Source organism: Papio anubis, chromosome X (assembly GCF_008728515.1).
Source record: "Papio anubis isolate 15944 chromosome X, Panubis1.0, whole genome shotgun sequence".
NCBI classification, from domain to species: domain Eukaryota; kingdom Metazoa; phylum Chordata; class Mammalia; order Primates; family Cercopithecidae; genus Papio; species Papio anubis.
The window spans coordinates 103,192,205-103,264,293 of record NC_044996.1 but is presented as its reverse complement, the minus strand read 5'-3'; positions in this window follow the sequence as shown (position 1 = coordinate 103,264,293).

Genomic DNA, 72,089 nt, shown 5'->3' with positions numbered 1-72,089 from the left:
CATACAAATTTGCAAATTTGTAGGTCAAGTGCTGGCCATTAATCAATTTTTGAGAAAGTTGATGTGAATCTTGACATTTTACAGATCGAATGGGATCTATGCTTCTCCAGAAGAGCTTAATTCAAGTACTTTTAGATTCATTTGTTGCCTCTAGACTGCTGCTCCCTCCTCATCTCTTTTGAGAGTATACCATCCTTTCCTTTTTCCCTATGAATCATTTCTTAACTTCCCACATACTCTCCTCCTCCTGTATTAAAGATTTGGCTCCTATGTCAATGTTTTCACAGTTCTTTCCCCATTATTCTGGGAGTAAATTAAATGTCCCCATGGGGGAACCACCCAACAGTGTGTTTGCTGTTTTTTAACCTTTTCATCTTCAATGGCTTTCTTATTCACTCTTTCCTCAGCCACCCAATCCCACAGTCAAACACTGGATATCATCACCATTGAAAACCACACCATCTCCACATTACTCTTTGAACATTTCACTCTATTCACAACTTCCTACCTTTCCAGTTTATCGCTGAGTTGCATTCTCTGTAACAGTTCTTTAATTTCAACAAGTTCCTCAATCCATTGAACTTTCCACTTTTTCCCTGTGCACCATGCTCCTCCTGATCCCTCTCCCCTTTTTATCCAGTCTAGATTAGATAGTTCTTATCAATACAACCATTCCCTTGTAAATATTTTTAACCACCCTTTTCCTTTTCCTTCAGTCACTATCACTTGGGTGAACTCAATCATTTGTCATCTTCATATGGGTCAGTTGCGTAACTCACTATTTCTGGAGGAACTTCCACAACAGAATAGATTATCCTGCTAAATTGATGATTGTTAGGCCCAAGCAGGCCTTCAAAACTGCCCAGCAGGCCTGCTTGCTCATTCTCTACTTTGTGGAGTCACTATCTCACACATCTTTTATCTTAGTCAAACTTCTGATTATCTCCTCTACCATCACTCTGTTCTCATTCTTAGTGGATGACTTTACTTCACACTTCATATGGAAATTGAACACTGTTACTTTATTTAGTTTTGGAGACAGGGTTTTACTTTGTCACCCAGGCTAGAGTGCAGCCTTGAGCTCCTGGGCTCAAGCAATCCTCCCACCTCAGCCTCCCAAGTGGCTGGGAATACAGGTGTGTATTACTACACCTAGATAATTTTTTAAAAAAATGTTTTTGTAGAGACAGGATCTCTCTATATTGCCAAGGCTGAACTTAAACTCTTGGCCTCAAGCAATCCTCCTGCCTCAGCCTCCCAAAGTGCTGAGATTATAGGCAGGAGCCACTGTGTCTGGCCTGAACACTATTGAAAGGAACTCCCTCAACCTCTGGTCATTGATTTCCAAAATCTAATTCATTGCTCATTTCTTTCTTTCTTTTACAATGGACAAAGTGTTCCTTTTTATATCCAAGGTCAAACCCTCCACTCTCCTCTAGATTCCATCATTCCTGCTTTTTGGTGGAACCTCATTTTATTATTATTATTATTATTACTATTATTTGTCTCTTTTGTGTCTTTAGCCTGTTACTTTCTTTCCTGGATTTTTCCTAAACATTAAGCTTGATTTAAGCACTGCTATCAAAGCACACAAAGACACATAAGGACACAGACACACACACCACTTCTCCCAGGCATTATATCCCTGTCTAGCTCCTATCCTATATCTTCATTTATTTATTTTTTTTAAATAAGCTTCCTAAAATGGTACCTTATACTCACTGTCTCTGTTTCCTTATCTCCTATTTATTTTTTAGATGTTACTAGAAGTCATCAATGTCTGGTTCTCCTTTTCATCAGCAGATGAAAATCTTCACTTTCTGCCCCCTTTGCAGTAGGGCACCATGTGGGTAGTCTGGCCAAGAATGAGTTCATGGGTCTCTATGCTTTCTTTCCCTGCCACAGCAACTGAGGTAGATGATAATGTAGATGATCCAACTTTAAGATGATAGAATGTCTGTTGCTCTAGGCAATCCAGCGATTTTGGCAGAAAACCGCTGCTGATGTGCATTGTACATGTTACAATAGCAAGACATAAGGTTTTGTGTGTTAAACCACTGAAATTTTGCAGCTCATTTTTACAATAATACCTACCTTATAGTGACTAATTCACTCTTTAATTTACTCTGCTTTGGCATTTTTTTCTGACTACCATCAACCAAAATTGCTTTTGATAAGGTCACCAATGTCCTCTATATTGCTAAGCACAATAAACATTTTCAATCCTATCTCTGTTGACCTCTTAGCAGTATTCAATACAGCCTTTCCTTCATCCTTCTTAAAATATTCTACTCGCTTGGTTTCTAGGACACCAGATTCTCCTTGGCCACTCCTTCTTGGTTATTTTCATGGCTCCTCCTTTTCTTTCTTATCTTTACATGCTAGTTCCTCAAAACCCAGCCTGAAAAGCTTCAGCCATATTGACCTTCTCTCAGCTCCTTGAAAGAACCATACTCCTGTCTCATGACCTTCACACTTACATATTTCTTAGCCAAGAACAAAGAGGACAATGGAAGAATGAAGGCAGACAAATGAAAAAGGAAGATTATTGCTGATATATTCCTGCTTGTATTTTAGATTTTAATCTGACTGCCTGTTCTTCAGGGAATATGTGAATAACCTCTCCAGACTAGGTTGAATCCCCCCAACTATTCTCTCTTATAGTTCTCTGTACATTTCTTTTACAGCATTTATCATATATGAATGTAATTATTTGTGTAATTATTAAGTATCCCTCTCCCTCATTAGTATGTAAGCTGCTTAAAACAAAGATTCTTTCTATTTTGCCTAACATTGTATCTTCAGTGCCCATCACAGAACTTGGTGTGTAGTAGGTGACCAATATGTACCTGTTGAATAAATGCATGATTGGTAATTTTCATCTTTGCTATTGTATTTTTATAAGATATGTATTTTTAAAGTCATGTGGAGATAAACATTGCCAGACTATGGCCATACGGTCAGTAGTTTCCGTTTAATCCTAGAAATTATACACATCTTCAGTTTCCAGGGACAGTATGTCTTAGAGAAGCATAGTTCATGTTCACCCTAAATGGTTGCTCCTGAAACTGAGTCACACATTTAGAACAGATGCTTAATACAGATACATTGTGAGGCCTGCCTTTCAAAGAAAGCTTCAGAAGTTTGAAGTATAATTTGATGCATAAAAGTATATGACTCTTTTCCGATGTTGTCATTTTATTTCTACCTAATAGGTCTGTAATTTTTAAAGTCTCATATATTACATTGAACTCAGTGGAATCTATGCAGAATAAGTGCAGTCTTAAGGTTAATTTGTTCAATCTGTTTGAATGTGAAAACATGTACTTTGTGACTAAATAACCAAATTAGCCAACACCAAACCCTGCAGATTTTTTTTAACAGCAACAACAACAACAACAACAAAAATCTGAAGAATTAATTGTTATCTGTCAAAAGCCTTCTCAGGAGGGACCCCAGAATGAATAAATTAACAATTTTTGATAAGTTCCTCCATCTCTTATGCAATGAACCTTATTGCAAAGTTAGTAGCATAAATTCTCCTTACAAATGTTGCAGTGGAAGCGGTACATAACTACCTTCTATTTTCACTCAAAAAGAAAAAGAGATAAATTTCTAACCACATGATCACTTTTATAGATGCAGAAAAAGCATTTGACAAAATTCCACACCCTTTGATGATAAAGAACTCTGACCAAACTGGAAATAGAAGGAAACTTCTTCAGCCAAATAAAGGTGATATATGAACACCCTACAGCTAACATCTTACTTAGTGGTGTAAAACTAAAGCTTTCCCCTGAAGATTGGGAACAAGACAAGTATGTCTTCTCTTACCACTCCCATCCAACATCATACTTGAAGTCTTAGTGCAATAAGGCAAGAAAAACAAACAAAAAGCATTCAGGTTGGAAAGGCAGAAGTAGAACTGTATTTTCAGACAGCACGATCCAGGATGTAGAAAATTCTGAGACAGTCACAAAAACTACCACTAGAACTAACAACTTCAGCAAGGTCGTAGGATACAAGATCAATATACAAAGATTAATTGCATTTTTATTTACTAGTAATGAACAATCCAAAAACTGAAATTAAGGAAACAATACCATTCGCAATAGCAGGAAAAATAAGAAAATGTTTAGAAACAAACTTAACAAAGACCAAGACTTCTGCACTGAAAACTATAAAACAATGCTGACAGAAATTTAAGAAGATTTGAATAAATGGAGATACACTGCATGTTGATGGATTGGGAGACTCAATGTTATTAAGATAGCATTTCTTCTGAAACTGATCTATAAATTCAATGCAATCCCCATCAAGATTCCATCTCCATCTCGCTATTTTTTTTTTTTTTTTTTAGAAATTGACAAGCTGAAATTTATGTAGAAACGCAAGAAAATGCATGGGACCCAGGATAGCCAAAGTAACCTTGAAAAAGAGGAACAAGGTTGGAGCATTTAAACTTTGTGATTTCAAAACTTACTACAAAGCTAGAGTAATTAGGAAAGTGTGGTACTGGCATAAGAAGAGACATATAAATCAAAGGAATGGTGCTGGGACAACCAGATACCCACATGCAAAAGAATGAATTTAGACCTCTCCTTCATACCATACATAAAAATCACAGACATAAATGTAAGAGCTAAAACTATAAAGCTCTTAGAAAAAAACATATAAGTAAATTTTTGTGACCTGAGGTTAGACAAATGATTTTTGGATATGACACCAAAATTACAAGCAATAGAAGAAAAAAATGATAATCTGGACTTCTTAAAAATTAAACCTTTGTGCTTCAAACAACATCATTAGGAAAATGAAAAGACAAGCATTTCAAATTGTAATGTAATAAAGGACTTTTATCTGGAATATGTAAAGTACTTTTGCAGCAAAATAATAAAAAAAAAACAATTAAAAATGTGCAACCTACCTGAATAAACATTTCTTCAAAGAACTTATACAAATGTTCAATAAGCACACGAAAAACTGCTCAACATATAAACCTTTAGGGAAATCCACATCAAAACCACAACGAGATATTACTTCACACCCACCAGGGTAGATGTAACCAATGAAAACAGACAATATGAAGTTTTGGCAAGGATGTGGAGAAGTTAGAGCCTTGAACCATTGGTTGTGGCAAGGCAAAATAGTGTAGCCACTTTGGAACGTGGTTTGGCAGTTCCATAAAAAGTTAAATATGAACTTACCATACAACACAGCAATTTCACTCCTGTCTGTGTGTGGAAGAGAATGAAAACATGTTTACACAAAGTCTTGCATGTCAGTATTCATGGCAGCTTTATTCATAATAGTCAAAAAGTAGAAACAATCCAAATGTCCATCAATGGGTAAATGGATAAACAAAATGTGGTCTAGCCATACAATAGAATACTATTGGGCAATGAAAAGGAATGAGATACCAATATTGTTCCACCATGGCTGGACTTCAAAAATATTATGCTAAGTGAAGGAACTTGGATATAAAAGACCAAATATTGTATGATTCCATTGATATGAAATGTCCAGAACAGGCAAATTCATAGAGATAGAAAGTAGATTAGTGGTTGCCAGGGGCTGGGAGTAGAGTGAGGTGGAGTGGGGAATGAGGAGTGACTACTGATTGGCAAGGTGTTTCTTTCTGGGGTGATAAAAATGTCCTGGAATTAGATAGAGGTGATGGAGGCAGAACTCTAAGTTTACTAAAAACTATTCAATTGCACACTGAAATAAGTAAATTTTATATTATTGAAATTATATCTCAGTAAAGCTGTAAAAAAGGAATTTCTAGGAAGGGATTAAGATGACGGATAGGAGGCAGGACCAGCCTGCAGACCCACTTGGACAGATAGATCAGCATGTGGAGACTCTCACTGTGAACTTTTGTTCCAAGAACTACCACAGGAACATACAAGGAAAGCTGAGAGAATCCACAGACCCTTTGAAGGAACTGGATCACCACTGCAGGCTCCCTGAGATACTGAAAAACTGTGAGTCTGCTTGCTTTCTCAATGGAGAGGCTCATGGTCTGGGTCAAGTTCTCAGCCCTGGTCACCAGCTGCCTGGAAATAGACTTGGTGCTGTTGGGGGGGCACAGTGGGAGTAAGACTGGTCTTTAGGAATGCTGACTGCATGGCAGAAGGGTGAGGCTGGTGACTGTCAGCTTTTTCTTACTTCTCTGGCGACCTGTATAACTCAGCAGAGGCAGCTATAATCCCCCTGGGAATATAACTCCATAGGACTGGGAACTGCACCCCCATCCCCCACAGCAGCCCTGCTCAAGGAGAAGCTGAGCTCAGACACACCTATCTTTGCCCCTACCTGGTAGTCTTTCTCTACTCGCCCTGGTAGCCAAAGACAAAGGTCATAATGTCTTGGGAGGTCTGTGGCCCTGCCTATCACCTGAGAATTCTAAATACTTAACCAGGTGTCCCTAGGGCAAGCTTGCATCCTCCCTATAGGACCACAGCTGATGTGCTCTTGAAAGTGCCACCTCCTGGCTGGAAGCCAACCAACACAAAACCAATGCACTAAACAAAAACACAACCAAGGACCTTCACACAGTCCACTTCACTCGCCTGCTACCTCCACTGGAGCAGGTGCTGGTATCCATGGCTACAAGACCTGAAGATGGATCACATCACAGGATTCTTTGCAGACAACCCCCAGTACCAGGCCAGAGTCTGGTAGCTCCGCTGGGTGGCTAGACCCAGAAGAGCAAAAATAATTACTACAGTTCACCTCTTAGGAAGCCCCATTCCCAGGGAAAGGGGGTGAACACCACATCAAGGGAGCACCCTGTGGGACAAAAGAATCTGAACAGCAGTGCTTGAATCCCAGATCTTCCCTCTGACATAGTCTACTCAAATGAGAAGGAACCAGAAAAACAATTCTGGTAATATGACAAACATGGTTCTTTAACACCTCCAAAAGATCATCCTAGCTCAACAGCAATGGATCCAAACCAAGATGCAAATTCTGAATTGCCAGAAAAAGAATTCAGAAGGTTGATCATTAAGCTAATCCAGGGGGCACCAGAGAAAGGTGAAGTCCAACTTGAAAAAATGAAAACCATGATACAGGATATGAAAGGAAAATTCTTCAGTGAAATAGAGAGCATAAATAAAAAACAATCACAACTTCTGGAAATCAAGGACATACTTAGAGAAATGCAAAATGACAGTAAAGTATCATTTACAGAATTGAACAAACAGAAGAAAGAACTTCAGAACTTAAGACAAGACTTTTGAATTAACCCAATCCATCAAAAATAAAGAAAAAAAATTAAGAAATGAACAAAGCCTCCAAGAAATCTGGCACTATGTTAAACATCTGAACCTAAGAATAATCAGTATTCCTGAGGAAAAAGAGAAATCTAAAAGTGTGGAAAATGTATTTGAAGGAATAATCGAAGAAAACCTTCCTGGCCTTGCTAGAGATCTGGACATCCTAATACAGCAAGCTCAAAGAATACCTGAGAAATTCATCGCAAAAAGATCATTGTCCATGGACATAGTCATCAGATCATCTAAAGTCAAGACAAAGGAAAGAATCTTAAGAGCTGTGAGGCAAAAGCATCAGGTAACCTAAAAAGGAAAACCTGTCAGATTAACAGCAGATTTCTCAGCAGAAACCCTACAAGCTAGAAGGGATTGGGATCCTATTTTTAGCCTTCTTAAACAAAGCAATTATCAGCCAAGAATTTAATATCCAGTGAAACTAAGCTTCATAAACGAAGAACAAATACAGTCTCTTCCAGACAAATGCTGAGAGAATTCACCACTACCAAGCCAGCACTACTAGAACTGCTAAAAGGAACTCTACATCTTGAAGCAAATCCTCAGAATACACCAAAATAAAATCTCTGTAATGCATAAATCTCACAGGACCATATAACAATAACACAATGAAAAAGAAAAACAAGGTATTCAGACAACAAAGAGCATAATGAATAGAATAGTACCTCACATCTCAATACTGTTAGATTGGTGTGAAAGTAATTGCAGTTTTTGCCAAAATGGCAGATTGCTTTTGAAGCAGTTGCTTCAATTGCTTCTGAAGCAACCTAATAGACTGTAAATGTCCCAAATGCTCCATTTAAAAGATACAGAATGGCAGAATGGATAAGAATTCACTAACCAACTTTCTGCTGTCTTCAGGAGACTCACTTAACACGTAAGGACTCATATAAACTTAAGGTAAAGTAATGGAAAAATATATTTCATGCAAATGGACACCAAAAGCAAGCAGGAGTAGCTACTCTTATATCAGACAAAACAAACCTCAAAGCTACAGCAGTTAAAAATGACAAAGAGGGACATTATATAATGATAAAAGGACTAGTACAAGAGGAAAATATCACAATTCTAAACATATATGCATCTAACACTGGAGCTCCTAAATTTATAAAACAGTTACTACTAGACCTAAGAAATGTGATAGACAGCAACACAATAATAGTGGGGGACTTTAATTCTCCACTGACAGCACTAAACAGCTCATCAAAAAAAAAGTCAACCAAAACACAATGGACTTAAACCATACCATACAACAAATGGACTTAACAGATATTTACAGAACATTTCACCCAACAACTGCAGAATATACATCCATTCATTGGCACATGGAATATTCTCCAAGATAGACCATGTTATAGGCCACAAAACAAGTCTCAGTAAATTTAGGAAACTCGAAATTATATCAAGTACTCACTCAGACCACGGTGGAATAAAATTGGAAATCAACTCCAAAAAGAACCCTCAAAACCATGCAAATACGTGGAAATCAAATAACACGCTCCTGAATGATCATTGGGTCAACAATGAAATCAAGATGGAAATTAAACATTCTTTGAATTGAATGATGATAGTGACACAACCTACCAAAGCCTCTGGGATACAGCAAAAGTGGTGCTAAGAGGAAAGTTTATAGTATTAAATGCCTACATCAAAAAGTCTGAAACAGGACAAATAGACAATGTAAGGTCACACCTCATGGAACTGGAGAAACAAGAACAAGCCAAACCCAAACCCAATCCCAGTCGAAGAAAAGAAATAGCAAAGACCAAGCTGAGAATCAAATCAAGGAATCAACTCCTTTCACAATAGCTGCCAAAAAAAAAAAAAAAAAAAAAAATTTAGGAAGATACCTAACCAAGGATGTAGGTGAAATACCTCTATCAAGAAAACTACAAAACACTGCTGGAAGAAATCATACGTGACACAAACAAATGGAAACACAACCCATGCTCATGGATGGGCAGAATCAATATTGTGAAAATGATCATACTGCTGAAAGCAATCTAAAATTTCAATGCAATTCCCATCAAAATACTACCATCATTCTTCACAGAACTAGAATAAACAATCCTAAAATTCATACAGAATCAAAAAAGAGCCTGCATAGCCAAAGCAAGACTAAGCAAAAAGAACAAATCTGGAGGCATCACATTACCTGACTTCAAACTATACCATAAGGCCATAGTCACCAAAACAGCATGGTACTGGCATAAAAATAGGCACATAGACCAATGGAACCAAATAGAGAACCCAGAAATAAAGCCAAATACTTGTAGCCAACTGATCTTTGACAATACAAACAAAAACATAAAGTGAGGAAAGGGCACCCTATTCAACAAATGACGCTGGGGTAATTGGGAAGTCACATGTAGAAAAACGAAACTGGATTCTCATTTCTCACCTTATACAAGAATTAACTCAAGATGAATCAAATACTTAAATCTGAGACCTGAAACCGTAAACATTTAGAAGATAACATCAGAAAAACCCTTCTAGACATTGGCTTAGGCAAAGACTTCATGACCAAGAACCCAAAAGCAAGCGCAACAAAAACAAAGATAAATAGATGGGACTTAATTAAACTAAAAAGCTTCTGCACAGCAAAAGAAATAATCCGCAGGGTTAACAGTCAACCCACAGTGTGGGAGAAAATCTTCACAGTCTATACATCTGACAAAGGACTAATTTCCAGAATCTACAAAGACCTCAAACAAATCAGCAAGAAAAAAATGAGCAATCCCATCAACAATAGGCTAAGGACATGAATAGACAATTCTCAACAGAAGATATACACATGTCCAACAAGCATATTGATATGGTTTGGCTGTGTCCCCACCCAAACCTCATCTTGAATTGTAGCTCCCATACTCCCATAATCCCCATATGTCATGGGAGGGACCTGGTGGGAGGTAATTGAATCATGGGAGCAGGTTTTTCTCATGATAGTGAGTAAGTCTCATGAGATCTGATGGATTTATAAAGGGCAGTTCCCCTGCACATGCTCTCTGCCTGCCACCATGTAAGATGTGCCTTTGCTCTTCCTTTGCCTTCCATCATGATTGGAGGCCTCCCCAACCATGTGGAACTGTGAGTCCATTAAACCTCTTTTTCTTTATTAATTACCCAGTCTCGGGTATTTCTTCATAGCAGTATGAAAATGGATCAATATACATATGGAAAAATGTTCAATAGCACTAATTATCAGGGAAATGCAAGTCAAAGCCACAATGAGATACCACTTTACTCCTGCAAGAATGGCCATAATCAAAAAATCAAAAATAATAGATGTTGAGTGAAAAGGGAATACTTTTATACTGTGGGTGGGAATGTAAACTAGCACAACCACTATGGAAAACAGTGTGGAGATTTCTTAAAGAGCTAAAAGTAGATCTACCATTTGATCCAGCAATCCCACTACTAGGTATCTACCCAGAGGAAAAGAAGTCATTATATGAAAAAGATACTTACACACACTTGTTTATAGCAGCACAATTCGCAATTGCAAAAATATGGAACCAGTCCAAATGCCCATCAATCAACTAGTGGGTAAAGACAATGTGGTGTATATATACCATGGAATATTACTGAGCCATAAAAAGGAATGAAATAATGGCATTTGAAGCAACCTGGATGGAATTGGAGATGATTATTCTAAGTGAAGTAACTCAAAAATGGAAATCCAAATATCGTATGTTGTGACCAATATGTGGTAGCTAAGCTATGAGGATGCAAAGGCATAAGAATAATACATTGGACTTTGAGGGCTCAGGGGAAAGGGAAGGAGATGGCGAGGGATAGAAGAATACAAGTTGGGTACAGGGTACACTGCTTGGGAGATGGGTGCACCAAAATCTCAGAAATCACCACTAAAGAACTTATTTATGTAATCAAACACCACCTATTCCCTAAAAGCCTGTTTAAATAAAAAATAAATTTCTAACAATGTTTTCATTACCAATGTCATTCCTGTGGCAAGTGAACTCAGTTTCTCCACAGTAGATCAAACTTTAAAAATTCTTTACTTGTGGGATGTTAGTCCTTCGATGTTTATGTGAGCAAACTAATTAGGCAATGGAGTTTTCATTCTTTCTTTGTTAGTTATTTTTTATCCATTAATATCTCAGGAGGAATCTTGCCCAGGGTCAGCTGAATTACATTTGCTGTGTGGTGGTTAAACCCTCAGACTGTGGGATCTGAGGATCCTGCCTCCATCACTTAGCTGTGTTAAATTTGGGGCACAATTACTTAGACTTTCTAATTCATCCTCTTCTTTACAGAGGAGGTAAAAATAGAAATGACTTCATGTTTATTGTGAGGAATTAAAATGAACTTTTTACAGCACCTGACACATAGTAAATGCTCAATTGAAATAAATGCAATCTACTCTGGGCTGAATGCTAGACACCCTGGTATAAAGGAATACATCATTTATTAATTACAAGATTTGCCTAAAACTTGTCTAAGGCCGAACTGGAACTAACATCTTCTGGATGGTTTTCTGTTTTATTTCAGATTTCAGCATGTAGAGTGGCTGCCCTATCTGTTCCTCCTTCCCAGTCTCTACCTGGTCTTGATTTTGAATTTCCTCAACTGCTTGTATGCATAAAAGTCTCAGGATCAGCTGTTACAGTCTAAGTGCACCCCTGAGTCACTGTTCTCCAGGTGGGAAAAGTTCCAAACCCTCAGAGCCCCTGGGTAAAGCTACAGTCGCTTTGAGGATGATCTTAGACCTATAGTGTATATGCAACAGGAAGAGATTTTGCTTTCCGTTCGTGGTATCCATCAAATTTTACTCTTTGGCCAGACATGATGGGATTTTTCACAGCTTCAAAATCAGACAGAAACTGTGCCTAAGATGGAATTTATAGCCTGGATATAAATTGAAATGGATATCAAAGGGGGGCAAGTGCCCCTTAAAATAAAACCAGAGAATAGGGAGCAATGGTCTTAGAAGTGATGCCTCTGAGAGGAATTCGTAATAGAATTTAACTCAGAGTTAAATGAGCAGTTTGTACAGTAAAATATCGTGTTCTGGCTACATGGATTATCATATTAATTTATAAATTAAAAACAAGACTCCATGTTGAAGGCACACACTGACATGTTGAAGGAGAATTTCTACCACTTTGGAAAAGAGTTTTTTTTTTTTTTTTTTTAAAGCCCTCCGTAAAAATTTCGACTTGCCTACATTCTTGCTATGTCTTCATTCTCTTTTCTGCACTTCCCCTCACCTCTCCACCTTCCTTTGCTTTGGTGATTTCTACCTGGCTCCACTGTGCAACAAGGTAAAGAATGAGGGGAGATGTGAGTGAATGTGGTGTAGCCTACACACTGATTTATCTCTGTCCAAATCTTTCCTTGTTCACTTTAAGACACAAAACCAAACATTTCCTTCCCAGTCTCCCAAGGATTGGGTGGGCCTGATCTAATAAAGGTCATTAGAAGCAGAGAACCTTTCCCAACTGTAGTTAGTAAGAGATGTGACAATAGAGCAGGGTGAGAGAGAGAGAGAAAGCAGATGTTGCTGGCTGTGGAGGTGGAGAAAGAGGCTGTGAGCCAGGGCATGTAAATAGCCTCTAGAAACTGGAAAAGGCAAGGCAACACATTCTCCCCTGATGACACTAGAAGGAAGGCAGCCCTTCCAACACCTTGATTTTAGCCCAGTGAGATCCATGTCAGACTTTTGACCTACTCTATTAGGGTTCTCCAAAGAAACAGAACCAATAGGATATATATAGAGAGATATATAAGAGGAGATTTATTATGGGAATTGGCTCATGTGATTATGGAGGCTGAGGAGTCCCGCAACCTGCCATCTGCAAGCTGGAGACCCAGGAAAGCCAGTGGTGTAATTCAGTCTGAGGCAGAAGGCCTGAGAATTTGAGGGAAGGCTGGTATAAATCCCAGAGTCTGAAGACCTGAGACCCAGGAGCTCCAATGTCCGAGGGCAGGAGAAGATTGATGTCTCAGCTCAAAGGCAGAGTGAAAGAATTCATCTTTCTGCCTTTTTTGTTTTATGTGAGCTCTCAGTGAATTGGCTGATGTTCACCACATGGGTGAGTGTGAGTCTTCGTTACCCAGTCTACTGATTCCAATGCTAATCTCTTCCAGAAACACCCTCACAGACACTCTCAGAAATCATGTCTTACCAGCTACCTGGGGATCCCTTAGCCCAGTCAAGCTGACATATAAAATTAACTATCACCCTTACAGAATTGTAAGATAATACATTTATGTTGTTTTAAGCCACTGAATTTTTGGTAATTTGTTACAGCAGCAATAGAAGGCCAATATACCTTCCCATTCTTTTCCTTTCGCCTTCATTCTCCCCACACCATTGTAAGAAGATCCTTCATTAACAGCCCTTCGTTGAAGTCATTTAAAACGAAACCTGTTCTCTGTCCTTACAAATGTGTAGTCTCATTTTATTCTTCCTTCCTTCCTTCTGCCATTTATTCTCTATGCCCATACTCATTGTTCTTTTTCAGTTAGGCACCCTTTCAAATGTTTAATACATGTCCTTGTATATGCAACCCACCTAAAAGACATATGTGAATGTGCACCTTTTAAACTTAAATAAACTATCTTCTATAATAAGTCTAATTTTTCCATAGGTTTTAGTTTTTATTCAATGCCACATCTTTAAGAATGATCAGTATGGCTGTATATGAGCTGGTTCCTTGCATCCGATTGCTGTATCCATGAGTCCTGAGATCTAGGCATGAAAGAATCCAAGTGAACCAAGGCCCTGAAGGATCCTGAGAAGAGAGCAAAGTTCCCATCTCAGAAGACAGGGTGAAGGCAGACAGCAGGGAAGCTGGGAGTGGAATGAGATAGAAGGTGAAGGGATGTGACTGGAGAGATGCCCTTAGGAACCAAAAATTTATGAAATGAGTGTGAAAAAGTGAGTTCATTCATAACAAGTAGCTTACAAGCATTTTCATTTGATCCAGCCTCCATAAATTTCTCTGCTTTTTCTTGGCTTACCTTGGACATTTATCTCTGACCCTAGAAAGCAAAGCAAAACAAAGCAAAGCCCAGTCTGTCTCAGCCTGGTCTTAAATCTTGCTGCTAATCAAGACCTTATTTACTATTCTGACACCTAAATATTTATCTCCTTTGTGTGAATTTGGAGCTATATGTAGATTTAACTCATGCAAATGACTTCTTGAGTGACCCATGAGAGTATTTCTTTCCAGATAAATATATATGTATTTTTTCTTAGTGAAAATAGTATTTTCTTGCTTTTATTCCAGATTACAAAAGGAATTCATGCTTATTATACAAAATCATTATTATAATACAGAAAAGTAATATCATACAGGAAAGAATGAAGATATAAATATTACTTATTCCATCATCTGATTTTAACATTTTTCATGTATATTATTATTTCAGCCTTTCTTAATAATATTAAACCAATAAATATTTATTATGCAATTTAATGGGCTAAGTGCTGGAATATAATAAAAAGCGAAAATGGGCACAGTTTCTGCCCTTTGGACCTTGTAATTTAGTGAGAGAAAATTACATTTAATTATACGATTATTTAACGTCTGCAATAGTTACAATGCTTTTGCTGGTATATCAGCCAGCTATTGACACAGCAATGCTCCATAGTAAATTACCCCAACACCCAGTGGCATATAACAATAAACACTTTTTCCCATGCTCACAGGTCTGCAAGTCAGTTTGGGAAACTCTGCTTCAGGTTGTAGGTCTGTGAATTGGCAGAGGTGGCTCTGTTTTAGGGTGTGAGTTAAATTTAGGTCCTCTTTATTCTGTTACCCAGACTGGTGGGAAAACAGCTACCTAGAGGATAATCTTCTCATTTAGAAGAACAAGTAAAGCAAACTAAATCATGCAAGTACATGTTGAGCTTTTTCTCTCATTATGTTTGCTAACATACCATTGGCCACAACAAGACACATTACCAAGCCAAAAGCCAAGGGACAGAGAAGAACACTCTTGCCACCATGAGGATGTGGCAAGGGTATGTATGGCTATCTATTACAGAGGCATGAAGAATTGGAACAAGGAATTCAACTAATCATAGTATGTACAACCAGAAGTGTTATTTATCAACTGTTTTCTCCTCATGGTCATAAAATGTCTGAAACATTATTAGGCATCCTATCATCTCACAATATTATCTAAAAGGGAAGAGATGTGTCCTATCTTATTCCTTTCTAGAAGTCCCACTCCCCATCTCCTTGTTATTTGACTTCTCATTAGCAAGGGTTGCTTCACGTGCCCATTCCTAATCCAATCACTGGTAAGAGAATGAAACTGACGTGATTGGCCTACACTAGAAAACATTCATTCCCTGGGGCTGGAGAATGACTCCTGACACAAGACTGTAGAAGGTCCAGAGCATACCTTTCAGGGCCTTGCAGATCAAGTTAAAGTTTTTATTCTTCATCCTGAGAGCAATGGAAAACCACTAAAGAGTTTTAAGAAAAAAAGTGATATAATCAGAATTGAGTTTAAAGGAAGTTCATACTATCTACAGTGTGGAGACAAATTGAGGAGTTGCAAGAATGGATAGAGAGGGACGAGATGGGCATTTATTGTGTAGTTCAGTTGAGAGAAGATAATAGTTTAGCTGGAATGGTAGTGGTAGATATGAAACAGATGTGATTAAATCTGAGAAATATTTAGGAGGTAAAGTTGGTAGTATTTAGTGATGAATTAGGTTTGGGGATGGCGATGAGCGAAGGTATCTAGGGCTATTTTTAGATTTTAGGACTACATAGCTGAACCAATGTTGGTACTATTCATTGTGATAGGGAATAGAGGAAGAGGTTCAGATATGAGCAGGAGGACCTCAAATACAAATGTTGAGCTTGGTATGCCTCTGAAATGTTTACAAAGAGATATTGGATTTGTGTGTCTGAGATAACATGTATGCATCTGCACAAAAATGGAAATTGATGCCAAATATGTTAATAAGGGAGAATATAAAATGGGAAGAGTGAATGGTCTAGGAGTAAGCTTTGAGGAATACCAGCATTTAGTGGGTTAATAGGCGAGGACGAGCCTATGATATGGTGAAGGAAGCTGAGAAAGACCGATCATTGAGGTAAAAGAAAAACTCAAATGTAGAAAGAAGACCAGAAGCCAAGAGAACAGAGTGTTTAATTAAAAAGAGAGTGAAGTCAACTGAAGTTAGATTGGTTAGTAACATTGAGATCATAGCTCATAAGTAAATCAGCGAGTACTGTTTTGGTAAACTAATGGGTACAGAAGATGAGAAAATGGAGGTGTTGGGTAGAGGAAATTTTTTAAGAGCTTGGCTTTGAAGGGGACAGAATATGAAGTGGGAAGTGTAACTAAGGGGGCATTGGGAGATAACTGAATGGGCTTGATGCTGATGAGACGTATCCAGGTGAGAAGAAGCTTTATATACAAAAGAGAGATGGTATAAGAAAGACTAAGACTCCTGAGAAAACAGAGGGTAACAGAATCTATACATGTATCTTTATGTATTTATGTAGTTAAATATCTCATCCTTATACAACAGCATCCCAAAGAGAAAAGCAAGTGGACAGGTGTGAGTGACTAAAATGCCTTCTATATCCACAGCTCTCTTTTCATTTGGGTGAAATCTTTTTTTTTGAGACAGGGTCTTATTCTGTTGCTCAGGCTGGAGTGCAGTGGTGTGATCACGGCTCACTGCAGTCTCAACTTCCCAGGCTAGGGTGATCCTCCCACCTCAGCCTCCTGAGTAGCTGGGACTACAAGCGTGCACCACCATGTTTGGCTAATTTTTTAAATTTTTGTAGATATGGGGTTTTGCCATGTTGCCCAGGCTGGTCTCCAACTCCTGGACTCAAGTGATCCTCCTGCCTTGGCCTCCCAAAATCCTGGGACTATGGATGTGAGCCACCACACCCGGCCAGGATGAAATTTTAACCTGAGGCCATCAACAAACTTCTATATCTCATTAGCCAGAACTGGGTCACATGCTTACCCCTGGGTCAATTACTAGCAATGGGAAATGAAATGTCCATGAATGACTTATAGTCACCCCTCATTTTTCATGCTTGGGCCTGGATACATTGCCACCAAAAAACATCGAGGCAAGGAAGACTGTGAAATAAGTTTTGGACTGGTGGCTCCAAGACTGTGTACCACCAAGAATGTTTGTCTCAGTAGCTATTTTGATTGGCTCTTGTATGTTTGTGTAATTACAAAATTAATTGATAATATAAAAAATTCACATAATGTTGAAAGATATAATAAAAAGTGAAAATAAAATAATGCATAATTCCACTAATCCCAAAATAAGCAATTGTGATTAACATTTCGGTATAGAGGCTTTCAGAATTTTCATATGCTTCAAAATGATTTTTCTTTTCTTTTTCAAAATTGGGAGCATACTGTGTGCGTATGTGTGTATGTGTGTGTGTGACATATTCTCCTTTTTTCACATGAAACATATTTTTTGAAATGAAACACTAAAATATAAACTAGATCCTGGTAAATTGTGTGTTTCCATTATGTTTATGGTTGTTCCATACATAGTTCTAGGGTTATATGAGCATGCATGCCTGTTTCTTTATTCCCTGAACAACGTTAGGTATATCAGTTTTAAAAATCTTTGATAATCTTATAAAATAAAAGTGATAAATCAATCTAATTAACCTTTTTGTTTAGGTTTAAAAAGCTTTCCATGGATATATTTGCCATTTTAACTTTTTATTCTTTCATTTTGCTTGTATTTCTTATTGATTTGTGAGAATCTCTTTATGTATTAAGGACATGAATTCTTTAACATATGTTTCAGATGTTTTAATTTTTTTTTAGTTCATGTTTTCTCTTTTAACGTTGTTAATAATCTTTGGGGTTTGTGCAATTTTAAAATTTCTAGATAAATTCATCAAATCTTTTTCTTATGGTTTCTTAGTACAATGTAGTATTTAGCATCCAGGTTTTCAGAGTCAGAAAGAATGGGGCTTGAATCCTGGCTCTTTCCATGATTCTGTTGTAATGATCTTTGAGAAAATGACTCAACTTTTCAGACACTTTGTTTCGCCATCTATAAAACGGAGACAAAAATGCCTCCTTCAAAAGACTGTTATGCAAATTATATACAAATCATGAATGAAAAGAGTTCAATGACTGGTGCATTAATGTTCAATAATTTTAGATATTGTTATAAGAATCAATATTAATATGATTAGAAAAGATCTTTGTATTAAATTTTTTTTTTTTTTTTTGAGACGGAGTCTCGCTCTGTCGCCCAGGCTGGAGTGCAGTGGCCGAATCTCAGCTCGCTGCAAGCTCCGCCTCCCAGGTTCATGCCATTCTCCTGCCTCAGCCTCCCGAGTAGCTGGGACTACAGGCGCCCGCCACCACGCCCGGCTAGTTTTTTTTTTTTTGTATTTTTTAGTAGAGAGGGGGTTTCACTGTGTTAGCCAGGATGGTCTCGATCTCCTGACCTCGTGATCCGCCCGTCTCGGCCTCCCAGAGTGCTGGGATTACAGGCTTGAGCCACCGCGCCTGGCCTGTATTAAAATTTTATAAAATATGCATGTATTTCTTGTCTTTAAATGTAAATATGAAAATATAAATCTTAATTTTAAACAGAATGATAATACCAAAACAGTTTCACACGGATTAAAATTTGAATTTGAATAATGTAAATTCAAAGACTTTATTATTAGAGATTTTGAAGTCTTAAACAAATATAGTCCACTTTTTTTTTTTAATGTATGGTCTCTATTTAAAGGTTAAAAGTTATTTTATGAAGTTATTTATCCTTTATTCAACCATTATAGCTTTTTAAATTTTCAGTGAATCAAATGAATTATCAACTATGGAAGAAATTAATAAAATATTTTTCATATTCATGCTTGGTTTGTGTTATTTGAAAGTCAGAGAATTTTAAAGATTTCATGAAACCATTGGGTAAAGAAACCATAGCTCCCTTTTCAGCGTTTTTTTCACCCATTTTAGTTAATATCCAGAAGGGATGGCCATATCTGGGTAGATGACCACAAACAGATTACTTATGTAGTCCTGGATTTTCTCTACATTTCATGGGTGATGAAGAGTTCACTATACACATATGTGTGTGTGTATATATATATATGTCTCTCTCTCTCTCTCTCTCTCTCTCTATATATATATATATATATATATATATATATATATATATATATATATGAGGTGCTGACTTGTGATAACAACAAGAATTATTGCTTTGAGAATACGGAATGTGTAATGATTCCTTCCACTAGAAGAAGCTGTGCTTCATAAGAACCCAGACAGGATGGGAGGGTTCCAGAATACCGTGCTCCTCTTCTTAGACAGGCAGTGTGGTGTAGAGCTTAGAACAGGACTTTGCAGCCTTGCTGACTGGATTTGAATTCCCCTTGTGTTGCTTAGTAGCTCTGAGGCCATAGGCAAATTATCTAACTTCTCTGTACCTCAATTTCTTTGTTTGTACAGTGGGGTTGAGAGTAGTGCCTACCTTGAAGGGGTATTGTGACAGTTCAGTGACTTAATGGCTTTAAAGCACTTAGAACAGTATCTGATATAATTAACAGTCAATAAATATGATGTGATGATCTTGTACTCCTCTATCTAACTTCTATCATAGCACTGTGACATTTAAAGTTAAACTATAGTGTTCAGTACAGTTATAGAAATATCTTGAATTTGTTGGTTGTCCTTATGGAGAGGAAACCCCTGGATCTCTTGAGGTTTCATGCTCCAATCTGAGTAGAAAAGCCAGGACAGACATAGAAGGTAAGGAAAGTGAAAAGCATTTGACAATGCATCAAGAAACCAATAACAGCACCTCTCCTTTTAATGATGAAAGGCAATTTTTATATACTATACTAAATAAAATGGTTTGCAAGTATTCGTAAGATAGCATCAAAATCCATTCATTATATCCACTAGCTATTGTGTTATTCAGGTATCTGTTGGCATATTGCTTGGTATAACTGAATAATGAAGCTTTCATTCAATTTGCAGATCTGCAGTGCAGTGTATTTAGGAATTATCTCAACGTTTCATCTGTGTCTGTTATGAAAAGGACAGATAATAGAAAGATTGCCATGCTGTCTGGTAGCAAAACCATCTCATGGGATTGCTAAATGAGGTGCAAGCTCATCTGGAAATCCAAGCAATCTTCCTTTCTTTTCTTACCTTTTCCCCTTTACATGAGAATTTCTTCCATTTCATTTGTGCCAGCTTTGATAGAGAGGTGTAGGAAATTATGATGAAATGTGGAATTTTTGCCCAGAATTTTGGTTGTTCAAAATTAAACAGCAGCCCTTTAGGCCGAGAAGTATCTACAGAGTCAGCCCTGACATCAAGCACTGACATTGTTTCTGTATTGAAGATGCTGTCTTTGTAACACAGTGTGGTTGAGATCTAAAAGATAAAACAGAATGCTTTCTAATAACCTCAATACTGAAGTAAGAGAGAAAAATTCAACAGTGCAGTCTTCCTTTCTTAAGGAGGCTGCCAATTTCTTGGTGACTTGAAAAATAATCCTTGGATTTAATAAAGTTCTGTGTCTTTAGTTCAACTCATTATGCCTCAGGTAGCATTCCATTTTTAAGACTCAAGTTACACAGTGCATTTATAACCAGATTTAAAATAATAACATCTTAGATTCATACAGGTCAACCCAGTGTCCATTAGTATATACCACTTGAGGGAATGTAGCCTTATTGGTAAAGTCAACATCAAATGTCTTATACATGTAATTATCGGCTGAGTGGCACCAAAGTACACTTTAATTCAAAGTCATTGCAATCTCTGACTTTATTTTTACTCAAATGTGAAGGGAAAGATGTGGGCTTCTCTCTGTTTTGGCGACTCCTTCAAGCAGCTCCTTCAGCATCTGGCCTTTTCCTGAATAGAGAATGAATGAATCCTGTCCCAAGATGGTTTTGAAGATAAAATCGACCAATCTATGTGTGAGTCCATAGTTTTCTGCCACATATATATTACCTCCTCTTATATTCCTTTTTGTTGTGATTAAAATACACATAACATAAAATGTATCATTTTAGCCATTTCAATGTGTATAACTCAGTGGCTTAAGTACATTCACGTTGTTGTGCAACCATCACTGCCATTCATGTCCAGAATATTTTCTTCTTCCCAAAAAGAGACTTTGTACTAATTAAATAATAATTCCTCATTTCCCCCTCCCTCAGCCCGCGGTAACCTCTAACCTACCTTCTATCTCTTTGAATCTGCCTGTTCTAGGTACCTCATATAAGTAGAATCATACAATATTTGTTCTTTTGTGTTTGTGTTTTCTAGTTGCATTGGCATGTAATATACTTTTCCGGAAACACTGGCCACTGGAGACTTGACCTGTGATTGATTTGAGTGATTGACAGTATTGTATTGAAACACTTAGTCATACATGTTGATAAAAATAGGTACTATTTGTAACTAGAGTATAGAGGTAGAGTTAGAGTTTTTCAGGAATAAATTTTCCTTTGGATTTTTAGTTGGAAATTTTGATTAGTTCCCTTTCACTAAAGTACAAAGCTATACTTTAGTTCCAATGTTAAAAATAATCACCACATCATTGTGTAAAAGAGAGTTGAAAAGAAGCATAATTTCCCATGGGAGCTAGAGAGCCTATCCCTGAAAGTTTTGCTTTATCCAGAGTTCCACTGAAAACGTCAGGTTGTCTGATACTGTGTCTATAGAGATTACCTGTCTGTGTGTTAAGGGGTGAAGTAAATCCAACGTTAGTATCCAGTTTTCTTGAGACAAGGGAGAGAAAAGAAAGTGACATCACCTTTTGGTGACATCATGGAAAAGTCAATCTTCATTTTGAATTAGCTCTTGAAAAAGCTTGCCTTAGGTTAAAAGCCTTAGGAAAAACTATGAGTAACACTATAAAAAGAGGATTGAGAAATTCAGGACCAGCATACGATCTTGCTCAATGTGCAAATGTAGTTTGTTTAGAGGAAGCTTTTAGGAAGTGTATACATGCCTGTGTGTACACACACACACACGCACACTCACACGTTGCACTGAACTGCAATATTGCAGCTTCTGACATTTGATGTCTCAATTTTGCTGGAATTTCCAAGGGCATAGTTTGGAGTAAATAATAATCATTTACTGCATTAATCTTGCATTCTCCTAAAATGCCATTCTGTTTCCTCAGGACAAGAGTGTCAACTCAAATTTACTCATGGACCAATTTCTCTTCATGAAAATCCTGGTGGGCTGAACTGATATTTCATTAAAAAATATGCCAACTAAAATAAACCTGTTTTCACTGAGGGTGTTATCATTGAATGATGACCTTTTGCAGACTGAAGCTGGCCTTCAGGCTCAGTGTTTGGCATTTATACTCTAGTATATTTCTAATAATCAAGGTAACATTGGTTTATGGGCTCTTAGGCATGGAAGGGATTTTGAGAACTCATTTGTTGATCTAGAAATGAATCCTTTTCTCTTCAATTGGAATTTTTTTACGTATGTGAGACAGATGACAATATGTATCCTATTTAACAATGCTTTTGGAAAAATAGCAAGAGGAAATAAGTTTTAAGTGGAGGAATTTAAGTTGGATACAAAGAAGTAGTTGCTGAAAGAACAAGCAAAACGTATTAGAAATAGCTATCAGTGTTGGCTTGTTAAATCTCTCTTTCCCTCTCTCATTTTGTGGGTGCATATCTACGGATGCAATTTGTTAATGCATACACACAATCATAATTTTTTCTTTTTCTTTTTCTTCTTATTTCAACTAGCTCAGTTCTTGCTGTTATAGACTAAAAAGTACTCACCATGGTGAGTAGTGGCCTAACCTGAGTGATTATAACTTGGTCCAATGATTGGGATTGGCCTTCAACCTTGTTAGGCATGGTTCTAAAGCAAGGTTGTTTATTCAAAGTAGGCAGATCATGAGATACAGATTTACAAATGAAATGCAGGTGTGTTATGTTCCGGGGGAAATATTCCTCCCTGGTGAGCAGAATGATCCTATCCTCCACTCAAGGTACCTACCTCCCGGAATCAAAACCAAATGCAATAGGAAATGTTGGTTGTCATCCTGGCATCCATTCCCTCTTTTCCATTCCTAGCTAAATTGTGATTTTGTGTAGGTGTCATCTACTCCCACACATAACCCACATGCCTCAGGGGAAGCTGGTCGACCCCAGACCTTGAAGCCCCGATTAGTCTAATCTAGTCATGTAAGCCGGTCTGTTAAGTAGATAGTCTGGCCCAAATCAACTTGGTCTAATGAAAAACAAAAATAACTTCTCTAAGAGTTTTTGGAAATACAGCTTTCTTGTTGATAAGCACAGCTACAGGAAGTCAGTTTCTCACTGATTATGAATGAGTAACAATTAGCACTAGTTACTATAAGGGAGTATTCTATAGCCATGAGGGGAATCAGCTTCAGGATGAAGCTGATGGTGTTGGTGTTAGAATGAAGAAATGGAAGTAACCTGTGTCCTTGATGATTTTCTTGCTCAACTAACCCTGAAGTCTATCCTATAATAGGATGAAGCACTATGAGGAGATATAGCAGGCAAGCAGAGGTCTGAGATCAGTTGACTTTAGTTTTGGCCAACAATACATTTTATTATTATTGAAGAGAGGTTGAGACCGGTTTTCAATTTTATACAGCTCAAAGAACTGAGTTTTTTGAGAACTCAGCTCAAAGCTTGAGTTTTCTATCATTGTCATTGCCAGAGTGAAACATTTGTCATTCTGTAATTAAATAATGTACCTGCCACAACTGGAACATTAAAAGATTTGGTAGAAAAATTTCAGGCTATTGACTACTTCTTACATATTCCAGTAAAGTCTTAACAAAAATGAGGTAAGCTTCAATGTTCATCTCAGAGGTTGCCATTGGAAGACAATGGAGTTTCTTTCAGAGAGAACGGTGGGATGCCAGATTGGTTGTCTCTCTTGAACTCCCTTTACTACTAGAATAGTAAACCTTGCTACCATGTCCAGGAAGAAATATATCATATATCCATAGACTAATGATCATTGGTGGTATTTTTCATTCTTTTTTCTGTTTTGTTTTTTGAAACAGAGTCTCACTCTGTTGCCCAGGCTGGAGTGCAGTGGCGTGATCTCTGCTCACTGCAACCTCCACCTCCTGGATTCAAGATATTCTTGTGCCTCAGCCTCCCGAGTAGTCACAGCTATTTTTATTTATTTATTTATTTATTTATTTATTTATTTATTTATTTAATTTTTAAGTAGAGATGGGATTTCACCATGTTGGCCAGGCTGGTCTTGAACTCCTGACCTCAAGTGATCCACCCACCTTGGCCTCCCAAAGTGCTGGGATTACAGGCATGAGCCACCATGCCTGGCCATTTTTTTCTATTATTATTTTCTAAAAGGAAGGTTTTATTAGAGCTTCTGTGCTTTATCAGCCATTGTGTATTACATGTGTTCAAGATGTATTATTTAATACATTGGCTATAAAGCCATCTATTGCTTGATCACCTGGAACTATATCTTGACATGATAGAGAGGACTCAGTGTCAACCAGGGATGGGCTTGCAGCTAAGTATAGCAGCTGGGAAGACACTGGGTTGCTTCCTTTTGGGAGTGGCCAAAACAAGAAGAGGCTTTTTGTGTTTTATATTTCTATGAAGTTTTCAATAAACTTTTATCAATATACTCCCATCTCCTTGGCCAAAATTTGGTCACAAGTCCATTCCTGGACCAATCATTGGCAAGGAAAATATGGGATTACCCTTAAACCAATCATTCTTGTCTAGAGTTGAAGCTAGCTCACCAACTTCCTCTAAATCTGCTCATTGGAAGAGAGAGAGAATGGATGTTGGAGAGTCAACCACAGCATGTACTTCATGGATTTAGTAATCAGAGAGTTGTTTCATAAGCATAGAATGAGGTGGAGGGCTGAGACTCTGCATATGACAATAAGGAGAAATTGTACTTGTTTTCCAAGTTCTTAGGGGCAGTCACACTTGCTACCATGTACTACCATCCATGGGATGGTAGATCCTTAAGACCTAGAGGTTTAATGTTAACTTTCTCACACTTTTGTCTTTGATTAGGCCTCTCTAGCACATAACACAGTGAGACTATGATTATATGATATCAGAGATTCTTTTTTTAAATTTTATGTCTGGGATGATATAAAGTTTCTTTTGTTTTCATATTAATTTTATTACTATTATTCTTGTGGTACATGTGCACAACGTACAGGCTTGTTACATACATATACGTGTGCCATGTTGGTGTGCTGCACCCATTAACTCGTCATTTACATTAAGTATATCTCCTAATGGTATCCCTCCCCCCTCCCCCTACCCCATGATAGGCCCCAGTGTGTGATGTTCCCCACCCTGCGTCCAAGTGTTCATATTGTTCAATTCCTACCCATGAGTGAGAACATGTGGTGTTTGGTTCTCTGTTCCTGTGATAGTTTGCTCAGAATGATGGTACCCAGCTTCATCCATGTCCCCACAAAGGACATGAACTCATCCTTTTTTATGGCTGCATAGTATTCCATGGTGTATATGTGCCACATTTTCTTAATCCGGTCTATCATTGATGGACATTTGGGTTAGTTCCAAGTCTTTGCTATTGTGAATGGTGCCACAATAAACATACATGTACACGTGTCTTTATAGCAGTATAATTTCTAATCCTTTGGGTATATGCCCAGTAATGAGATGGCTGGGTCAAATGGTATTTCTATGTCTAGATGCTTGGGGAATTGCCACACTGTCTTCCACAATCATTGAACTAATTTACAGTCCCTCCAACAGTGTAAAAGTGTTCCTATTTCTCCACATCCTCTCCAGCACCTGTTGTTTCCTGACTTTTTAATGGTCTCCATTCTAACTGGTGTGAGATGGTATCTCATTGTGGTTTTGATTTGCATTTCTCGATATCAGAGATTCTTAAACTGGCTATGTTGAACAAAGGATTTTCAAGATATTGATGAGTCTTATGGGCAAAAGAATTGTATGTTTCTGATAATTTGTGAAATATGTGACTTATACCAAATATGACTGCCAGTGATTTTTCCCCTCCCTGTATATGCAGGCTACTCTTCACATTAAGACTCTGTCCCTCCTTGCCCCTTGAGTCAAAGCCAGTCTTGTGACTTACGTGGATCAATATAATGTGACAGAAATGATGTTTTGGGATTTCCAAACGCAGGTCTTGAGAGAACTAGCAGCTTTGGCTTCTTTTGTCTGGAAGTCAGCTACCATATAAGAAGTATGATTGCTCTGAGATCACTGTATTTTGAGAAACTCAGCCTAGCCATTTGGCGAGGTCACATGGAGGAGCACTGAGGTACCATCCATATGAGTGAAGCCATGTTGGGCTTTCCAGCCTAGCCACTAGCTGAATGTGGATAAATGAAGCCTGAATTCCTGACCCATAAAATCATGATAAAGAGTAGAGCATTGTCTTAAGCCACTAAGTTTTAGGGTAGTTTATTATATAGCAATAGATGACTGAAACAGTTAAACATATTTCGTTACTGCAGAACATTTTGAAGCTTTTAATATGCACATAATCTTTAAGCATATCCAAAGTGTGACAGGGTGATTGGCAATTGGGAACCCTCTTCTCTTGTTACAAATATAAGTGTATGTTCTGAAGGTCAAAATATGAGAAACTAGTCCAGAGTGTAGTAGATGGGGGCTTGATGCCCCATGGCCAGCAGAACTGCCAAGGAAGGAGTTCCTGGGTGCTAGGCATACCAATGGAGGTGACCAAAGTCTAGGTCATAGAAAGTGTTCTAGCCAGGCAAGTGAAGCAGAGTGTATAGAAAGATTGAAAGATTGGGGCAAGTGTTATAAAGGAGGAAGAGCAAGTAGTCAGCCTCAGGGAGGTCTAGCACAGTGTCATTGCTCATGAGCAGGGCATGTCCTCAGGGATAAGGCACTATGAGAAGACATAGCAGGCAATCAGAGGTCTGAGTTCAGAGATCTAGAAGCTTGCACACCCTAATCACCGAGATGGAGTTTAAGAACAGGATTCCAGCTTACAGTAATCCTGTTCAGAAAGGGGAGACATTGTTGAGAACGAGGCAAGATCCCAGACTTAGCATCTTAGTGCACCAAGTAGGTTATAAAGGCAGGGTCTTACAGTGTTGCCCAGAGAGGGCTGAGAAACTTAGTCCCGTTGCTGCTGGAAGGCTCAACTGTCAGCCCTTTTTGGGGATTTTCTCAGCTGAAGATAGCCACTTCCACTGAAGAGAGCTACCTTGCCCAAAATAATATCTCCTACCCGAAGATGGTATAATGCTGAAGTATAAATGTCTGACCCCTCACCCCAACTTGGGACAACTCTGAAGGCCTATCCCATCTCCAGATCTGCCTGTGGGGTTTGAATGAGGCCTTCATCAGGACTGTATGTTAGTCTCCTCAGGCTGCCATAACAAAATACCACAGACTAGGTGGCTTAAACAACAGAAATGTATTTTCTTATAGTTTGAAGGTTAGAAGTCTAATATCGAGGTAATGGCGGGTTTGGTTTCTGGTGAGGCCTGTCTTCCTGGCTTGAGTAGCCACTTTCTCATTGTGTCCTTACATGGCCTCTCCTCTGTATTCTTGGGGAGAGAGGGAGAGTCTCTGGGGTCTCTTCCTCTCCTTATAAAGACACCAATCCTGTCAGATTAGGGCCCCACCCTCGTGACTTCATTTAACCTTAATTACTTCCTTATAGGTCCTATTTCCAAATACAGCCACATTGAGACTACAACTTCAACAGATGAATTTTGGGGTAGACAATTCAGTCCACAGCACACTGGACTCCTAGCGTTCCCACTTCTCTCTCTGCCCACTCCTGCTTCCTTGGCAGCTTTTCCACAGCTGTGGATCCTAAGAGCACTCCCTAATAAAATTCCTGCACACAAATCTGTGCTTCAGAGTCTCAGTCCCAGGGAATCCAACCTGCGCTGGGTTTGAACTGTTCAAACTGAGGTACAGATTGAGGATTGGCTATGGGAAGTACAAACTTCTCTAGGAAAGAGATCCCAGGCTCACTGTCTCTTTTATATTTGTCTTTTTATGTTCTGTACCTGACTCAGGGATTGGCAAATGGGAGGTGTTTAATGGATAGTTGAAAGAACTAATGGATGAATGAATAAACAGGAACAATGCCTGTTTCCTACACTTGGGATACAAGTCCAGAGCTAGCCTGGTTCCCTAGATCAAGCCAGATTACGTAACTTCTTGAATCAGGACTCCCTAAATACACTGTGAAGCCATAGGATCAGACCCAGAGCCTGGGCTGGGGCCGAGTCTGCAGATGGAGGTCAGCTAGATCCAGTTTTGAGGACTGTAGCTCTGTGAAGACACAAGGGTCAGTAGCTCCCATAGAGTGCCTTGTACGATTAACTTCAAATGCATTAGGATTTTAATATGGCCATGTATTTAAATTAATGTCTTATAAAATGTCTGTCTTTGATACTATCCCACTTACACTAACATCTTAGGGTTCAAGGTGGCAGTTAGGCCCTAACACATTGTCAAGTATTTGTTTATTCTGTTGATCATTTAAAACAAATATTTATTGAGCATCTATAATACTCAGGCTCTATTCCAGGCATTGGTGATTCAAAATTAGTGTTCAACGAACTCCATAAACTTTTTTTTTTGTCATGTTTTAAATCTTACTGGGAGTATAATGGAAGGAAGGCTCAAGGTCACAGCTGCATGGTTTAATACACAAGCTTTGGGGTTAGGATGAGTTTAAATCTTGGCTCAGCAATAAACCTGGGCAAACTGCCTAACTTTTGTGAGCCTCAATTTCCTCATTTGTAAAATGGAAATAGTAATACTAACATTTCCCTCATGAGATTGTTGTAAGGATTATATGAGATAAGCTTAGAAAAGTGTCTGATTTATACTTTGTGTCCCACAGTAAATTCATAAAATAATGGTAACCTCTTTCCCAACAGATTACCACTTTCCTTATCCCACACATATAATCCAGTTATGAATGATAAAAGAAGATATGGTTGTGTGAGATGTGTAAAGAAACAACATGTACTGATAACTCTGGTAGATTACAGTATTGTTTCCAACTTTTTGTTCACCCTGTAATAGAATGATACGTTCACTGACTTTGCTATATGACTTTGTGGTACCCCCCATACAAAGAAGCAGAGTGTACTTCTCCATCTTATTGCTTTTAGGACTTGGCCATGTGATTTGTTTCAGCCAATGGAATGTTAGCATATATGGGCATTATAGTGGGTTGAATAATATCTCCCCAAAATTCATGTCTACTTGGAACCTGTGAATGTGACCTTATTTGGAAATAGGCTCTTTGCAGTTGTAGTCAAGTTAAGATGAGGTCATACTAAATTAGGGTGGACCCTAAATCCAATGACTAGTGACTTACACACACACACACACACATACACACACGGTATAAGGCCATGTGATGATGGAGGCAGAGATTGGAGTGATGCAGCTACCAGCCAGGGAATGCCAAGGATTGCTGGGAGTCACCAGACACTAGGTAGAGGTAGGGAAAGATTTTTTTCCTCGAGCCTTCAGAGGGAGCATGACCCTGCTGACACCTTAATTTTGGATTTCTAGCCTCCAAAACTGTGAGAGAATAAATTTCTGTTCTTTTAAGACACCTGGTTGTGGTATCTTGTTATGGCAGCCATAGCAAACGAATACACACAAATACAGAGGATTTAAATGTGCTTGTGTGTTTGACTTTGCCTCTTGCATTTCTGGCATTTGCCACGAGAAGAACATGCTCTGGGTAGATGCTGGTCCCAGAATGAGGAGGCTTGTGGAGTATATGTGATTCCAACCCACAGTTATGGGCAAAGTCCAGCAAATCTCAGAGGATCTCAGCAGAACCATAGTCAGCCTGTAGGCTGTGAACAAGAAATAAATGCATGTGGCTATATTGCATTTTGGGCTTGCTTGTTGCACAGGATTAGTGTAGCAATAACTGAGTAATATAGTGATGGATTGGGAGTGAGAGACAAAGGAGAAGCAGCAGTTTCTTAGAACCTTAAAAAGTTCCAGATCACCTTATTCATTGTCTTCAGGAATAGATGCAGCCCAAATGTATGGGGGGGGGGGGGGGGGGGGAGAGAGTAAGGTTTCATGCTAGAGACTATTTTTCTTTTTTTCATGGGAAGATGGGAAGAAAATGAAACCTACTTTGGAGTCACTTATCTATCCAGTTTTCCAGATATCCATTTGGATGAACAGGCAACAAAATGCAACACAGTGGAAGGAAGGAGAAGGGAAAACCACGGAGGCCCCTAAGCTGTTTCTGTCTTTGCCAAAGGAGCCAACAACCCAAACAAGAAGAGGTTGTCTTTAGAAATGACATATGGTTAGGTAGGTTTTGAAAAATTAAAAATAGCAAAGGGTTTCTAGTGTTCCTAGCTTATTATGGGATAAAAATGAGAACCAATTTGCAAAGATGTAGGCAGTAGCAGAATGAATAGTGGAGGCTGATTAGGTACATTTGCCCAGGGCAACTCATTAAAAAGCACCCGAGTATGGTACTGAAACCCTTGTAATTTCCACTGCCTCCCACCATTACCACTTTATCAGCTTCAGAGAGAAAGTCAGTTTATTATCCAAAAAGCCCACTCCTGAAATGTGTTTGTTCCCAAAGCCCTTTTCTTTCTTGTAGAAACACACTGGAGTCATTCAATTGCTTTTGGATGGGGGTGAATGGCAATACCTCTCCTTAGCCTTAAGGCAGGAGGTTAAAGATTGACATTGTGCCTCTATTTCTGTTACTTTTTTTTTTACCTTTGTCTTCCTTCTAGTCAACAACATACCATTACAGATGAGGTAAGACACCATGTGCTCATTCTCCATGTGCATTTAAAATGTGGATTCAGCAAGTTCATCTCTTGTCTTTGTTTTGTCAATGGGGAAGGGAAGACTGCTTTGATCTTTGAAAATTATGGCTATAAATAATGGCTATTCAAATATTGACTCAACAGTGATTGCTTTTGAGTTGTTTTTAGAATCTTTCTAAAGCCCTCTTTTCTCCTTTGGATGTGTTAGATGCTAATCAAATTTGAATTCCCACATCGTATTTATGTGTCTCAAGTATATTTGACAAACAGATGCTGTCCTATATCTCAGGTAAATATTTTATGTTTTGGTTTTTTACTTATCATAAAAGTAATGCATGCTTATTATAAAGTTGGACTGCATACCAAAAAAGTGTAAGCAAGCAAACAAATGTAAAAATCCAATAAACTTACCACTCAGAAATACTGATAGAATCTGTATCTATATCTGTATATTTTTATAAATGTGTATATGCAAATTTTATATATGTCCATACAGTTTCTTTATAAATTTGGTATCATACTGGTTATACAGTTTTGGAGTTCCTGTTTTTAACATAAGGTATTATGCTAAGTACTAGATGGTACTCAATTTGGTGTGTCTGTTGTGTTTGTGGTAAGGCTTATTCTTTTTCCTATTGGCACTTAGCTTAGGGATATTTTGTAGCCCAGTTCTTTTACTCTGTCTTCATAGTGCATGGAAATGGAAATGTGCTCTCCCCTATGCATGAATGAGGATCTTTCATTTGCTACTCTTTCTGGAGAGAATGATAAATCCAGTTCTACAGTTTCAGATTTAACTCTAAGACTGGTTTGTATGTGGCCATAAGTTTAAGTGCTAGGTAGTCAGGCTTCCAACATGTATTAATCCCATGCCATGTGCAGAACATGATGCTAATTGTTTTAGAGTTTCTTGTGGATGTAGAAATACATCAGTCTTCAAGTGACCAGCAGTTCATGAAATAATTGGTGAAGGGAGAATGGGTTCCGATGGATTCTGGCCCTGACTGGTTCTTGGGGAAGTGAACAGAGTGGACTGGCTAAACTCTAGAGTTCATCCTTGGAACAAGAAATGCAATAATCACAGGCTCAGAGGCAGAGAAAGTCTTTGTAAGTGTAAAAATGGCAAATAGCTTGGCTTGGCAACAGCAGAGGAGCCATGCAGGGGAGAACAGACTGGAGGCTGATTTTTTTGTAGGACCTGGATGCTGAGCAGACAAGCCTGAATTTGACAACACAGATGGGAAGGATCCCGAGTAGGTTTCTCAGCAGGGCAGTGATATAAAGATGAGGGCATTCAAAGTAGATGATTTTATTGCCTGTGTGGATCTGTAGCTCTCATTATCTAGTGTGATCATTCTAAGAGCGTGCCTGCTAGGCTTCTGCCCCGTCGGAGTCTGGCCATCTAAGTTGTGTGCAGCTTGTGCAGCTAGTATCACATCCTGTCCCACTGGGAAGGTCTGAGGTGGGCCAATTCCGGCCCCTCAAAATAATTAGTTCCCACTGCTCTCTGTGTACAGAACCGAAAGGAGCAATTATTGGCATTGTGGGTAATGCCCAGACACTGCCAACAGAAAGTATTAAGCTAACTGATTTGTAGAAGAGGACAAGGGGGATTATTTTTCAACCATAAACCCAACTTGAGAGGGAGTAGTTGTCTACTCTTTAAAATTAGCACTAAGTTTTACCTCACAAAATGCACACTCCTGCTCCCATACATTGCTGGCAGGGATGCAAAATGGTACTTGTGAAGGAGAATTTGGTAGTTTCTAACAAGATTGCATATGCAGTTACCCTTTGAATTATGAATGCCACTTCTAAGAATCAACTGTAAAGATATAAAGGCAAAAAATATAGAACGACACATATGCAACGTTATTCACTATAACACACTGTAGCAAAAAATTGGAAACTACTCAAATTTTATCAATGAGACTAAAAAAAGATCACACATCTACACAAAGGAATACTATGCAATTATAAAAAGGAATGAGGAATAGCACTATACATTGCTGAGGAGTGGTTTCCAGCATATATTATGTGAAAAAGCAAGGTAGGAAAAGTATATATTATAAACAATCATTTATTCCAAGAAAGGGGAGTATGAATGTATATATTCATATGTGTCTATAAATATATATACCCATATGTGTATATGAATGTACATGCAATATAATATGTTTATTTGCTTTTAGTGAAAAAGGAAGGACAAACTTGAAGCTAAAAATGAAAAGAGAAAAAAAGGTTACCAATAGGGAAGGGGAACAGGAAGTAAGAAAACATGGTGAAGGGAAAGGAATAGAGTTGGGACTTCTCTGAATATACCTTGTTTTGTAGATTTGAATTTGGAAACAAGCAATTATATTATATAATTATATTACAAAATTAAATTTTAAAAAGCAATCTCTAAAAATAAAAAAGCAATGTAAAACAGATGAAACAACAAACTATGTAGTAAGTTTTTGGCTTAACCACACAGAGAGCAACTGTTCCATATGATTTCAATTAAACACAGTAATTTGGCTTTACATTCCTAGAGGGATTATGTGCTAAGGACAGAAAGAACTGTAAAAATATCTTGGTAATGTTAGTGTTATAATTCTGATGTTGTGTGTGTAGTGTAGGAAAAGGCAAATGAGTATGCTGGTGTTGTTGGGAATTGGGAGTTTTGGCGTGAATAGCAGGCAATATAGATATAGTACAGATGAGATTAAGTAAAAATCTTATATTCCTGGATTTGAAATGAAAGTATCATTACAAACTCACATTATAGCTCATCTTTTGTAAAGTAGATTTTCTAGCTTTGAATGCTGAAAAGACCTAAAAACAATGATCACTCCAGTAGCAATGCACATCCCTGGTGTCCAGGTTGTGGTCTTTAAGTACCATTTTCCATTAAAAGGAACCTGGGTTCCTTGGAAAATTAGCTGATATCAGAACTGGGGCAGAAAATGTATAAGATAAGCCTAGAATAATTTATGATACTAGGAGGTAAGAAAGCTTTCAAAGACTACTGTAGGTTTCTTAAGAGGACACAAGAGCCACTTGAAGGGGGATGATTTGATTATCAATAAGAATAACAATTGCAGTGGATTGAAGCATTTGTGTATGTTTAATCCTTCCTTATGCTTATTCTGATTAAAAAAATAAAGCTCACCGGTCACCTCAGATCTTCTTTGTATTAGAGAACCAATGGGTATCCTGAAAACTGGAATGTAAGTGGAAAAAAATCTAGCTTTTATCTTTGTTTCCTACCTAAAAGTACATCATTATAATCAATTAATTGATGAGTAAAAGTTCCTTATTCTTCTTCTTTTACTTTTAGTTCAAAGTACTCATCATGAAAGTTCTCTCTTAAGCATATTAACTGGTAAATGAAAGAATGATAGAATTATAACACTTCTATGTTGCAACCTCTAATAAAATGTTGATCTGGACAATGATAGCGGTTGACTGCTAACATCACAAAAAGAGAGAAAACCAATCTTTCTTGGCCTTTTAATGGATACTCACAGCACTACCTATTAAAGATTACTGCCAAAATAGTATAACCAAATATGATCAAGGTTTTAATTTTAGTAACCAATTTACAGGAAATACAGGGACAGAAGAACATGTTAAATAGTATCATGAGATATGCTATGGTTTGAATGTTTCCTCCCAAACTCAGGACGTTTGAAATGTATTTGTCATTGTGATAGGGCTAAGAGGTGGGACCTTTAAGAGGTGATCAGGTCATGAAGGCTCTGCCCTCATGAATAGATTAATGCCTTTATTGTAGGAGTGGGTTAGGTATTATGAGAGTAGACTCCTGATAATGGATAAGTACAGCTCCCATTTTCTCTCTGTCTTGTGTGCTTCCTTACCCTTCTGTCATGTTATGAAGTAGCAAGAAGGCCATCACCAGATGTGGCCCTTTGATCTTGGACTTTCCAGATTCCAGAACCATGAGCTAAATACAGTTGTCCCTCAGTATCCGTGGGGGATTGGTTCTAGGACCCCGTACAGATACCAATATCAGAGGATGCTCAAATTCCTGATATAGCATGATATAGTATTTGCATATAATCTACACATATCCTCTCATATACTTTGCATCTTTAGTTTACTTATAACACTTAAAACAATGTAAAGGTTATGTAAATAGTTATTATACTGTATTGTTTTTTATCTGTATTTTTATTGTTGTATCGTTATTTTATTATTTTTTCCCAATATTTTTGGTCAGTGGTTTGGTTGAATGTACGGATGGAGAAATGGTGGATACAGAGGACCAGCTATAAATCTCTTTTCTTTATAAACTATCTAGTTGGTCGTATTCTGTTATGGCAGCAGAACACAGACTAAGACAAGATACAATTTGCAAAATCCAGACTGTACAAAACATTATGGGACCATCAACCTAGTTTATCCAATAAAAAAATTGCAAGAAAAAAAAAGATACGAGTGAACTAAGACTTAAAAAAAGGAAACCAATTGCTACATACAGATCTTATTTGGATTCTGATCCAACACATCACAGAAATGCAGATATGAGACAGGGAAATTTGAATATTGACTAAATTTTAACACTACTCAAAAATTGTTAAGTTTTATAAGTTATATTAGTATTATTATTTTGGGCAGTAAATACTGAGATATTTGCAGATTACATGTTAGGAAATTGTGGATTTGTTTCAAAATAAGAAAGTAGCATGGGCTGGGGAGGGTAGTAGGTGGGGAATGTGTGAGACAAGATTGGCCATGAGCTATTGGTTGAAACTAGGTGATGTGATGAGTACATGTATTACCACATCGTAATAATCAGGCTAATTCTCTCACACAGATGAAGAAGTAAATATGAGGAATAGAATACAGAGGAAAAAAGCAACATGTTTATTTCTTCAAAGTTTACTAATCTGCTTTAAAGTCTTGAGTAATCTTTAAGGATTCTAAGCTTCTATTAAGATTTCAAAAATATAATTTATTTATTTATTTTTGACTCTTTTAAAATCATCATTTAGAAACGAGAACTTCCATAGCAAATTTGGATTTTAACTCAGTATTTAGTGATGAATTATACAAATTCTAAATATTTGGACTTGTTAGAAAAGATGACGTTTTCAATTGTAATGTTTATATATGAGTTATCTCTTGTACGGGAGTCCACTGTTTATAGTAGCCTAGGCTTTTGATAAGTTATAGTTGCTGCAGGCTGTATGCTACATTTCTTGGTAAGTCTTGGTGGGTGTTAGCACAAACACTGCTCATTTGTCATCTTTTACTAAGCTAAAACTTTTCTGTGCAGTTGGAACACAAGTCTTCTCTTTTATCCCTGACCTTCCTGGGACCTTTATCCCTATCAGCAATCCCTTCCTTGACTGCCTCACTGTCATCTCAAATGGAATCTACCAATATTGTATTCCTCTTATTTCTTCTGAAGCGGTTCTCTCTTGACATAGCCTAGCATCTGATAACCCTAGACTCAAGAAATACTCTTTGTGTTTGTCTTTCTTTGGCTATGACTGCAGGTCATCTGGGGAACTGTTCACAGTTTCAGATATTACTAGTCACTACTGAGAAGGAAGAAAAGTAAAACTATCTTTGAACTCTGTGGAGATAAAGATTTTCAAACTCTGAAAGACAGGAAGGGAGGGCCTTATTGAAACCTTTACCTTCATTGTCACAAGGGTATCTACTCTTCTTATTTCAGGGTTGTTACTGAACTGTTTTCAGTACAGTCCAATTCAGAGTGTAGATAGTAGATAGTAAGTAGATGACTTCTTTTAATAATTGTATTAAATGGATGTACTCATCCAATTACCAATCTACTACTTGGGAGTTAGATAGTTTTAAATTTAAGGTAATACTTTATGCAATTAATAAATCTGTGTCACCCTTTAAACAGAGATTAATTGAATTAATTTTGATAACATTATTCTTCATATTTCTCTTTGTATGTGCTAGCACACTAATAATAGATGTTAATAATGCCTTGTATTTGTAAAGAATCACTGTATTCACACCATTTACAGTGATGTCTCATCTAAAATTTCAAAATAATTATTTGAAAAATTAGAAAAATTTGATCCTATGAGGTCAGAAGACTTACCAAGTTAGTGATAGAACCCAGAAAGCCAAGGAATGCTCTTTCTACATCCCTTCTTCCCAAGTCACATCCCCAACCAGTGTATGGGCTTGATTTCCACTTCACTTTTCAGAGGACCAGCTTTTGGTTTCTTTTTTCTTTTGGCTTGGAAAAGCACCCATTTATTATTTCACTGGGCTATAGATTGAATGTTTGTATTCCCCCAAAATTCATGTGTTGAAATTCTAACCTCCAAGGTGATGGTAATAGAAAGTGGGGCACTTGGGAGGTGATTAGGTTATGAGGGCATAGCTCTCATGAATGGGACTAGTGCCCTTATAAAAGAGGCTCCGGAGAGATCCCTTGCTCCTTCTGCTATGTGAGGACACAGTGAGAAGACAACTGCCTTTGAACTGGGAACGAGTCCTCACTGGACACAGAATCTGCAGGCACCTTGATCTTGGATATCTCAGCCTCTAGAACTGGGAGAAATAAATTTCTGTTTTTTGTGAGCCACCCAACCTATGGTATTTTGTCATAGTAGCCAGAACAGACTAAGGCACACCGTTTTTGTGGTTCAGGAGTCTGAGCATTGCGTAGCTGAATCCCCTCCTTAGATCTCACAAAGATAACATCAAGGTGTCAGCCAGAGCTGTAGTCTCATCTGATGCTTAGGAACCTCTTAAAGCTCATTCAGCTTACAAACAGAATTCAGTTCCTTAATGCTGTTGAACTCATGGAAGCTTTTATTTTCTTTGAAGCCAGCAGGAGACTGTCCCTCTACTACTTCATCCTCTTTTAAGAACTCACCTAAGTAACTCAGGCCCACCCAAAATATTTTCTTGTTTTATTAACTCAAAATCAACTGATTAGTAACCTTATGACAGGAGTGAAATCCCACACTCAGGGAGAGAAAATTATGCAGGGCATGTACACCAGGAGGTGGAAATCTCGGCCAACTACAAACTGTATACCAAAACCTTTAAAACGTCATTATGAGAAATTATAAAAAGAACTAAGTAAATGGAGATATATATGCTCATGAGTTGGAAGGCTCAATATTGGCAACGTATTCTTTTGAAATTGATTTATATGTTTAAAACAGATTAAAATCCCAGCAGGTTTTTTTTTTTTTTTTTTGTAGACGTTGACAAGCTGATTCTAAAATCCGTATGGAAATGTGAAGGACCTAGAACAGCAAAGACAATTTTGAGAAAGGATCAAAGTTATAGGACTAACGCCACTTAATTTTAAAACCTATAATGAGGCTACAATGATCAAGTCAATGTTGTATTGAAATAAAGATAGACAGATAGATCAGTGAAGTAGAATAGAGATTAAAGAAATGGACCCACACATATATGAGCAACTGCTTTTTACCTTCGTTTATTCCTTCTTTAATATTCCTTTATGTGGATCTGAGTTTCTAACTTATTTCATTTTCTTTCTTTCTGAGGCTTTTTAAAAAACATTTCTGGCAAGAATCTCATTTATTTTTCTCTATTGCTTTTCTGTTTTCAATTTCATTGATTTCTGCTCTTAAATTTGTTTCTTCTTGTTTTGAATTTAATTATTTTATTTTCATGTTTTTTAAGGTTGAAACTTGGATCATTGAGACCTATCTTCTTTTCAAATATAAGCATGTAATGCTCTAAATTTCCCTTTAAACGCTGCTTCAACTGCATGCCAAATATTTTTATATGTCATATTTTTGTTTCTTTCAATTCAAAATGTTTTCTATCCATAGGTTATTTAGATGTGTGTGATTTATCGGGTTATTCATTTCTAGCTCAATTGCATTTTTGTTATATAACATAATGTGTCTGATTTCACTTGATTTTATTTTGTTCAGTTTTGTTTCTTGATTCAGGATATGGTCTATCTTGGTGGACATTCCACACATACTTTTAAAGAATATGTATTTTACTGTTGTTGGGTAAACAAATTAGGTTATGTTGAATGATGGTGCTGTTCACGTCTATATCTGTATTAGTCAGCTCAGGCTGCCGGATCAAAATATCATAGACTGAGTGGCTTAAACAATAGAAATTTACATTTCACCATTTTGGAGGCTGGGAATCTAAGATCAAGATGCCAGCTCATTCTGTTCTTGGTAAGGACACTCTTCCTGGCTTTTAGATGACCCCCTTCTTGCTATGTTTTTCACATGGCCTCTCCTTGATGCTAGGGCTTCAACATATGAATGGTGGGGGGACATATTCCGTTTATAGCAAGGTCCTTGTTAATGTTCTAATTATTCTATCTAATCATTGAGAGAAGAGTGTTACAGTCTCTGACTATAATTGTAGGTTTGTTTATTTCTCCTTTCTGACCTGTCAGTTATCGCTCCATGTATTCTGAAGCTGTGCTAGTAGTGCTTACATATTTAGGATTGTTATTTTTTTGTGAACTGGCTCTTTTGCCAATAGGCAATGTTTCTTTATATCATTGGTAATTTACTTGTTCTGAAGTTCTCTTTGTTCAACATTAATATAATCCCTTCAACTTTCTTTTGATTAAAATTTACATATCTTTTCCTATTGTACTTTTTATATTTTTATGTAGACTCTTTCCATTTAATGTTAGTTTAGTGTAGACAACCTCTTGTTAGGTGTTGTTTCTCATCCAATATGACAATATCTGCTTTATAATTGTGCTTTTAGACCATTTAATGTAATGTAATTATTGATATGTTTGGATTTAGGTACACTACTTTTTATTTGTTTTGTTTGTTCCCTTTGCTTTTTGTTTTTCTGTTTCTCTCTCTCTTTCTCTGTCTCTCTCTCTCTTTCTTTTTCCTGACTAGTTGTGGGTTATTTGAATTTCCTTTATTTGAAATTTTAACTTGTCTATTTTTGACTGTATCTCTTTGCATTAATTTTTGTGGTTGTTCTAGAGATTGTACTCTCTTTCTCTCTCTCTCTATATATATTTTAGAGCTAATAGTATTTCACCACTTCAAGTAAATATAAAAGCCTTATAACCATATACATCCCCTTTATGCTTCCCCCTTTATGTCATAGTTGTTATATGTGTTTTATCTACACATATTGTATTAGTCCATTTTCACACTGCTATAAAGAGTACTACCTGAGACTGGGTAATTTATAAAGGAAAGAGATTTAATTGACTCACAGTTTCACATGGCTGGGGAGGCCTCAGGAAACTTACAATCATGGCAGAAGGTGAAGGGGAAGCAAGTATCTTCTTCACAAGGTGGCAGGAGAGAGAGAAGTGAAGCACAGGAAAAACTGCCACATTTAAAACCATCAGATCTCGTGAGAGTCACTATCACGAAAACAGCATGGGGGAAACCACCCCCATAATCCAATCACCTCCCATGAGGTTCCTCCCTTGACACATGGGAATTACAATTCAAAATGAGATTTGGGTGGGGATACAGAGCCAAACCATATGACACATTGAAATCCCCACCAGACAATGTTATAATTTTTGCCTTTACAGTCATACATACTTTGAATAACTTAAGAAAAATAGTATTAATATTATATAATGACCCTGATATTTATAATTTTTGTTGCTCTTTCTCATTTCTGATGTTCCAGATTCCCCTCATGTATCATTTTGCTTTCTGTCTAAAAAATTTCCTTTAATTTATTTTGGAGCAGGTCTGCTGGTGAATAATTCTTTTAGTTTTCCTTCATCTGAACATGTTTTATTTTGCCATCATTTTGAAGAATACCTTTGTTTTATACAGAAGCATTGACATGCTTTTCTTTCAGCACTTAAAAATGTTGTTCCATTGTCTTCTGGCTCCCTGGTTTCTGATGAGAAATTTGTTCTGATGGGAGCAATTCAAGTCATTGTCCTCCTCTATACAATGTATCACTTTCTTTTTGGCTGCTGTCAAGATTTTTTTCCTTACTACTGGTTTTCAGAAGTTTGATCATGGTGTCTCTAGTATAGTTTTCTTTGAGTTGATGCTGTCTAAGGCTTACCGAATTTCTTGAATCTCTAAATGAATATATTCCACCTTTTTTTCCCCCACATTTTTGGTAATTGTTTTTCATTTTTTCCTGCATGAGTATTTTTATTATCTTCTCCTGGGACTCACTGACACAAATGTTAGATATTCTGATATTGTCCCATGCCTGCATCTCTGTTCACTTTTGAAAATCTTTTTCTCTCTGTTATTCAGATAGATAATTTCGACTGACTCATCTTCAAGTTCACTGTTTCTTTCCTTTGTTATTTTTATTCTGTTGCTGATCTGAACCAGTGAATTTTAAAATTTAAGACATTGTATTTTTCGATTCTAAAGTTTCCTTTTAAAATAGTTTCCATATCTACTTTGTGAACTGTCTTTCTATTTATAACAAGTGTATTTACCTCATGGAGCATGGTTATAATAGCTCCTTCAAAGTCTTTGATAATTTCAGTATCTGCGTCATCTTGGTGTTAGTATATGTTGATTATATTTTTCTGTGAAAATTGGTCATCTTTTCCTAGCTCTTTGTATATGAAATCATTTTGGAAAATATTCTGGACATTTTGAATATCATACTGTGAAACTGAATCATTTTAAACTCATCTGAGAAATGTAGATCTCTCTCTCTCTCTCCCCACCCCCTTCTCTGTCTCCTCTGTGTGTGTGTGTGTGCGCGTGTATTTTAGACCACAAGCTCTGTCTCATCCTCTGTCAGCAGTAATTCCAATGTCTGTTCAGTTTTCAAAATCTTTGGTTTGTTTCTTTGGGTCTGTGCCATACATGTGCCACTTTGGGGTCAGTCTGTAAGTTGAGAAGTAGTATATGTTGTATTTTAGTTCTGAAAGCTTTTGCTATGCTGTTTTTGTTCTGCCCCATGCATAAATTATTCATGGATTATTCTAGGACTCAGGAGTGAGTTATATCTTAGTTCAGTTCTCAAAGTCTTTGCTATGCTGACTTGGGTCTGTCCCAGGCATCTACAGCTCGGGTGTGAGTTCAGGTCTTATCTGAGATGATACACAATATTCAGAAATAATCTTCTCCCTTTTGTCTGGGATTCTTCAACCCTTCACCTACCACCACCCCCTGCCCCCCGCCCACATACAAAATACATACATCAGCTTGCAGAGACCTCTTTTCTTGGTCCAATGGCTAGAAAGATGGATATTTTATTGCCTGTGCAACTATTGCCACAGCTCCTAACTAGTGTCCATCTTTGGGCCATGAGATAAAAGAGAAAAAAGATAAAAGACTCTTATTCTCCCATATGGGTCTCTTCTTCAAGATTTGATTCCTGTCCCCAGCCTGCCTACTTTTGTCTACTTTTGAGTATTCAGGTTGTTACTTTTTGTGTTTTGTCCAGAGTTTTTAGTTACAATCAATAAGCTCACTCCATCTTGGCCAGCACTGGAAGACTCTCTTCACTTCACTTTTAAGAAGAGAACTTGGGCTTCATGTTTGCTCCACAGTCTCCTGTCAGATTCTGGGTAAAACATGACTTTTAAAGAAATCATAGACCTATGTCCACTAGGAGGCAGCACTAAGAAACCCAGCATTTCTCCAGGTCTCTGCAGCCTCAAGGACATGGATGAAATCTTGGCAGCTTGTGGCTTCAAATTCCCACAAAAAGAAACACTAGGACCCTAATCTCCCCTCTGCACTCTACCTCATTCCCATTCTTTCCTTAAGGGTTGTAGGTATGTGGCCAGTGCTGCTGCCATATCCACCTGCTTCTAGTGCTTGCTCGTTAACTTGCCGTGGCTGCATGGATGGAAGAGGGCTTCTCCCTGGTAGTGTTTACAATTATTTCAATAGGCTCCCAAAGCTGACTCTTTCAATATCTTCAAAGCCTCCTCTCTGAGAAAAGCTGGAATAAGTTAGGTTGAAAACTGAAGACACTAGTCGCTGCTCATCACATACTTCTGGCTCTCTAACTTCTCAGCACTTAGTAGGGTCATCTTCTTGGCTCTTTTGTGGTTGGGTCAGGCCACATGATTAATTCTGGTCTATGAGTTGAGTTGGAAGTGACGAATATTACTTCCAGGGTGGAACATTAAATTGTCAGTGTGAAACTTTCTAGAGTTCTCTTTTCCTTTGTCAGAATGACTGTAATGTTCCAGGTTGTAGCTCCTCTATCAGGCAAGGTCTCAGAGTGAGGACCACGTAGTGCATAAACCCCTGTCAACCTACAATGGCCATGTAGTATCAGCGAGAAATAACTTTTGTTGTTTTAAGCTACTGAAGTTTTGGGGTTATTTGTTGGTGAAATATTATCTAACCTACCCTGACTGATACAGAAACTATATGAAGAGTACTACCTAGCATTATAGTAAAATTTATTTCTCCTTACCCACTTCAGATAAGGGTCTCAGGGCATAGACAAGTTATCTTGAGGTGGTCCTAGCTAATTGTTAGTTTTCTGTCCATTCAAGCACTCCTCTTAGAACTTGAAGCTGTCTCTGTCTTGCTCGAATTTGAGTCTTAGTTTCCAGGATCTGAGTATCATTTCTTAAATTTATACCCTACATTTATTCCTCAAGACCAGGTAATCTTCATACAAACAGAACAAATGGTAACCTGCCAACAAAACCCAGGATTCAAGAGGTGGGCTAGAGTCGAGACTCCTCTCTTTCTTCCATTCTCAAGTTGTTTATTTCTTTTTTCCTTCCTTTATTCCAGTAATTTCTGGCACCTTTACCTTTTAATACTTTTTCCTTTATTCCCCCTTTATAACATCCCACCCTGAAGACATCTGGTTACTTATAGTTTTATATCCTTCTTTCTTTTAGTGGACTACCCTTTTCCTTACTCAGATTAAATTTGGTGTTCTCACTTCAAGGCCCTTCAACATTTTTATTAAAGTTGATTCTATCTGTGGCCCTTGTTTAATTCTTTCATCGCTGGCCTAAAGAAGTAATGTACTGAATCTCCTGGAATGAGAAAATATAGAGATAATGCTACATGGTCATAACAGCCCATATATAGCACTTGTTATGTACCAGGCACTTTTCTAAACTCATTAAGATCTATTAACTCATTTTCTGCTCACAAAAGCTCCATACATACATAAGTATTATAATCTCTATTTTTCAGATGAGGTAACAGGCACAACGATTATTTGACTTGCTCAGGGTCACACAAGTTATAAGTGGCAGAGAGAGAATTAGAAACCAGGTTGTTTGACACCAGAGTCCATGTTTTAGTCGTTACATTCTATTGCTTCACTGTAATGCAGAAGGTTTTAAACCATGGGTCGATAAACTGTGGTCCTCAGACCATATATGCCTTGGTATACATTTGTATAAATAAAGTTTTATTGGAACACAGCCACTTCAACTTGTTTAATATTGTCCATGGCTGCTTTCATGCTATAAGGGAAAGGGTGAGTAGTTGAGACAGAGACCACATAGCCCACAGAGCCTAAAATATTATTATCTGACCCATTTTAAAGGGTGAATAGGAGTATTTCAGACAAAATGTTTCTGATAAAGGGAATGGCATACAAAAAATTATGGGGCGTACAACCTCAGAGTTTTTTTGCACCTGCACTATAAATGTTTCAAGAGAAGAGTCTCATTTCATCATGGTAAGAACACCATACATACTCAATACACAATTGTTGAAAGCATTTGTCCAGTTTATCCACAATGTTAAGCTACTCATAAATGTGTGCTGCTGTACCTATTTTTTGTGTTTTCCAGCATTATTTTTCTTCTAATATTTAATTTTTAAATTTTGGTAGGTGATATGGTTTGGATCTGTGTCCCCACCCAAATCTCATATTGAATTGTAATCCCCAGTGTTGGAGGTGGGGCCTGGTGGGAGGTGATTGGATCACGGGGATGGTTTCTCATGAATGGTTTAACATTGTGCCCTCCCCTTTAGTGCTGTTCTCATAATAGAGATCTCACGAGACCTGATTGTTTAAAAGTGTGTAGCACCTTCCGCCTCATTCTCTCTTGCTTTTTCTCCAGACGTATGAAATGCTGCTCCCCCTTTGCCTTCTGCTATGATTGTGAATTTCCTGAGGCCTCCCCAGAAGCCAAGCAGATGAGCCAATTAAACCTCTTTTCTTTATAAATTACACAGTCTCAGGTCTTCTTTATAGCAGTGCAAGAACAAACTAATAAGGTGAGTATATAGTAGGTGTATATATTTATAGAGTACATGAGATGTTTTGATACAGCCATGCTTAGTGATATCGATTATGACCATATGAGTCAGGAACAAGGAAGGATAATGAGTAGTCCAGTGAACTGAGTATATTATAAATTCACATTATTATGATTTTAATTATATTACATTTATTCATCTAAGTATTTGTTGATAGGTTGTATATCTTGTGTTCAAATGTGTTTTATAATAGAAAACAATCCTAGTGAATCTGATGACATGTCAAAAAATTTGTCCCTGAATTTGTGGTGGTGGTGGTAAGGGTCTTAGAACACACGTATATACACACACTCACTGTTACCAGATCTTGCCCCTTCCCAACAAGCACACTCACAGATACATTTTAATAATTAATGTTTTATTTAGGCCCATTTCAAAGATGAACATTACAATGACAATTATGTCACATTGCTTATTCAGTTTACACAGTTGTTTATTGTTTGCAGCAGTAGAAAGGAATAGTTTTGTGTCATAATAACTTCACAAGGCTTTGACATTTAGTAAAATGGGAAACTGTTGCCTGGGAGAGTTTTTTAATACAGAAGGAAATGATTGCATGTACTAAAAACTTTTGAAATTTAGCGTATGTGTTAGATTCAGGTTTATAGGCAGGAAAGTGTTTGATCTCTCTGATAGATCATGTTTTTTTTTTATCTGATGAATAAAATAGTGTTTTTGTTTATACCTGTTTTTACTGAATACCTAAGATAAATGATTCATTGTATAAAATCTCATTGTAATAAAAATTAAATAGTTTCCATATTATGATTCCATAGTTTTAAAATTATTATCTATTTAGAATACTCTTTTTAAAAAAGCAAATCTTTATTTTAGGCTCAGAGGTACATGTACATGTTTGTTATATAGGCAAACTCATGTCATGGAGGTTCGTTGTGCAGATTATTTCATCACCCTGGTACTAAGCCTAGGACCCAATAGTTATTTTTTCTGATTCCTTCCCCTCCTCTCACCTTCCACCCTTAAGTAGACCCAGTGTCTGTTGTTCTCCCTTTCTGTCCATGCAGAACACTATTATTTACACATTAGGATTTTTTTTTTTTGTTTTATAATATGTTTTAGAAACTATCAAAGTGGCCTACTTGTTGAAAAAGTATTTCTTAATATTCTAAAGATCTGCTATGTTCTCTTTTCATATTTCAGTACCATTGGACTGTTTATCTTAACAGTGTCATCTGGTAATCTGAGACTTCTTGAACAAACAACCTCATCTTTTTTAGAGACCATAATACTTCAAACTATATTTTGCTTGACTGTACAGGGAATACTCAACAAGGGTTTCAGTGGGAGCATCTATAAGAAACTCTATGATCTTTCCCTCAGCAATTAAATTCTTGTTTACTAACTGTAGTTTAATTAATTGAATATGCTAAGTTTGTCTAATTTTTTAAACTTTTAAATTCAGGGATACATTTACAGGTTTGTTAAAACAGTAAACTTATGTCACACAGGGTTGTTATTCAGATTATTTTGTTACCCATGTATTAAGCCTAGTATGCATTCATTATTTTCCTGAGTCCTCTCTCTCCTTCCACCCTTCACCCTCAGGTAGGCCCCAGTGTCTGTTGTTCCCCTCAATATGTCTATGTGTTCTTATCATTTAGCTCACTTATAAGTGAGAACATGTGGTATTTGGTTTTCTGTTTCAGCATTAGTTTGCTAAGGATAATGGCCTCCAGCTCCATTTGTGTTTCTGCAAAGGATATGATCTCATTCTTTTTTATGGCTGCTTAGTATTCCATGGTGTATACGTACCACATTTTCTTTATTCAATTGACCATTAATGGTCATTTAGGTTAATTCCATGTCTTTGCTATCATAAATAGTGCTGTGGTGAACACACATGTGCATGTGTCTTTATGATAGAAAAATTTATATTCCTTTGGGTATATACAGCCAGTAATAAGATTGCCGGGTTGAATGGTAGTTCTGTTTTTAGCTATTTCAGGAATCACCACAGTGCTTTCCACAATGGTTGAACTAATTTACACTTGCCTCAACAGTGTATAAGCATTTGTTTTTTTCCTAAATCTTGCCAGCATTTGCTATTTTTTGACTTTTCAATAATAGCTATTGTGACTGGTGTGAGATGGTATCTTATTGTGGTTTTGATTTATATTTCTCTAATGATTATTGATATTGAGCTTTTTCATATGCTTGTTGCCTACATGTATGTCTTTTTTTGAAAAGTGTCTGTTCATGTCCTTTTCCCACTTTTTAATGGGGTTGCTTTTTTTTTTTTTCCTATAAATTTGTTTAGCTTCCTTAAACATGCTGGATATTAGGCCTCTGTCAGATATATAGTTTGCAAAATTTTTCTCCTGTTCTATTTAGTCTGTTCAATCTGTCGATAGTTTCTTTTGCTGTACAGAAGCTGTTTAGTTTAATTAAATCCTATTTGTCAATTTTTGCATTTGCTGCAATTGCTTTTGGTGTCTTTGTCATGAAGTCTTTGCCTATTTCTATATCCAGAATGGTATTGCCTAGGTTGTCTTCCAGGGTTTTTATAGGTTTGGGTTTTACATTTAAGTCTTTAATCCATCTTTAGTTTATTTTCGTACATGGTATAAGGAAAAGGAACGGGTCCAGTTTCAATTTTCTGCATATGCCTAGCAAGTTATCCCAGCATCATTTATTGAATAAGGAATCCTTTCCCATTGCTTGTTTTTGTCAGGTGTGTTGAAGATCGGATGGTTGTAGGTGTGCGGCTTTATTTCTGAGCTTTGTATTCTGTTCCATTGGTCTATGTGTCTGTTTTTGTACCAGTACCAAAGAGAAAGAGGAGTATACTTCATAACTTTTTTCTTTCTTTATTGATACATAATATTTGTACATATTTATGGAGTGCATATGATAGTATTTTTATATGCACAGAGTGTGTAATGATCAAGTCATGGCATTTGGGGATTTATCATTTCTGTGTGTTGGGAACATTTCAAGTCTTCTTTTCTAGCTATTTTGAAAAATATAATACATTGTTGTTAAATATAGTCACCTTAATATATATATGTATATTATATATATAATTAAGATAATATATATTATATATATAATTAAGATAACATGGTATTATCTTGGAAATAGGCACATAGAACAATGAGACAATATTGAGGCTGGGTGCAGTGGCTCATGCCTGTAATTCCAACACTTTGGGAGGCTGGGGTGTGGAAATGGCTTGAGCTCAGGAGTTCAAGACCAGCCTTGGAAACATAGTAAGACCCAGTCTCTACAAACAAAACAAAACAAAACAAAAACCAGGCATGGTAGTCCATGCCTATTGTCCCAGCTACTCAGGAGGCTGAGGTGAAGTATCACTTGAGCCCAGAAAGTTGAGGCTGCAATGAGCCATGATCGTGCCACTCTACTCTAGCTTGGGTGACAGAGTGACATCCTGTAAAAAAAAAAAAAAAAAAAAAAAAAGAAGAAGAAAAACAAAAAACAAACTGAAGGGGCAGAAATAACTCACATATATATGGTACTCGGTACTCAATACATGACAGAGGTACAGATGTGGCACTATAGGTCAGTGGGAGCGTATTAGTTTTGTAGGAATCCCACAGAAAATTACCACAAACTTGGTGGCCTAAAACAGCAGAAATGTATCCCCTCACAATTCTGGAGACCAGAAGTCTGAAATCAAGCTGTTGGCAGTGCCATGTTTCCTGTGAGGACCCTAGAAAAGAATCCTTCCTTGCTTCTCCCAGTTTCTAGTGGCTCCCCATGTTCCTTGAGTTGTGGCAGCGAAATGATAATCTCTGCTTCCATCATCACATGGCCTTTCCCCCTGTGTGTCTATATCTTCTCCTCATCTTATAAGAGCACTTGTCATTGAATTTAGGGCACACCTTGTTAATTTAGGATGATCTCATCTCCAGATTTTTCACTTAATTGCATCTGTAAAAACCTTTTCTTCAGAATATGCTCACATTCATAGGTACTGGGTGTTAGAACTTGAATGCATCCTTTTGGGGGCGACAATTCAACCCACTACAGGGGCTAAAGAAGAGAGAGTTAATAAATGTTGCTGAGGCAAATGGTTATTCATGTAGGAAAAAATTGCATTCCTAAATCACCCCATATCAAAACCAGACTTCCATGTGGATAAAAATGCAAAAAGACAATTTTAGTGGGAAAGAAAATATGTAGAATATTATAATCTGTGTAGAATTTTTAAAAATCCTTGTTTAAAAAGAGACCCTGAAAACACAGGCATAATGGAAAAAATTGATAAATTCAATTACATTGAAATTTAATACTCCTATACACCAAAACTACCATAAATAATGAAAACACAAGTTATATTAGAAGAATATATTTGCAATGTATATGATTAATAATGAATATGTATAAATCAGTAAGAAATAGAAACAAAACAAAGCAAAATAATAATTTTTAAAATGGGCAAATGTGTAAACAGGCAGTTCATAGAAGAGCAAATAAACCTATGAAAAGATACTTCAACTCCTTGCTAATATGGGAAATGTAATTTCAGTGAGGAATGAGATTCCGTTTTGCAAACATCAAACATGTAAAAAACTGAAAAACTATACATTAGTATAACGACTTTGGAGAGCAATTTGGCTTTGTCTAGTAAAGTTGAAACTGTATATACCTAGAACCAAGAAATTCTCCTGGAGATATGTGCATTGCAGCTCTCAGTCATCAGTGAGAGAATGAATAATTTGTAATAAATTCATGGAATATAATATTCTGTGACAGTTGAAATAAATGAACTAGCTCTGTCTGTGTCAACCTGAATAAATCCTTAAAATAATGTTAAGATAAAAAGCAAATTTCAGAAGAGTAGATGCAGTATGAGAGTGTTAAACACCAAACTCTGGAGAATTACTCCTTTGGTGGAGGTGGTGGAGGGAAGAAAACTTAATGGAAAGAGATAAATATAGGACTTAAAATTTATTTGCTATGTTTTCATTAGGCTAGATCGTGAGTACATGAGTATTTATTATATTATTCTCTAGATTTTTGGTATTTCTTAAAACTTTGAAAATCTTTCATCATTTCAAAAGCAAAATGTAAGAGATGATTGATTGAGTTATATATATCTTCATATTGTTCTGATGATTTCAGTCCTCTCAAATTTAAAATAATATGAATTGTAGCTAAAATTATAGCAAGATGGAATTTAAATACAAGGAAGAATAAGTGAAGAAGGAACATGGGAAATCTGGAGGCCTGGGACTCTATTTTGGTTCTGTCATCAACTGGTTCTAGGACCATGGACAAATCCCTTAACCTGTCCGAAACTTCGTAAAGTTGGATTGAAAACAGACCCTGATCTTGATTGTAGGTAAAATGTCTATGGTTTGTAAAATTTACAAAACACATGACCATGTGAACTGACAGATAGAAGGGCTGCTCCAGAGGAGGTAGACAAAAGCTAGACCTTTGTTGATTGAAGTTCCAGGATGCTGTGATTCTTTGATGTTAAGGCTGTGGAGTGAGGAAGATTTGAAATCGGATGAATTTGGGGCTATCTAGTATAATTGAAAGTGCACAACCCTACCCCAGAACCTAGTATTTCCTCTGGAGATGTGCAAAAATGTTCATGGCAGCTTCAGAAGATGATGAAGAAGAAATAGGAATGTGGCAAAGAATACTCTTTAGTGCAGACGTGAGGATGATCAAAGACTCCAGTCTTCTCCCTAGATAAATTGGGAAATATTTTGTGTGTGGTGTTTCTCATCTTGCCAATCATGTTACACATCAAATAATATTTTTACTGACACTTTGCAAACTGTATAAAACAACACAATGTTGCAGAACAAGCATTAACTGCAGATTCCTTTGAAGAGGAGGGCTGGCTGACTGGCTGACCCCTAAGGATCCTCAAAGGGCAACATTCATTATGATAGACCAGAGCCTGCCTCTCAGTTGGTGGAAAATTCTTCTAATCATCAAATGTGCAAAATTGAAGCCAAGGATTCAGATCTTATCTATGTCTAATCAAAAATGGAAGTTTTCTCCTTGAAAGAGATTTTTCCTAAATCTAACAGATAATCCTAAGAAACCCACACATGACATTATTAATAAGTTGTAAGTTAAAACTTTTCTAAACTATTAATAACAAAATTTTTTGAACAGCCATTTTAGGAAACTGAATTATCTTTCTCTTCTCTCTGTTAAAATGATACTACAAAATCATTATCACATGTAAAGACAAAAGTGCATGCATCAAAAAATGTGAGAAAAACTGTATTATAGAGGTGGGTCAAGCTTTCAATTAGTAAAAACATTATGTTAATTTTTGTGGATTTTGTTTTACTTACGGTATTTTCCAGATATTTAAAATGTGTATTTATTGTGATTTTTCTCATTCTAAATTAATATTTACTTTTACATGTAAATTTTACTTTTATTTTCATATTTTTTTTCTTTCCAGTTTTTATTTTAGGTTCGGGGGTATCAGTGCAGGTTTATTTCACGGGCAAGTTGCATGTTTTGGGGGTTTGGTGTACAGATTATTTTGTCACTCAGGTAATAAGCATAGTAACTAATAGGTAGTTTTTTGACCCTCACCCTCCTCCAACCCTCCACCCTCAAGTAGGCCTTGGTGTCCATTGTTCCTTTCTTTGTGTCCATGTGTACTTAATGTGTAGTTCCCACTTATAAGTGAGAACATGCATATTCTTTTCCCAAAAGGATGTGCCTCAGACTGCATAAGCCTCAGATACCACAGAACCTGTATTTTCCCTGAGCTTAAGAGATTGTAAATTCCAAATACCAATTTACCATGTACATTATGGATCCTAATGGTCAGGAATTGTGATACTTGAAATCCTTATGAACAATCTTTTCAAAGCCTGGTGTCAGACTTACTAAATTACAGGTACTAGTTGAAAATGGGCAAAAAAAATGTGACAAGAATCCACATGACCTGGTTAAAAATCTATATTGATAGAGGTAAATAGAAATAATAATTATAAAAATGGTAATAATCATAGATAACCTTTGTTGAGCACCTACTATGTACCAAGCTCAGTATTTTATGCCTTTTATATCAATTCTCAGTTAATCTTTGCACTAACTTTATTAAAGCAGTTTTTATGCAAATAAGGGCAAGTGCTGAGACAACACACATGTTAAGACCTGCTAGATCAGTGATCATTTGGAAAATCTCATGGAGATTTTAAGCAGTAGTAGGTGTAAAGTACCTCTCTTGCTCATTCATTCTAGGGTAGTGCATGGTGATCTAGCAGAGCCAGACATTCAATTTCAGGAGAGGTGCCCTTACTATTGGTCTGGGGCTTTTAGGCTACATGATTAGTGTGAGAGCTATGTAATATGTCAACTTGGCTAGGCTAAACTACATTTCCCAGAATCCCTTTCTTGTATGTTTCTGGTTAAGAGGACCACAAAGGAGATTCTGAAGAGATTTGGAAAGCTAGGGGGAGGCAGCTGCCATTTTATAGCATGCACAAATTGTTGCCTATGTGCTGACTTACCTCCCTGGCATGACACATCAGCTGGGTTAGGGGTATGTGTTTAGCTCTTTGATGAAGGACCCTGCTTCCTCCAAGGTATCCTGGTGTCACTGGCAACAAGAACAGATACTGATTTCAGTCACCCCTTGTGGGTTTCCAACTCGTGATCATGGAGTCCCCGGCTGCTTGTATTCTTCCTTTCCTGGATGCTTTCCCTGTGAACTTCAAGTTCTAACATCAGGCATGAAGACAGCCTCACAGAGACTGCTTAACTAATCCCCACAATTGTATAAACCAATTCTCTGTAATATCTATAGATACACATGTAGATGTAAATATATAGACATAGATATTTATCTCCTACTGGTTCTGCTTCTCTGGCTGAATCCCGACTGACACAATTAGAGAAGCCTTGGCCCGTCCCTTGGTATAATAAGGGCCCTGAAGTCCATCATTTGCAGTTCCAGTGATGGCATGGTGAAGTACTGCTAAGATTCATCAATTCATTATTCATGATTAGAGAAAAATTAGTTATCTTCCTGGCATAATCAAGGAGCTAGGTGCCAGGCCTTAAAATTGAATAGAGTTGATTATTCTTATTACTAGACCATAGCTGGTTTGCATGGAGCTTTGCCAGAGGCTATTTCCTGTACTGAGAGGGCAATTTGCAGGAATTCAGTCTTGGACAAGTATGGCAGATGGTATTTTCTAACGATAGCTATACCAATATACAGTGCATCCCACATGCAATGCAATGTTGCCACTCCTCCATTGAGAGATGGGGATCTGTATTCCATTCCTTTGAACCTTGGAAAATCTTTGTAATTGCCTTAACTACCAGAATGCAGCAGAAGTGATACTATGTGACTTCCAAGGCTATATTATAAAAGTTTATATGGTTTCCATCTCTCTCTCTCCTCTCTCTCTCTCTCTTTGTTTTTCCCTCCCTCCCTCTTTCTCCCTCTCTCCTTTCCCCCATCCATGGCACACAGTCACTATTATAGAAGAAAGCCTAAACTAGCCCCTGCGGGGAGACCACACAGACACACCCATGTGGAGAGGAGCAAAAGTCTCCAGTTGTTTCCCAGCCATCAGCCACCAGACATGTGACTCAGTGAGGCTTTAGAAGTTTTGATCCCCTAGTTTTTTAGTCTTCCAGCAGAGGCCTCAGATACTATGGAGCAGAGTGGAACACAGATGAGCTGTCCGCAGAAAATCCTGCCCAAATTGTAGATTCGTGAAGAGAATAAAATTGGTTGTTTTTACCACTAAAGTTTGGAGTAACTTGTTTGGTATTAGTTACTGGAAAAGACAAGTTAACTGTGTGTAATAGTGATCTACTGCTGTGTAACAAATTATTTGAAAATTTAGTGACTTAAAAGTGTAAACATTTATTACCTCACAGTTTCTGAGAATCAGTAATTCAGGAGTTGCTTAGCTTGGTAGCTCTGGCTCAGGATTTCCCATGAGATGGTAGGTGAGATGTTGGTCAGGGCTGTAGTCATTTGAAGGTTTGAGTGAGCAGGAGGATCACCTTCCAAGATATCTCCCTCACATGGTTATTAGGAGGAAGTCTTTGTTCCTTGCTGGATGTTGGCAATAGGCCTCAGTTTCTTGCCACACAGGCTCCTCACAGGGCTGTCTTAATGTCTTCGTGATGTGACATTTGGCTTCCCTCGGAGCAGATGAGAGAGAGAGAGAGAACAAGGTTACAGAAAAAATTCTCATGATCTAGCCTTGCAAACTGCCCACCGTCATTTCCACCACATGCTGTTTGTTGGAATACAGCCCACACTCAATGTGAAGGCAATTATGTTCCACCTTTTGAAGTGGGGAATGTCAAAGAATTTGTTGGTATACTATAAAGCCACTACACACTGACCTCAACTGTGGCTTCTATGCCTCCTTCCCCCATTCTGTGGCCATTCCATCTTCTTTCAACAAAAGAGGGCTGTGAGGCTAATTACTGCCATCATTCTAGGAAACACTGGAGAACAGTTCAGAATGGCTGGATGACTATCCAGGGGTGCAGGTCATGTTTACCTGAGGCAGTTGGGGGAAGGCAATTTGTAAGAAGGATCCAGAAGGCATGCATTGTGCGGTCTGCAAAGTGATAAGGCTGACACCTACTATTGCTGTTTGAAGACTGAGGGAATGTTAAACACAATTTGCAGAATTGATCTTGAGTTTCTTCCAATGGGAACCTGTGTCATTTGGAGGAAGAATGAGCTCTCCTGCCTTGTTGCTCAGTCCTGGATCCTAGGATCCATTGTTGATATTTTTATTGATGAGGATTAGTGTTTTAACTTAGTGGAATTTGCAAAAGACTGGGAGATGCCAGTAGCAAAGTGGTGATGTTAGGAGACACTGGAATGGCCTTGATTTACTTCAAGGAGTCATGAGGATGACAGTTTTCCTGGACTGCAGTGTGGTTGGTGATTACTGATCTCTACCCCCTTCCTCCTATAATTTTTGGTAATGTTTTTCTACTAGTTGAGGTGCCTCTTCTTCTACTTCAGATGAAGTATTCATTTCATCTGGTTCACGTCCGGGTTGATAATCTTGGTGGAAACCCAGACACTCAATTACTGCCACATTTAAATAGTTTGTTATTAGTAGTTATATCTTGCTTTTTAAAAATTGAGGTAAAAATCACATAAAATAAAATTAACCATTTTAAAGTATACAATGAAGTAGCATTTGGTGCATTCAAAATGTTGTGCAACCACCTCTCTCAAGTTCCAAAACATTTTCATCACTTTAAAATAAAACTTGTATGCATTAAGCAGTCATTTTTCATTCCTCTCCTACTAGACTGTGACAACCACTATTCTGCTTTCTGTCTCTATGAATTTACCTATTCTGAATTTTCAATGGACTATTCTTCAGCCATAAAAATTGAAGTACTGATACATACTACAATGTGGATGCACCTCAGAAACTTGCTAAGTGAAAGAAGCCAGACACAAAATGTCTCATTACTGTATGATTCTATTCGTTTGAGTTTCCTTCTATTTCTAGTTTGTTTTTATCAAAAGAGAGTGCTGCATTTTGTCAAGTTCTTTTATTTTGCGTCAATTGAGATGATTGTGTGTGTGGATTTTTTCCGTCATTCAGTTTATGTGGTGTATTACACTAATTGGTTTTCAATGTTGCACAATTCTTACAGTCCTGGGATAAATACCACTTGCTTATGGTGTATAATTCTTTTAATATGCTGCTGGATTCAGTTTGCCAGAATTTTGTTGAGATATTGCATCTAAATTCATAAGGGATATTGGTTTGTTGTTTTCTTGTGATGACTTTGTCTGGCTTTGGTATTAGAATAATTCTGGCATCACAGATTAGAGTACAAAGTATTCCCTCCTCTTGTATTATTTTTTGGTGGGCTTTGAGAAGAGTTGTTGAAAATTCTTTTTTAAATGAGTGGTAGAATTTACAGGTAAAGTCATCTGGTCTTGAGCTTTACTTTGTTGGGAGGATTTTGATTACTGATTTAATCACTGATTAATTTTCTATACTCCTTTTAAAAATTTCTATTGGTCAGTTGTAATGTCTCCATTTTTATTTCTGGTCTTAGTAATTTGAGTATTCTCTTTTTTCTTAGTCAATCTAACCAAAGATTTGTAAATTTTGTTGATCTTTTTAACTGACCAACATTTGGTGTCATTGATTTTCTGTATTTTAAAAAAATTTTAGATCTCATTTAATTTCATCCTAATCTTCATTATTTCTTTCTTTCTGCTGGATTTGGGTTGGATTTTTCTTTTCTCTTTCTAGTTCCTTAAGGTGTAAAGTGAGTTTATTGATTTCTTCTTTTTAAATGTGTACAAGTTTTTACAGCTATAAATTCCCTTCTAAGCACTGCTTTTTCTATACCCCATACATTTTAGAATGTTGTGCTTTCATTTTCATTTGTCTCAAAGAATGTATTTTCTAATTTCTCTTGTAATTTCATCTTTGATCAATTGTGTGGTTTTTTTTTTTTTTTTTTTTTTTTGACATGGGGTCTCAGTTTGTTGCTCAGGCTAGAGTGCAGTGTGCAGTGGCACGACCTCAGCTCACTGCAACCTCCGCCTCCTGGGTTCAAGTGATTCTCCTGCCTCAGCCTCCCGAGTAGCTGGGATTACAGGAGCTTGCCATCACACCCAACTAACTTTTGTATTTTTAGTAGAGATAGGGTTTTGCCATGTTGGCCAGGCTGGTCTCAGACTCCTGACCTGAAGTGATCTGTCCACCCTGGCCTCCCAAAGTGCTGGGATTACAAGCATTAGCCACTGTGCCTGGCCTTTGATCAACTGGGTTTTAAAGAATGTTGTTTAATTTCCAGATATTTGTGAATTTTCTAGTTTTCCTTCTGTTATTGATTTCTAGTTTCACTTCATTGTAGTAGAAGAAAATACTTTGTATTATTTCAATCTTTTAAAATTCATTGAGATTATTTTGGCCTAATGTATGGTCTTCCCTGGAGAATATTCCATGTATATTTAAGAAAAATGTATATTCTGCCGTTCTTGAGTGGAGTGTTCTCCGTATGCCTCCTAGGTCTAGTTGGTTTCTAGTATTCTTTAAGTTCTCTATTTCCTTATTGATCTGCTGTTTTGTTGTTCAATCCATTATAGAAAGTAGGGTGCTAAAGTTCCCAACTACTATTGTAGAATTATTTTTGCTTCACATATTTTGGGCCTCTGTTGTTAAGCAATATACGTTTATTATTGTTGCATCTTCTTAGTGAGTTGACCCCTTTGTCAGTATATAATCCTTGTTTGACTTTTGTAACAATTTTCTCATTTAAAGTCTATTTTGTTTGATATTAGTATAGCTACCTCATCTCACTTCTGGTTATAATATGCATGTAATATTTTTCCTATCCTTTCACTTTTAACTTTATGTTTTTGCACCTAAAATTAGTCTCTTGTAGATAACATATAGTTGAATCATGTTTTCCATCTATTCTGCTCATCTCTGCCTTTTACTTTTAAAATTTTTATTTATTGTTTTACTTTTGTGACTACATAGTAAGTGTTTATATTTATGAGGCACAGGAGATGTTTTGATACAGGTATGCATTGTTAAATAATCACATCATGGAGAATGGGGTCCCCATCCCTTCAAGCATTTATCCTTTGTGCTGATAAAAGAAAAACTTTGGCCAAACTAATTTAAAGGAGTTTAGGGATGGGGCCAAGATAGCCAACTAGAAATAGCACAATTCGGAGGCTCCCATAAAACAACAACAACCACCACAACATAATAAGCATGTGAATCTTTCACCGGCAACCAAGGTATCCAGGTTCTTTCATCAGAACTGACTAGGAGGCTGGCATGACCCATGGAGAGAAGGAAGAACAGTGTGGTGTGGTGGCCCACCTGAGAGCCACACAGGGTGGGGAAGCCCCGTCTCCCCAGTCAAGGGAGGCGGTGAGTGAGTGTGCTACCCAGCCAGGGAAACCATGCTTTTTCCACAGAACTGTGCAACCCACAAGGATTGGAAGATCCCACTCATGAACCGACGACACCAGGGCCTAGCATCCCAACCCTGGAATGCGCAGACATGCAGACTCTTAACAGTTTCTCAGCTGAAATCTGCTTAAGCCTGCTGAACTTCCTGGTGGAGAAGTGACCAGCACCATGGCTGTGGCTGCCTGCTGTCTAAGCCGTTTGAGCTCCTTGTGGGAGAGGCAGCAGCCAGCACTGGGACTCGAAACTGCCTAACACACTAAGCTCCCTGGATGGGGCAAGGGCAGCAGCCATCTCCATAGCCCCAGAGTGTACTTTTCCTCCACTGGAGTCAGGGAGGCTGCATGACTTGGTCCCAAGACTTGTTCCCTACAGCCCAACACACTGGCTGTGGCCGTCTGCTTCCAGAGCACCTCTTCAGGCCTGACTCTGACCCATCCTTTCTCACTGGGTGGGGCTTCCCTGCAGGAAGTCCAGTAACTCCAGCCAGAGGCTCAGGGACAGAACCCAGGTCCCCCTGGGCCTGAGCCCCTGGTGGGAGGGGTGGCCGCAGTCTCTGTGGACAAGCAGACTTAGCCTTTTCTCCCAGTAGTTCTGAGGAATCTGGGCAGCCCAGATGAGTGGGTTTCCCCCAAGTGAGGCACACCCCTCTGCCAAGGGGCAAAGTGCCTGGTTAAATGGGTCCTGTTCCCCATGCCACCCAATTGAGTGAGACCCTCCAACAGGGGTTATCAGACACCCTGTACAGGAGTGATCCTACTGGCATTAAGTTGGTGCCCTTCAAGGTCAGAGGTCCCAGTAGAAGGAGCAGGCACCCATTTTTGCTGTTCTCCAGCCTCCTTGAGTGACATCTCCAGGCATGGGAGCAAATCAAATGAATAAGGCCTGAAGTGAACTCCCAGCAAACTGCAGCAACCCTACAGAAGAGGGACCTGACCGTTAAACAAACCAACAAGCAGAAAGCATCATCATCATCATCATCAACAACAACAACAAAGCCCCACAAAAACCCCATCAAGGGTCAGTAGCCTGAAAGACTGATACTAGACAAATTCTTGAATATGAGAAAGAATTAGCAAAAAAATGCTGTAAACCCAAAAGGCCAGAGTGCCTCTTACTCTCCAACTGATCACAACATCTCTCCATCAAGGGCACAGAACTGGGCCAAGGATCAGATGGATGAATATACAGAAGTAGGCTTCGGAAGATGGGTAATAAAAAACTATGCTGAGCTAAAGGATCATGTTCTAACCTAATGCAAAGAAGTGAAGAACCTTGATAAAAGGTTAGAGGAATTGCTAACTAGAATAAACAGTTTAGAGAGGAACATAAATGACCTGTATGGATATTCGACATTCTTAAAGAAAAAATGTTTCAACCCAGAGTTTCATATACAGCCAAACTAAGCTTCATAAGTTAAGAAGAAATAAAATCCTTTCCAGACAAGCAAATGCTAAGGTATTGTGTTACAACCAGGCTTGGCCTGCAAGAGCTCCTGGAGAAAGCACTAAACATGGAAAGGGAAGGCTGGTACCAGCCACTGCAAAAGCACACCAATGACACTATGAAGAAACTTCATCAACTGGTGTACAAAATAACCAAATAACGGCATGATGACAGGATCAATACATATAAAAGTACAATTCACACATAACAGTACTAACCTTAAATGTAAATGGGCTAAATGTCCCAGTTAAAAGACACGGGCTGGTAAATTGGATAGAGTCAAGACCCATCGGTGTGCTATATTCAGGAGACCCATCTCACATGCAAAGACACACATAGGCTCAAAAGTAAAGGAATGGAGGAATATTGACCAAGCAAAAAAAAAAAAAAAAAAGAAAAAAAGAAAAAAAAAAGCAGGTGTTGCAATCCTAGTCTCTGACAAAACAGACTTTAAACCAACAAAGATGAAAAAATATTACAAAGAAAGGCGTTACATAATAGTAAAGGGAACAATTCAACAAGAAGTGGTAACTATTCTGAATATATATGTACCCAATACAGGAGCACCCAGATTCATAAAACAAGTTCTTGGAGACCTACAAAGAGACTTAGACTCCCACACAATAATAGTTCGAGACTTTAACAACACACTGTCAGTATAAGATCAATGAGACAGAAAATTAACAAGGATATTCAGGACTTGAACTCAGCTCTGGGTCAAGTGGACCTAGTAGACATCTACAGAACTCTTTACCCCAAATCAACAGAATATACATTCTTCTCAGTGCAACGTGGCACTTATTCTAAAATTGACCACATAATTAAAAGTAAAACACTCCTCAACAAATGCAAAATAAGTGAAATCATAAAATACAATCTCTCAGACCATGATGCAATCAAATTAGAGCTCAGGATTAAGAGACTCACTCAAAACCACACAATTACATGGAAATTGAACAACCTGTTCCTGAATGACTCCTGGGTAAATAATGAAATTAAGGCAGATATGAAGAAGTTCTTTGAAACCAATGAGAACAAAGACAACGTACCAGAATCTCTGGGACACAGCTAAAGCAGTGTGTAGAGGGAAATTTATAGCACTGAATGCCCATATCAGAAAGCTTGAAAGATCTCAAATTGATACCCTAACATCACAATTAAAAAGGATAGAGAGCCAAGAATAAACTAATTCAAAATCTAGCAGAAGACAAGAAATAATTAAGATCAGAGCAGAATGGAAGGAGATAGACACACAAAATCCCTCCAAAAAATCAATGAACACAGGAGCTGTTTTTTTGTAAAAATTAGCAAAATAGACTGCTAGCTAGAGTAATAAAGAAGAAAAGAGAGAAAAATAAAATAGACACAATAAAAAATGATAAAAGAGATATCACCATTGACCCCACAGAAATACAAACTACCATCAGAGAATACTATAGACACCTCTATGCAAATAAACTAGAAAATCTAGAAGAAATGGATAAATTCCTGGACATGTACAGCCTCCCAAGACTAAACAAGGAAGAAACAGAATTCCTGAATAGACCAATAACAAGCTCTGAAATTGAGGCAGTAATTAATAGCCTAGCAACCAAAAATAAAGCCCAGCACTGGATGGATTCACAGCTGAATTCTACAAGAAATACAAAGAGGAGCTGGTACCATTCCTTCTGAAACTATTTCAAACAATTGAAAAGGAGGGACTCCTCCCTAACTCATTTTACGAAGCCAGCATCACCCTGATACCAAAACCTGACAGAGACACAACAAAAAAGAAAATTTCAGGCCAATATCCCTGATGAGCATTGATGCAAAAAAACCCCTAAATAAAATACTGGCAAATCGAATCCAGCAGCACATCAAAAAACTTATCCACCATGATCAAGTTGGCTTCATCCCTAGGATGCAAGGCTGGTTCAACATATGCAAATAAATAAACATAACGTATCACATAAACAGAACAAATGAAAAAACCACATGATTATCACAATAGATGCAGAGGAAGCCTTTGATAAAATTCAACATTCCCTCATGTTAAAAACTCTCAATAAACTAGGTATTGATGGAACATATCTCAAAATAATAAGAGCTATTTATGACAAACCCATAGCCAATGTCATATTGAATGGACAAAAGCTGAAAGTATTCCCTTTGAAAACTGGTACAAGACAAGGATGCCCTCTCTCACCACCACTACGTTCTTCAACATAGTATTGGAAGTTCTGGCCAGGGCAATCAGGCAAGAGAAAGAAATAAAGGGTAATCAAATAGGAAGAGAGGAAGTCAAATTGTCTCTGCAGATGACATAATTGTATATTTAGAAAACCCCATCATCTCAGCCCAAAAACTCCTGAAACTGAGAAGCAAGTTCAGCAAATTCTCAGGATACAAAATCAATGTGCAAAAATCACAAGCATTCCTTTATATCAACAACAGACAAGCAGACAGCCAAATCATGAATGAACTCCCATTCACAATTGCTACAAAGAGAATAAAATACCTAGGAATATAGCCAACTGGGGATATGAAGGACCTTTTCAAGGAGAACTACAAACCACTGCTCAAGGAAATAAAAGAGAAGACAAACAAATGGAAAAACATTCCATGCTTATGGTAAGAAGAATCAATATCATGAAAATGGCCATATTGCCCAAAGTAATTTATAGATTAATGCTATTGCCATTAAACTACCATTGAAATTCTTCACAGAATTAGAAAAAAGTATTTTAAATTTCATATGGTATCAATGAAGACCCCATATAGTGATGACAATCCTAAGCAAAAAGAACAAAGCTGGAGGCATCACTCTACCTGACTTCAAACTATACTGCAAGGCTATAGTAACCAAAACAGCATGGTACTGGCACCAAAACAGACATATAGACCAATGGAGCAGAACAGAGACCTCAGAAATAACACCACACATCTACAACCATCTGATCTTCAACAAATTTGACAAAAACAAGCAATTGGGAAAGGATCTCCCATTCAGTAAATGTTGCTAGGAAAACTGGCTAGCCATAGGCAGAAAACTGAAACTGGACCCCTTCCTTACACCTTATGCAAAAATTAACTGAAGATGGATTAAAGACTTAAACATAAAACCCAAAACCATAAAAACCCTAGAAGAAAACCTAGGCAATACCATTTAGGACATAGGCATTGGCAAAGACTTCATGACAAAAACACCGAAAGCAATTGCAACAAAAGCCAAAATTGACAAATGGGATCTAATTAAACTAACGAGCTTCTGTACAACAAAAGAAACTATCATCAGAGTGAACAGGCAACCTACAGAATGGGAGAAAATCTTTGCAGTCTACCCGTCTGACAAAGGTCTAATATCCTGAATTTATAAGGAACTTAAACAAATTTACAAGAAAAAAACCACCCCATCAAAAAGTGGGCAAAGAATTTGAACAGACACTTCTCAGAAGAAGACATTTATGTGGACTGGGCATGGTGGCACATGCCTGCAATCCCAGCACTTTGGGAGGCCAAGGTGGGTGGATCACAAGGTCAGGAGTTGGAGACCAGCCCAGACAATATGGTGAAACCCTGTCTCTACTAAAAATATAAAAATTAGTCGGATGTAGTGGCACACACCTGTAGTCCTAGCTACTTGGGAGACTGACGCAGAAGATTCGCTTGAACCCAGAAGGTGGAGGTTGTAGTGAGCTGAGATTGCACCACTACACTCCAGCCTGGGTGACAGAGCAAGACTGCATCTCAAAAAAAAAAAAAAAAAAAAAAAAAAAAAAAAGACATTTATGTGGCCAATAAACATGAAAAAAAGCTCAACATCACTGATCATCAGAGAAATGCAGATCAAAACTGTCAGGCCTCTGAGCCCAAGCCAAGCCATCGCATCCCCTGTGACTTGCACTTATACGCCCAGATGGCCTGAAGTAACTGAAGAATCACAAAAGAAGTGCAAATGCCCTGCCTGGCCTTAACCAATGACATTCCACCACAAAAGAAATGAAAATGGCTGGTCCTTGCCTTAAGCAATGATATTATCTTGTGAAATTCCTTTTCCTGGCTCATCCTGGCTCAAAAAGCTCCCCCACTGAGCACCCTGTGACCCCCACTCCTGCCCGCCAGAGAACAACCCCCTTTTGACTGTAATTTTCCTTTACCTACCCAAATCCTATAAAACGGCTCCACCCTTATCTCCCTTCACTGACTCTCTTTTTGGACTCAGCCTGCCTGCACCCAGGCGAAATAAACAGCCATGTTGCTCACACAAAGCCTGTTTGGTGGTCTCTTCACACGGATGCTCATGACAAAAACCACAATGAAATACCATCTTAAGCCAGTCAGAATGGCAATTATTAAAAAGTCAGGAAACAATAGATGCTGGTGAGGCTATGGCAAATAGGAACACTTTTACACTGTTGGTGGGAATGTAAATTAGTTTGACCATTGTGGAAGACAGCATGGTGATTCCTCAAGGATCTAGAACCAGAAATACCATTTGACCCAGCAATCCCATTACTGAGTATGTACCCAAAGGAATATAAATCATTCTACTATAAAGACACATGCACACATATGTTTATTGCAGCACTATTTACAACAGCAAAGACATGAAACCAACCCAAATGCCCATCACTGATAGACTGGATAAACGAAGTGTGGTACATATACATCATGGAATACTATGCAGCCATAAAAATGAATTAGATCATGTCCTTTGCAGTTGCAAGCCATCATCCTCAGCAAACTAACACAGGAACGGAAAACCAAATACCGCATGTTCTCACTCATAAGTGGGAGTTGAACAATGAGAACACATGGACACAGAGAGGGAAACAACACACACCAGGGCCTGTTGTGGGGTGGGGGTGGGTGAGGGGAGGGAACTTAGAGGACATGTCAGTAGGTGCAGCTAACCACCATGGCACATGCATACCTATGTAACAAACCTGCACGTTCTGTGCATGCATTCCATTTTTTTTTGAAGAAATAAAAAAAAGTTAAATGAATAAATAAATGTTCTCATCACACACACACACACAAAATAAATTTAAAGGAGTTTAATTGAGCAATGAACAATTTGTGAATCAGGCAGCCCCCAGAATCACAGAAGATTCAGACAGACTCCAGAGATGACTTGTGGTCAGAACAAATTTATAGACAACAAAAGTAAAGTGATGGACAGAAATGGAAGTGAGGTACAGAAACAGCTGGATTGGTTACAGGTTGGTGTTTGCCTTATTTGAACACAGTTTGAACACTCACCAGTGCATGAATGGTTGAAGTATGGCTGCTGGGATTGGCCAAGACTCAGCTATTGTTACAGGTGCATACTCCTAAGTTAGGTTTTCAATCTTGTGTACCTATTAAGTTACATTGCAGTTCATCCGCAAGGACTTGAATATGGAAGTACAGAGTCCTCCTCAGGCCATATTTAGTTCTCCTTAATAGTGTTACAAACAATCCAATTATACTCTTTTAGTTATTTTAAAATGTACAATTAAGTTGTTATTGACTGTAATCACCCTGTGGTGCTATCAAATAATAGGCCTTATTCATTCTTTCTAACTATTTTTTGTACCCGTTAACCATCACCATGTTCCCTTCCAGTCTCCCATTAGTCTTCCCAGCCTCTGGTAACCATCCTTCTATTCTCTGTGTCCATGAGTTCAATTGTTTTGATTTTTAGATCCCACAAGTAAGTGAGAACTTATAATGTTTGTCTTTCTGTGCCTGGCTTATTTCACTTAACATAATGATCTCCAGTTCTATCCATGTTGTTGCAAATGACAGCATGTCATTCTTTTTATGGCTGAATAGTACTCGATTGTGTATATGTACCACATTCCTTTATCCCATTCATCTGTCAATGGACATTTAGGTTGCTTCCAAATCTTGGCTATTATGAACAGTGCTGCAACAAACACGGGAGTATAGATATATCTTTGATATACTGATTTCCTTTCTTTTGGCTTTGTACCCAGCAATGGGATTGCTACATCATATGGTAGCCCTGTTTTTAGTTTTTTGAGAAACCTCCAAACTGTTCTCCATAGTAGTTGTACCATTTACATTCCTGTCAACAGTGTATGAGGGTTCCCTTTTCTCCACATCCTCGACAGCACTTGTTATTGCCTACCTTTTAATTAGAGAGTTTAATTCATTTTTATTTAAAGTAATTATTGACAAGAAAGGACTTACTTCTAATGTCTTGCTGTTTGTTTTCTATTTGACTGGTATATTTTGTGTTACTAATTTCCCCTATTATTACCTTGTTTTGTGTTCAATTGACTTTTTGTATTGTGCCATTTGATTACTTTTTCATTTATCTCTTTCTTCTTTCCTTCTTTCTTTCTTTCTTTCTTTCTTTCTTTCTTTCTTTCTTTCTTTTCTTTCTTTCTCTTTCTCTCTCTTTCTTTCTTTCTCTTTCTTTCTCTCTCTTTCTTTCTTTCTTCTTTCTCTTTCTTTTTTCAGAAGCTATTTTTTGTTGTTTTCTTGAGGATTGCTATTAACCTCTTACATGTGTGACAACTCGTTTTGAATTAATACCATCTTAGTACCCTCTTAATGTTTCATACAGGGAAAATCTGCTAGGGGTGAACATTCTCAGCTTTTATCTGTGAATGATTTACTTTCTGTTTCATTTTAAAAGGAGTGTTTTGTTGGACATAGCATTCTTGGATGACAGTTTTTTCACTTTAAATATGTCATTCCACTGCATTCTAGCCTTCTTGGATTCTGCTGAAAATGTAGCTGTTAATTTTATTGATGATCCTTTGTACATGATGAGTTGCTTCTCTGTTGCTACTTTTAAGATTATTTCTGTCTTTTGAAAGTTCAATTATAGTATGTCTTGGTGTGATTCTCTTTTTGTTTATTCTATGTGTTGAGCCACTTGGAAGTATAGATTAATGTGTTTTATTTTTTTAAATGGGAAGTTTTTCACCATTATTTCTTCAAACATTCTTTTGGTACATTTCTCACTTTTTATTCTGGAAATCTCATTATGTATATGTTGGTAGGTTTGATGGTGTTCCATAAGCCTCTTAGGCTCTGTTAATTTTTCTTAATTATCTTTTCTTACGGATCCTCGGATTGGATGATCCAATTGACCTATCTTCAAGTTTACTTATTATTTCTTTTCCCTGCTCAAATCTGTAGTTGGGATCCTCCAGTGAATTTTTAATTTTGCTTATGTTTTTCAGCTTCAGAATTTCTGTTTGCTACTTTTTATAAGTTTTAATCTCTTTAGCAATATTCTCTATTTGTTCTGTACATCATTTTCTTGATTTTTTTTAGTTCTTTGAGCATGTTTAAGTCAGTTGGTTTAAAGTCTTTGTCTAGTAATTCCAATGACTTTGCTTCCTTTGGTACAGTTTTGGTTAATTTATTCAGTGAATGGAGTATATTTTCTTGTTTCTTTGCATTTTTTGGTAATTTTTGGTTAAAAATTGGACATTTTCAGTAGTATAATGTGGTAACTCTGGAAATCAGTTTCTTTCCCCTCCTCAAGGGTTGTTTTGTTGTTTGATGTGGGTTGTAACTGCTTTTTGGTTTAGTGGCTTTCTAAACTATCTTGTAAAGACTGTATTTTTTTCTTGTGTAGTCTCTGATGTCTCTGTGCCTTTAGCTTATGTTATGATAGAGATTTTCTTGAATGGCTGGAGTCAATAAAGGAAGAAGAAGAAAAGAAAAAATCTTTTAGTCTTTTAAAATTGGCTCTATTGGGGACTGTATTAGCCCATTCTCACATTGCTATAAAGAACTACCTGAGACTGGTAATTTATGAAGAAAACAGGTTTAATTGACTTACAGTTCTGCAAACTGTATAGGAAGCATGGATGGAAGGCCTCAGGAAACTTATAATCATGGTGAAAGGTGTAGAGGAAGCAAGCATGTTTTACCATGGCAGGGCAGGAGAGAGAGAGGGCTAAGGGGGAAGTGCCACACACTTTTAAACCCTCAGATCTCATGAGAACTCCCTATCACAAGAACAGCAAAGGGGAAATCTGCCTCTATGATCCAGTTACCTCCCACCAGGCCCCTCCCTCAACATGGGGAATTGCAATTCAACATGAGATTTGGGTGGGGATACAGAGACAAACCATATCAGGGACATTCCTTCAATGCTTAGCCAGTTTCTTTATAACTCTGCTGTAGTCTTCACTCTATATCTGTACTGGAGCTTCCGTAAGCAAGCCTCCAGGTGTGATGCTTAGGGTCTTCTCAGGTCTTTTCTGAGTGGGAGCCCTCCCCTGGGGGGATGCATGAATTTCTAAATTCCCCAGCTGGCACATTAAATTAAAGCATTTTCAATGCTTTAATTCTTCAAAGAATATTTCTCTCCAGTTTTTTTTTTTTTCTCCCGGGCTTTTAGTGCACCCTTTCTTTTTTTTTAATTTATTTTTATTTTATTTATTTATTTTTATTATTATACTTTGAGTTCTAGGGTACATGTGCATAGCGTGCAGGTTTATTTTGCATATGTATACTTGTACCATGTTGGTGTGCTGCAACCATCAGCTAGGTCAGCACCCATCCTTCGTCATTTTACATCAGGTATAACTCCCAATGCAATCCCTCCCCCCTCCCCCTCCCAGTAGGCCCGGTGTGTGATGTTCCCCTTCCGGGTTAAGTGATCTCATTTGAAACACTGTTGCCTAGAGACAGCAGTCAAGGTAAAGAATGGGTGCACTATTGTTCAGTTCTCACTCCTGGTGGGAACTGGTGTCGAATACCAATCTTTTGCCCTAGGCAACAGTGTTTTGTTAATTTGCCTTTTAATGTTTTTCAAGAATATCCTCTGTATACTCTCTTTTTCTCCCTGAGAGAGTTCTTACTTAGATGAAGCAAAGGCAAGTCCCTTGTATCAGTCCTTTAGGCAGTTGCCCTATAGATCAAAACAGGCAAAAATCCCACAATTATTTGAGAACATAGCCTACTGTCTGTCTCTGGAATAAGGGACCAGGGTCTTACACTGGGACCAGAGGGACTGTCTTCAAGACTGTTGTCAAGTCAGAGATGGGACGGTGCAAGAGCAAGTAAAAACACTGAAAAGTTCTTCTACAATTTTAAAATTGCCTTTTTCTTGACTCAGCATTTACTTGGTTTCTACAAAATTTTGACTATTTTCCAGAATTCCTACAAAGGTGATTCTGAGCACGTTCACCCATTTCTTGGTATTTCTGTGGAGGAACAGGCCCTTGGAGCTAACTACTTTGCCGTTTTTGCTAACATCCTTTCCACAATTTGTTTTGGATTCTTCTAGTATTTATTAAGGACTTGCTATGCATCAGGCACCGTGTTAAATGTTTTATGTCTATTTAACCCTCATACTAATTTTATGAGGGCAATATTATTATCTGCATTTCACAAAAGAAGAAAAATAGGGCAGATTTGTCCAAGGCAATACTACAGATAGGAAGAGATACACATGAGCTTGAACTCAGATCTGTATGATTTCTAGCCCCAGGCTCTTAACTACTAGGATAAACCAATATACTAAGAAAGGCAGGAATAATAAAAGGTGTTAGGTGACCTAATTCTAGGCACAATTTTATGCTAAGGGATTAGCTATAATTTGTTTATATGAAAGATGGTTTTTATTTTCTATCTCTCATTCATGCTTTGCATCTGAATGGTGTAAGTGAGTGTGAAGGGTCTCAGTAGAAGTAAGAGAAAGAAATATATCCAAGATATCCATCAATAGTCATGCAGGATGAATAAACAGATGTTGATTACTGTTTATGTTAGCGTGTAATGTTTTTATTAAAAGATTTAAGCTAAGAGAATGGCCAAAGTAAATAGAAAAGGCGTGAAGGGAGGCTGTGTGGATACTTGATACATGATTATCCTATTCTTGTGTGTTGCAGCTGTTCCTGATTATTTTGATGGAGGACTGTTAAGGAACTGCAAGAGTTGCAGATTTAGACTCCCTGAATTCAAATTCTGACTCTACTTTTTGCCATCTCTATGACCTTCGGCAAATGAATTAATCTGTCTATGCTTCAGTTTCCTCACTATGAGGTATGGGGATAATAATGGTACCTACTTCATAGTGTACTTCAGAATCAGAGAAGCTAGTAAAGTGAACAGCATTAAGAACTGTGTCTGGCACAGAGTAACCATTTTAAAATGTTGGCTATTAGTATTGTTATAAAACTAAACAGAAAAAAATAAAAACACATTTTTTTCCCAATAAGATTTTAATGGTCACACTTCATTATCACCTTCCTTTGCTCACTTACTTATCCTGGTGGACCCTTATGGGGCACATGGCACTTTAGAGGCATCTCTTGTTTTGTATTTGACCTTGTTAGGGTAACTGTAACTCACAAAAGGAAAAAGAAAATTGAATGACTTTGCTATCATGCTTCTTCCTGACAACTTCTTCAATTCTCCTTCATTTCAAAGAGGATGAAAATGTACAGACAGTCATTTTTTTTATAACTGAAATTGTACAAACATCCCTCATACTTGTACTGAAAGTTCCATTTTCATTTAATGTTTTATTTCTTTCTGTGTAATTTTAAGTTTACAAAATCTCAGATAACATTAATCTCAACAAAATTTTGTTAATGGTGTTACTTCTGGTACTCCAATATGATGAAGCTAGAATATAAAGAGATGGAAGTCTTTTTATGAATTTTTATTTGAAAGTGTCTTGGGGGTCCTATGGACATGAGGATTTATATTGTTTTTCCACTGTGATACATATGAAGGATGATGTTGATGAGATTAACACAGTCCTATGGACTCATCTAAAAATTCCTTGTGTGTGCTAACAGATGGTAATCTTCATATTTCCTCAAGAAGTCATTTAGGAATGCCAGCAAATAAGTGTGACATTATTGTTTTTAAATATATTTTATATTTTAGAGCAGTTTTAGGTTCACAGCAAAGTTGAGCAGAAGTTACAGATATTTACCATATATTTACACATAATATCTTTCCCCATTATCAACATCACCCACCAAGGTGGCACATTTATTGCAATTGATGAACCTGTGTTGATATATCATTATCCCTTTATGTTCATGGTTTACATTAGGGTTCCCTCTTGGTGTTGTACATTCTATGGGTCTGAAAAATGAATAATGACATATGTCCATCGTATGTCAGTATTATACATGGTGGTTTTATTGCCCTAAAAGTCCTCTGTGCTCTGCCAATGTGGCACTATTTTAACAAATAAATTTGACCTTTTTCTTAGTCACACTCCAAAAAGCAAATCCTTTGAACATGCTGAAACTTTATAGTTAGTGATGATACTGACAAGAAACCTAGGAAGTGACTCTGAGTCATAATGGACCCTGAGATCAAGAACCAGCTAATTTGCTGAAGTGCTTCACTTTAAAAAAGAAGAGAGTGGTGATTAGTTGCCCAAAGTCACACAGTGGTGAGCAACTCCAGGGACACTTGACTCGGGGTTTAGTTATTCAGTCCACAGACACTTATTGAGCTTCTTCTGTGTCTAAGGCCTCTTGCCCAACAAAATGGTGAACAAGACTCCACCTACTTCAAGGATTGGGAGAGTAGAGAGTGGAATGGGAACAACTGGTGAGTAAAGCATCAATTATGTAACAGTATTAAGGTGGCATACAGAAGTTGGTAGAAGCACAGATTAGGGGAATCAAACTGGAATTTGTAGTAGGTTTGAGGAAGGCTCCCCAGAAGAGGTGATATCAAAGGTAGACTTGAAGAATGAATGGGAGTGAAGTCATATTTGGCCAATTGATAATTGATATTAAGGTACGACTATGTCCAAAATTGGCATCATAGAGAAAAAAATAGCCCTTTTACAATCCTCCTTTTGTAACCTTAGCCAGAGTTAGAACCTTTACTGGGTAATGATAAACAATAATACTCATTGGTTTATTGTTGTTAATTTTTAAGCATATCTGTATTACAACTTCATGTGATTCTTTTAGTGATTCCATGAGTAAGGAAGAGCAGGAATGATCAATGTCTCAAAGAATGACCTAAAATAAATCTGGAAGTAAATAAAGTGAAACCACAGTGGATGTGACCCTTTTGATTTTTTCTTTGAGATATGAAATAGCCTTTGGTTGCTCAAACACATACTGACCATCTTGTGGAGTAAAGTTTGGTCGGTTGGAGAAGTGAAAAATGCCTTATCAGTCATGTCAGTCGATGTTCTACCTATGACCACTTTGTATTCTGATCAGACTACCTCACCCACAGCCTGTGACCCTATATCCACAGGATGAGCCTATCTTTCCTTCGGTTGAAATTAATTGACTAGGATTGGATACTTTGATCGTGGTTCTATAAAGCAGTGCTATACAGATAAGATTTAATTATTGGGCCCAACTTTTTACCCTTCTGTTTTAGTCTGTTTGTGTTGCTATAAAGGAATACGTAAGGCTAGATTGTCTATAAAGAAAGGATATTTATTTGGCCTATGGTTCTGTACAAGAAGTGTGGCACCAGTATC